The sequence below is a fragment of the Chanos chanos genome, chromosome 8 (genome assembly GCF_902362185.1).
Source record: "Chanos chanos chromosome 8, fChaCha1.1, whole genome shotgun sequence".
Lineage (NCBI taxonomy): Eukaryota > Metazoa > Chordata > Actinopteri > Gonorynchiformes > Chanidae > Chanos > Chanos chanos.
In genome coordinates, this window is record NC_044502.1 from 6,399,028 (window position 1) to 6,468,903 (window position 69,876).

General features: G+C 40.3%; 8 protein-coding genes across 11 annotated transcripts in view; 7 read left to right on the forward strand and 1 right to left on the reverse strand.

The window, feature by feature from the left end:
* Positions 1-1,314: 1,314 nt before the first annotated feature.
* coq7 (coenzyme Q7 homolog, ubiquinone (yeast)) lies at positions 1,315-4,807 on the forward strand. Its single transcript, XM_030782180.1, has 6 exons — positions 1,315-1,456; positions 2,229-2,404; positions 2,517-2,631; positions 2,924-3,063; positions 3,854-3,922; positions 4,501-4,807. The coding sequence occupies exons 1-6, from the start codon at positions 1,378-1,380 to the stop codon at positions 4,576-4,578; spliced, it is 657 nt and encodes a 218-aa protein (XP_030638040.1). The 5' UTR covers positions 1,315-1,377; the 3' UTR covers positions 4,579-4,807.
* Positions 4,808-13,316: 8,509 nt separating this feature from the next.
* On the forward strand, positions 13,317-18,956 carry notum2 (notum pectinacetylesterase 2). Its single transcript, XM_030782678.1, has 11 exons — positions 13,317-13,636; positions 14,459-14,511; positions 15,016-15,111; positions 15,266-15,326; positions 15,455-15,537; positions 15,658-15,760; positions 16,278-16,466; positions 16,655-16,755; positions 16,949-17,096; positions 17,647-17,694; positions 18,650-18,956. The coding sequence occupies exons 1-11, from the start codon at positions 13,329-13,331 to the stop codon at positions 18,954-18,956; spliced, it is 1,497 nt and encodes a 498-aa protein (XP_030638538.1). The 5' UTR covers positions 13,317-13,328.
* Positions 18,957-23,288: 4,332 nt separating this feature from the next.
* On the forward strand, positions 23,289-27,759 carry LOC115818457 (keratin-like protein KRT222). The gene is made up of 6 exons (XM_030781830.1): positions 23,289-23,492; positions 24,420-24,554; positions 25,509-25,729; positions 25,862-26,061; positions 26,287-26,389; positions 27,546-27,759. Exons 1-6 carry the CDS (start codon positions 23,289-23,291, stop codon positions 27,757-27,759), a joined length of 1,077 nt encoding a protein of 358 aa, XP_030637690.1.
* Positions 27,760-40,552: 12,793 nt separating this feature from the next.
* Positions 40,553-41,509, forward strand: ccr7 (chemokine (C-C motif) receptor 7). Its single transcript, XM_030781831.1, has one exon. It carries the CDS (start codon positions 40,553-40,555, stop codon positions 41,507-41,509), a length of 957 nt encoding a protein of 318 aa, XP_030637691.1.
* A 6,158-nt stretch (positions 41,510-47,667) lies between these two features.
* Positions 47,668-49,804, forward strand: cycsb (cytochrome c, somatic b). Of its 2 annotated transcripts, none has more exons than XM_030782134.1 (3): positions 47,668-47,750; positions 48,602-48,778; positions 49,174-49,804. In XM_030782134.1, exons 2-3 carry the CDS (start codon positions 48,610-48,612, stop codon positions 49,317-49,319), a joined length of 315 nt encoding a protein of 104 aa, XP_030637994.1. In that variant the 5' UTR covers positions 47,668-47,750; positions 48,602-48,609; the 3' UTR covers positions 49,320-49,804. The 2 variants fall into 2 exon arrangements, with proteins under 2 accessions (XP_030637994.1, XP_030637993.1); XM_030782133.1 differs by lacking the exon at positions 47,668-47,750 and adding an exon at positions 48,053-48,468.
* A 5,576-nt stretch (positions 49,805-55,380) lies between these two features.
* Positions 55,381-60,491, forward strand: nfe2l2b (nfe2 like bZIP transcription factor 2b). Of its 2 annotated transcripts, none has more exons than XM_030781870.1 (5): positions 55,381-55,548; positions 57,210-57,458; positions 57,566-57,634; positions 57,869-58,042; positions 58,774-60,491. In XM_030781870.1, exons 1-5 carry the CDS (start codon positions 55,507-55,509, stop codon positions 59,977-59,979), a joined length of 1,740 nt encoding a protein of 579 aa, XP_030637730.1. In that variant the 5' UTR covers positions 55,381-55,506; the 3' UTR covers positions 59,980-60,491. The 2 variants fall into 2 exon arrangements, with proteins under 2 accessions (XP_030637730.1, XP_030637729.1); XM_030781869.1 differs by having other exon boundaries at positions 58,771-60,490.
* Positions 60,492-60,920: 429 nt separating this feature from the next.
* mtx2 (metaxin 2) lies at positions 60,921-64,527 on the reverse strand. Of its 2 annotated transcripts, none has more exons than XM_030781472.1 (10): positions 64,347-64,527; positions 63,764-63,811; positions 63,538-63,584; positions 63,306-63,378; positions 63,053-63,129; positions 62,745-62,837; positions 62,371-62,409; positions 62,148-62,204; positions 61,642-61,718; positions 60,921-61,525 (listed from the first exon to the last, which is right to left on the reverse strand). In XM_030781472.1, exons 1-10 carry the CDS (start codon positions 64,384-64,386, stop codon positions 61,318-61,320), a joined length of 759 nt encoding a protein of 252 aa, XP_030637332.1. In that variant the 5' UTR covers positions 64,387-64,527; the 3' UTR covers positions 60,921-61,317. The 2 variants fall into 2 exon arrangements, with proteins under 2 accessions (XP_030637332.1, XP_030637331.1); XM_030781471.1 differs by having other exon boundaries at positions 62,148-62,273.
* A 5,265-nt stretch (positions 64,528-69,792) lies between these two features.
* rps27a (ribosomal protein S27a) overlaps positions 69,793-69,876 on the forward strand; it is a 1,853-nt gene continuing 1,769 nt past the window's right edge. Inside the window, exon 1 of the mRNA XM_030781247.1 lies at positions 69,793-69,830. The gene's annotated coding sequence lies outside the window, so the exon portion shown is untranslated. The remainder of the gene's footprint in view (positions 69,831-69,876) is intronic.

The window sequence follows — 69,876 nt, forward strand, 5'->3', positions numbered from 1 at the left end:
CTTTTCCAAACTGTTTTTTTTTTTTTACCTTTTTTTTTTATATGCCTCTAACTTTCAGTTTGCCAATATTCATTTGCAGAAGCCATATACTTAAATGATAAGGGAGAGAATTTTGGTAAGGTGCAAAATTCCAGTGAAATAAAATGCTGGGTTGAAACCTTAGGCAGAGTTTAAGAATTTTAAATTATGCATTTCCAGTCAGAATCCAGTTTAAATCAGGATTAGGCTTAATTCTAGTTAGTCATAAATAATTCTTGCTAGCTGTAGACTAAGCATAAACTGTGATGAGAGTTACTTTCAATAGCAGTAAAAAAGAACTTATTGACTTATATGATTTTTTGTTTTGTTTTATTTATTTATTTATTTATTTTTGTTTACTGTTGATTTTAAGCTTGGCAGGGGCTCAGCGCTTCTGTGAAAGTTCTCTGAACCCCTGCCATATGATTTTCCATCGTTCATCGCTTACCTCGTGCCACCATGGTCCGTGACACCCACGTCTTCGCTCGCTCCCTTTCAATATTTACTTAGTCCCGTCACAGGTCCATAGCACTCAGTCCCATCATCCTTCAGGTGGCTCGACTCAGGTTTATTTTCTATCACTCCCTCTTTTTTTTCCACGGGTATGAAAGATGTTTGCCTTCTTCCAGGTTGTACTGTCCAAAAGTATGATATAACTCTGGGATGTAAACCGTAACATGAAAGCTGACAAAAATATTATGTAATATTCTCTATAGTTTGTTTCAGCTGCGTGTTTATGCCTAAATATTATTGGATTGAACCCATGTACATTTTGCGAGAACAGAAAGATCAGCCAAACTGAATATCGGCTAGTATAACCCATGACTGTTTATAGGCATTTACAGATTACGACATATATCCCTCAGTCACACGCATTTGCAGAATCTCACAAAATCAAATCATAACGAACAGCGTCAAAAGAGATACAGCTCCTAATCGTACCTGGTAACCTGACAGTTATATAATAAAAATGGAAGTTAATGTAACAACAACAACAACAAAGATCACACCTTTAATCGATTAAAGAACAAACATCAAATAACTTTATCGTCCTGACTACATGCAGTTTATGAACTTCTTTTAATGACATGATATAGTTTTACTGGTTGGTTTATACTGTTCTCTGTGAGTCAAGAAAAGTAAAAAATAAAAAAAATAAATACCCATTTTTTAAAACTTTTTAATGGACACTATGGGTTCTGATCTGAACAACTTTACCCTGATTTAAAAGTGTAACAAAAAAAGACCCCTGTAAAGTATCGATGACGTCATCGCCACGCGCCAGCCTCCGAGACATTTTCAAGTGACAGGAGTCCTTTTTACCATCTGTGTAGGCAACAAATTCGTTCTTTCACAGTCATGCATATAGTTAAGTGTCGTGCTCTGATGACTGACTCTGCACGTCTTTGTTGTCGAAGAAGTGCAAGAATATTTTATGGTAGGTTTGTCCATATGCACTCTGTTAACACTGCATATAGTTAGCTATTGGTTCATGCTAGCCAGCCACTTAGCTGTTCGAAGGACATGAGAAAGTAAGAAAAGCAAATTTGTACAACTCCGTAAAAGAGACAGAGAGCCTTATAGAATGTCAGGAGAATCAGAACGAGGCGTAACAAGTCAAACACAGTAAGGGATAAAATCATGCCTGACTATAATGACCGGGACTTTCAGGACAATAATTTGCTTGTCTGAACTGACTTTTAATAGTGCATTCGATATGAAGCTGGATACTGTTGTTTGTCTGTAACGAACTACAATGTGAATTGAACCTCTAAGAATAAAGAATACCATGTAAAACGGAGGCCTGTGTGCATTCAGTGGCTGTGTTAGGAGATCTGTACACTAACACCAAATGCAGTAATGCAGCACAGAGGTTGAGAGGACCCTGAAAATATGAAAGCCAAACCACAACACATTTTGACAAGAAAAGTGGTCCCTGTTTTAAGTTCGACAAAATCATTTTGCACAGTGTAGCCTGTTGAATCTTCACCCTGAGATTACATTTAAGGACTCCCTACTATGAAAGATCTGTTGTATTCTTTAGTATCAGAATCGGATAAAACAAATTGAAAGCTGAGTGTTGTAGTTGGTTGGAGATAAATTCCAAGTCGACCGTTTTGAAAGAAAATCAGGATGCTGATGCACATACTCATGAGTCTCGCTCTCTCTCTCTTTCTCTCTCTCTCTCTCTCGCAACTCACTGACCAAAGGCACCCCTCAAAATTTTAGGAGATTCAGCATCCTTCCCCCTCCTCGCGACAAAGAGGAGAAAATACTGCTGGACAGTATGTTACGTGTAGACCACGCCGGTGAATACGGGGCTAATCGAATCTATGCAGGACAGATGGCTATTCTGGGAAGGACTCAGGCTGGCCCTCTGATCCAGGTATGGACCACTATACTTGATTTAGAAAAAAAAACAAAAAAAAAAATTAAATATATCAATCAGGCAGTTCTCAAGGAACACCATGCAACATCAGTGTTTATTGAACTTGCAGCAAATGTGGGATCAAGAAAAAGAACATTTGAGAAAATTTGACGAGATCTTGGGGGAAAACAGGGTGCGGCCTACGTTGCTCCTGCCAGTGTGGAATATTGCAGGGTTTTTACTGGGTAAGCTTGATTTTCTAATCTGACTCTTTCCAACACACTAACGTTAACCAGCCCATGGTCATTTTTTTTTTTATTAGGTACCATTTCAGGCCATGGGGAAAAGAAATCGCTCCAAAATGAAGCACTGTAATATCTGCAGTCACCCTAAGCTTTTAGTGGTGTGATGGATTTTGTCGAAATAGATGTAATCATACTAGATGAACAGCTTGGATCTCAGGAGCAATGAGTACTGAGTTAACTGACTTAAGGAAATTTTCTCCCGCGCGTACCAGCCCTGTCTTCATTTAAACAGGAGCTGCCACAGCACTTCTGGGTAAAGAAGGTGCCATGGCCTGTACTGTCGCGGTGGAGGAGAGCATCTCAGAGCACTACAACAGTCAAATAAGGACGCTGATGGAGGCTGATCCGGAGAGATACATGGAGCTATTACAGGTGAGGCCCATATTTTTAAATTCTGAACAGTCCCTTTTTGGGGAAGGAAGCGAAAAGGCAAATGATACATCGTTTTTGGAACGTTCCTGCCTATTTTGCGGTCGAGAAAAAAAAAAAAACGGTTCGGAGAGCAACATAAATACATCAGTTTTAAGTTTCCCCCCCGTTGGTTTCGTATATGTGTATTTAAAGCTGTGACATAACAGGAGCTACACACTCTGGTGAAAAGCCACGAGATAAAAACTTGTCGCAGGCTGCAGCTTTTTTTTTTTTTTTTTTTTTTGTGGAAGTCTCGGGAAACGTAATTGGCCCATGCTGGCCAAGATGCCCATCACTGTCATCGCCGTGTAACTCACTGTCGGTCTGTGGCTGATGGTTTTGTGGATAGAGTTGAATGAATGGTGATGGCTTCCAACCATAGAAGACAACAGCATGATGTTGTTGTGTAGCTTATGGTGTAAAAAAAAAGATGCCATGTGTTTTTTTGGGTTTTTTTTCATACGTATCAGTAGGACCTTTGACTTAGTTTTCGCCCTCCCAGGTTGAACTGGCTTACTTACAAACATTTATAATCATTTACACTGATTTTCTGCCATAAAGTGACAGAAAAGTAAAGACTTTTTATCTAAAAGAGAGTCTTGGAATCTTTTTTTTTTTTTCTGTTATTGTTAGCTTCCACTTTAGGGAAGTATGCTTCTTTCTTTATCTTTTTTAAATTTCAAACTAGTCACGTTTGAAAGAACCGGTGATTTTGCTGATATAATGAGGAATTCTCTTGAATTCGCTCTAGCTAATCAAGGAATTCCGAGACGACGAACTGGAACATCACGACACCGGACTGGAGCATGATGCAGAATCCGTAAGCATTTTTTTTTTTTTTTTATAGTTCTCAGACATACGTGAAATATAAATAACTTTAAGAAAATATACTTTTTAGTTCATATAGGGCAATGAGTTAATACCAAATGCCACATTAATTTGGCCTCACTGTGCATTCGCATTAAAAAGGCAGAAAAACTTCTGACTGTTGATCTGACATGTCATTGGCTGAATCCTATTTATATCTGTATTTCGACTGGACGTTCACACTTTAACTGAATAGTAGTGTTTGTTGTGGTGGAAGAAACCCTAGCCATTCTTTATTTACTCATAGCTAAGTAATTTTGTATTGTTATTAACGTATTCTAAAATCAACATATCATAATGTAGATCAAAGATATCTTTCTCAATCCAGATACATGATATGATGTGTTGTCTTATGTGGTCCTAGTATTTTCGTTGGAAGTAGAACTGCCGTTCAAATGTTATCCCATACATGTGTTTAGACCGGGCAGGATTCCTCCTATCTTTTGTGCCTGTGTTTCTGTCTTTAAACTTTAAACTTTAGCTGCTATCAGTTAATAACCTTTTATTCTTCTTCTTTTTCATGATTTTCAGGTTCCTGGCTATTTGCTCTTGAAAACTTTAATACAAACTGGCTGTAAAGCTGCTATATACGTTTCTCAACGCCTTTAGCGTCGGGTTTTGTTCCGTTGTGTTTTATTGCACTCTGTTTTGGCTGTAAATTAAAATATAAACATTGAAGACATGTTTGACAGATCATGAGTATCTCTGGCTTTTGGTTGATTGTGGATACACCCAGCTTGTTTTTTGATTTAGATTTATGCTGTTGTATTTATAATGTATTGGTACGCTGTTTTTTTAAAGTAGGGCCCACGTCCTCAGGAACAGACGGTGTTTTCAATAAAAGGAATCGTTGTGACGCAAACTCTCTCTTCTTTTTTAACCAAAAGGGCAAACTAACAATGGTTGGTTGCTCGTTCACGTGGAGCGAATAAAGCACAGCACCCTTGTTTTAACACTGTGTTAGACTCACACAGGAAACCGTCTGCAGACTTTTTCAAAGGCTTTGATTATTCATTCTCAAAGCGACGCCATTCTGAGCAGTCATTACTCGCGCGAGCCCCGAACAAGCAGAGCCACCTAGTGGCCAAAAAAGATGTAACTTGACGTTGGCACGCTGCCAAATGTCAACCTGTCTAGAGCGAGCGGTCTGATGGATTGAGTCGTTAGCCGTTCGCCTCGGCAAAAAAGAAGGCCGGGCCGCCAGTTAACGGACGCGAGCTATTTTCTTCAGGATGAAGTCAGAGGACTTTCTTCATGATGATCTGTAGTTGGTTTATATATCAGACCCAAGACCCTAAAGGTTAATGTGCTGTAAATCTGCTCTTTGTGTGTTCCTGCTTGTCTTGAAATAGCCTCGTCAATGTCAGTTCCTTACAAGGTCAAAACCCCTTAAAATGAATTTAGAACGCTTTCCAAGAAACGCGTCAATCATCTCTATTAGTCGTGAGGGCGGCAAAAGCGTTTGCTCAGATAACACTAAATGAATTTAAAAAAAAAAAAAAAATGTAAGTCATAGAGTCATCTGAAAATTAAGTCTGTTTGGAAAACCAAAATGTGAAATAGCCTATTTGTGCATATCTGTGTCACTCTATCCATCAGAGTGGGTCACGCATGTTTCTCTGGCCGAATGACATCATCTGGTAATGAAACAGTGTACTAAGCTGAACCAATGGGCCCCAGTCAATAAAAATAAACAGTGACACATACTACCCATAAATCTCTCGTAGCCCCCTTTAGCTCCTGTTGCAAAACAGTCTATACATTTTAAAATGATTTGAATATTGCACGAAGAAAAGCATTTCTGCTTGTTGCGTTCCAATTTTTTTTTTTTAGAGGAACTAATATGGAAGGCTTTCTTACTTGGCTCAAGAGTTGCATTCATTAATTAGATTTTTTTTTTCAACTCATGAACAGGTGTTGATGCTTGTGTATACAAACTAATCTTAGCTCTTTTTATTTCTTTTCATACAGACTTTAATGAGACTAAATTAGGGAAATGGCACAATGTTAATGCCAAGAATATTAACCTTTGTAGGTATAATATATAACTAATGTGTGCTTATTGTCTAATACTTATGCCATAGTCAGTTAATTTCCATGCAGTCCTATTGATGAATACTTCTACTCTCAATTTATAATGAACAAAAACAACACCATAAAACAGACAAGTCTCGTTTTGCCCTATTTCAGGTCGAAAACTTTTGGGGGAAATGTTCAGTTTTGAACTGTAGGAAAGTTTAAAAGAAATCAAACTTCTCAAACATGTTTCCCATATGGTTGGATACTGTGCGAACAGACTCTCCTATACTCTGTAACAGCAGAATGCTGTGCCCAACTTCAAGTTCACCCAAGACGTCAGATTATTTTCTGTTTCAGATTAATAGTGTTGACAGCTTCATGGCATGAGGCAAGCCCGTGAAAAAAAAAAAAAAAAAAAAGCAACAAGTATACAATTGCATGTTTGGCACCACGGCGGGTGACAAAATCACCATTAAATAAAGACATGAGTGATGATTCGAGTCACGCTGCAGGTGTTAATAACAGTAAAAACTGTTAAAAAAAAAAAAAAAAAAATTAACGTCTAAATTACTTCACGTCTTAGATGCCCGACCCCGCGATGTTTGCGCAAGCGGAACCAGAATGTTAAATGTTTTGTTCGTCCTGTTCTCTCTATTGATTTAAGCATTGCCACGTTGTTGTCGTCTTGGTATTTCTAGAGGCCCGTAACAATCGATAGTTTTTGCCCAGATTCCCCTCATTGAAGAATCTTTTGATATACTGACCAGGAAATCAGCAACAACGATATGAAAAGAAAAAGAAGAAAAGTCAAAGTGGCTGGATCCCGCGTCCGTGAAAAATTGTCGTTGTAAATTTTGAGGGCGCCAGTCATATAAATCTACACAAGCTTATAAAACCTTTCGGATGCAATAGCAAGGAGCAGCCCAGATGCCCACCGGTCATTTATTGGACAATTTCACCGACTTCTTGTGTTATTTATTTGTTTTGCATTTCTTCTGAAACTGACCAACATGTCTTCTATGAAAAAAAACAAAAACATATATATATATATATATACACTCACACACACACACACACACACACACACACACACACACGCATTCGCAGTTCTCTGCAAGTGACACTGCAGCCTCACATGTCCCCTTTTCATATTAAGGCCTATCAGTATCCCAGCCCATAAAGAAAACTGGATTGGACATCAGTGGATGTATTGCTTGTATTGCTAATCACAAACAATGCAATTACATTAGTTGGCAAATATAGAATTGAAAAATAGTGATATGTGAGACATAGCACATCTGGAAATGATTAAGTTAAAAATCCTGTGCTCCTGTTTTGTCTGAACATTGATGAAGTAGACATTAAAACGTAAACTAAAAGGGCATCCAGTTCTCAGTTCACTTCAACAAAGCCTTAAAAGTAACAATACGTCATTATATCTTTTTAAATTTGCAGCGCTTTCCAGATCATTCTTAAATTTGACACGTTTCTCTCTATCACATACCCCATGCATGAGCGAATGGGTTTGTGTAATTGTACAGCGGTTACCTTAAAGAGGGAAGAGCAGGAGTCAAGTCAGGACTTACAATTTGTAAGTTGTATGTGTGCCAAAAACAGATGCAAACTGTCATGTTGCTATAAATTTATACAGAATTAATGAGGGTGCTTGACGTTGCAGTCAAGTGGACCTGGGATTCTGTGAAGGTCAGGGCCCAGAACTGAATTGAATCAGTGCAGCATGAAGGATCTCTGGGCTTCTTGATATTCGGGTCATCAAAGGACAGGACAGACAGATGAATAGCAGAGCCACGGTCATAAATAGAATAACATCCCCCCCCCCCCCCTCCCCCCCCAACATCTATTAAGGTAATGTCACCGCTGAAATGTAAGTATTTTAAAATTGTGGTGAAAGTTTTGATGGCCCAGCCATATACTGGACATGCACATTTAAATGTTGCAATGAGAAAGGCTACTTTTTAAGAATGTAACTGAGATTCTTAGTGAACAACTGGAAAACACCTTTTGATCAGCAATTATCGGGAAATTTACCTTTTCTCATGTTAGAGAAGTACTTACGCTGGTATTCAGGACTCGATAAAAGTCCCAGGACACACGAGGTTTCCCCAGCAGACCCCTGACAGATTTCACAATACAGGCAAACCAGCCGGAAAATACCTTTTTTTCCACAAACATCGACAAAAACTTGACCAAAAAAAACCCCCAAAAACCCACACACTCTAGGATTCCTGCTAGATATCAGGAGTGTTAAGATCAGTCCTCTGGCTCAAAGAATGTTTCTTGATCTTCATTTTTTTCTTCTATAAAACTGATGCCGTTGTACCCACCGGAGTGGATCTTTAATTTATGATTGATCAAATTTGAAGTTCAAGTTCTAGGCACTGATCGAGCATACAATGTTGAATCTTACTTCAGGACACACACACCAATCTTAACTGCATACCCCAAGGAGTTACGGTTACATGTGTTACAATTTTAAATTAAAATTTGGAAATCTGAGAACCGTTAGTTGTTATGTTATGAAATGCTGACATAAAATGTTAAACTTGATGTCTAAATCCATCCTCATGCTAAACGCATAAAGTAGCTTTTCATCTAACACCTAGATGTTACGAGTTCAGCGGTGTACGCACATTACAGGCGTAAGCTGAGACAGGTGCATATGTGCAACGATTCACTGAATGTGTGTTCCCATATGCTAGAGCAAAGCCTCAACAGCCCAGTACTTCGTTGACACCCTGGAATGGTCGTGTTTTCGATCAGCTGGAGCAGCTTATGTGAGGACCTGAAGGTGGCGTGACCCCGCGGGACATCAATCAGCCGAACTTGACAGGCGGGGTGGCCGCACCAGCATGACTCCAAGGCCACGTTGCTGCTGAGCTCTGTCATGAGCCGTGGCTCTCAGAGCTATTCATCCAAGCATTTTGCAGAGGCCCCCCCCCCCCATAGCCTAAATTGGCATATAGTGATCATCGTAGACTGACTCTACCAGACCCCCCATAGTCACCCGTAAGCAGAGCTATAGACGGACGCAGGAGAGACTGCAAGGCTTGTTCGAAGTGTGCTCAACCCAAAGAGGATGAAGTCGTGAAGAAAGTGAAGTGTTTGTGATTCAGAGTTAAGAGTCCGCTAAACGCGAACAATCTCTCGTTTCTTTCTCGGCATCTCAGCTCCTCCAAGCTTATGGTCTTTGCCTCTGTAATGGAGGCCAGAACAAGAGCACGGCAAATATTTCAAAGGGCCATCATAGCGGAGGGGACGGCTTTTGGCACACGCCCCATTTTCATCGCCCCCATTGAGGTGATACGCACGGGATGCTGCCCTCACCGTTCGGTTTCTTTAGCCGTTACATCACTCCCAAAGTCTCACTATAAAATTCCAAGAGTCAATCCATCACCTCGACTGGTTAGTGACTCACAGCAGGTTACAGCGTTGACTACCTCGGCACTCCGCTTTGGAAGGCGCATTGGCCTGAAGCACCCATTCCAACTGTTAGTCCTCCTAAGTGAACATCTCACACGCTGTCCAACAACCCTCCAAAGCCAGAATGTCAGCTCCCCCTGATTGATGACAAAACAAGCACCACCGTTCCCTCCCCGTGATCACCATCGCACTCTCATGATTCTAGCCTTCAGGCAGATTGTAAACATGCCAATCACCTGCTCTGTTACTTATATATAATTCTCTTACGACAAAATGTGCTTGAGCACTGGTGACAACTGAGACTTTGGGGTGATGCAATGACAGATTTACAAATTATCCTGCCCTTCACAATGTTCATTTTGCTCACGGCTCCAAACGCGCTTGGCTTTGACGGCTTTTTCTGACAGTAAATCTGACCACCTGCTTACTGGGTAAATTGTGGATGCTTTAGCCGCCAGGCATTCGGTTTGGATGCTGATACCTTTTAAGGTCACGACCTTTTCGCATTATAAAGAGCTGAAATCCAAGCGTATTGCGATTGTCCGAGGTGTGGCATGCTTTGATGCCCGTAAGCCGCCAAACGTGTTTGCCTGCCTTCAACCCAGAGGGCAGTGATGACACACGCCTTTGCAGACAATGCATTAGGACCTCTGACCTTGGGGACGCATTCTAAAAACACACCGTAAAAGAAAAGAAAAACTGAGCATCTTGTCTCAGCTGCTGCGTGCTATCGCATGGTTTGTACCAACATTGTGTTAGAGGTGCTTTATTTTATTTCTCCTGTTCAGTAAGTATCTGGTATGTGTCCAGTATGGAACATCACAGTCACAACTCAACCTCTTGAGTAAATGCAACAGGGAGCAGGGAATGTACATTCATATCCCTTTACCGATGATCAGAAAAACCAACGTGTTTTGCCAGCCTTTTCAAAAATTCGTTGAGGCAGATATCAAAGAAATAAAAAAGAACAGCAAAGCCTTTAAAATGCTTTGTTCAAAAACAGCCTGGCTACTTTTGAATAAAATGTGAAGGATTTACACCATTTTTTTTTTCAGTGTTAAGCAGTGTTGAGGTCTGTTTAACAGATTGTTGCAATGATTTCTGGGAAGACGAGAGGTTTGCGTGCCTCTAAATAGAGAAGGAATGAAGAATTTGTTTCAGCTCAGTAGATCAAATTCAGAAAGTAATGTCATTGGATCTCTTATTTACATTTTTTTCACTTTCACATATCTTGAGTTCTTTTCTGGCACGACTTGAAAGTAACCAGATCAAAATAAGCTAAAATATCTCTGAAATTTGTGGACACGAGGATTAAAACCAGGCTTAAAAATGACCAATCGTTCAACCGGGACAAAACTGCCCGTTTGCCATAGGTTGTTAAATGTCATTATGACACAAATACCCGTTTTGTCTGGGTTTGCATATTAAGGAAAGAGTCAGTTCTTACTTCACTTTGAGGGTTGCACCAAAGCATTCTTAGTTGAGGAAGCTGCTGATAAAACTCGTTTGCCAAATAAGTACTTCTGGAGAGATCAGCTTTTAATTGAAACATAAATTGTGGTTGTTGTTTATGAGGATTCACTGAACTGGTGTGGGTTGACACTTTATCCCAGAAGAACAAGGGACATTCAGCTACCCAGGTCACAGAAAGAAGTGGTTTAGAGCCAGTTAAAATTACTGAAAACATTTACATTTAGGGGACATCTAAAATAAGTTCACACCACTTCATTTAAAAAGGTTGAGTTAAGGTAAGTCTGAAGTTCTGGAATTTTCCACGAGACTGTCCACTTTATTCAATCCAGACCTTAAATATGAAAGTATTCTATTTGTGAAAAAACTGATTTACGTCTCACGTAATAACTTTGGGATTCCATGGGATTGTGAGGACACTATCAAGGGTCACAATAAAAACCACATGGATCAGGTAAGAAAATCCTGTGTCGCTGTCTCAACCCATGTCTGCCACAGAGCTGTCCCAGCCCCACAGGATCATTAATGGTTTGATTGACACGGAAGGATGGTGTACGTTTCATTGATGAGAATTTTAAAGGCCGGACTCGTGATCTACTTCACTGATCACTATGTCATCCTAAAGCTATTCCAGATCAGTTTCAAATGACACTGCCTCTCAATCGCCGTCAAACTCACCACCCTGGATCCGACTCCAACTTGAGTGACACGACGTGAGGTAAGAAACCGAGTGTTTTGTTGCTGCGGTTAAAGAAAAAAAAAAACTACATTTTTACATACTGCATCTTTAGCATAGACTTTGACCTAATCAAGTGGTTCCAACATTCCGAATACATTGCATGGATTGTGTATGCAATCTTACTGTTTTGCCATATCGTTCTATAGCAATGTGTTGCAGTACTTTCTATAAACCTTATCATCTACAAAGCAAGCTGTCTGGATGTCCTTCCGTCCTTGCTCTCTGGGCTTGCGCCAGTATTGCGATTAGTTCATATACCTTGTGTGCTTTTGTGAGTATATGGGTATTTTAGACATACTGTTGACATATATATGTATATACACATATACACATGTATGTGTGTGTGTGTGTGTGTGTGTGTGTGTGTGTGTGTGTGTGTACATCTTCAAAATATTGAGATAAAAAAATTACGTCAGTTTATCATCTGACAGGATGGTCTTCATCTTAGCATGAGGGGCTGGAATAACATTTTTAGTATCATTTAACACCTTCCAATTAATGTAAAGACAGGGACAGTACTGTCCTGATTCTGCGGTGCAGTTATATTCTTTCCTCTTGATGGAGCTTAACTTGATAGAGTTAAGTTGTTTTTACAAAACAGATATCTAAGTAACTTTCATCCATCTCCTTGGTTTGGGAGGAAATTCAAAAGCTACTATGCCAATTACCTAGTCTCAGTTATTCAGACCATCGAAACTGGATTTTGCTGATGACAGGTCGAAAGCCTGTTACCATTTAAGGTCTTCCACAGCTTATGCTTAAAGAAATCAGAAAAATTACAAATTAATAGAAACACAACCAGACCATCATTTTATGCAGTTAATCATCATCCCGCTCACTTTTCCTCCAAGCACTACAGACGTTTAGTGGAAATGATTTCTAGTAGTTAGAGTCGGCTGAGAGGTTTGCTCCACTGACCTGAGGCTTCATACCATTTGGCTGAAGGGCAATGCAGGTATTCAAACCATGTAGGTGTTTAAATCAAAGCTCAACCCAGTCTAAGGGAGGAGGGCTTGTTGTAGGACTCATTTAGGTGGGGAGGGGGAGACTTTGAAATATGGTTTAGAAGAGCGTGTGTTATCTTTTCTCCTCGGCATCAACCGTCCAACCTCAGTGTGTCATCCGTTACAGCCCAGAGCTGGCACTAGCTCAAAGGGGATGCTGGGAAATGCAATCCATATGGTGGCACTATAAAGTCCAGCACACCCCACAACCATAGTCAAAGATCTGCCCCGGCTGCCTCCAAAAACAGCTATCATCAAAAGCGTTGCCTTATTGTGACCACAACGGTCCACTGCAAAGGAGGTTCCTGCCAAGCCTAAGACACCACGGTGACCAGGACCGGTTTCTCCAAGGGGTATGTGCTGTTAATTTCCTGATTCTGAGGATTAATTAATTTTTTGATATTCTAATGTTCCTTTTAGTCGGCGGAAATTTGAAGTCTATGTAGAACACTGAATAAGGTTTTATAACAGCAACTTTTTACATCACCTCTTCACAGAAAATAAAACCACCTGTTACAGACAAAGTTTCTGAGAGAAACTTTCATTTTGTTTTGAGATATTCTGTCACCCTCTTGATCTGCTCTGAAATTTTGGTTCAAAAGTAAAAGTCCAGAATTTTGACAATATTCTAAATCCACTCTTGTGTGTGTGTGTGTTTTTTTAAAGGAGGTCCTGTTGCATTTGCTATGAAGATTCTGCGTCATCTGATGTTCTTGCTTCTGCTGGGAGGGATATCTTGTCAGAGCAACCGAAATGCTAAACAAAGCGGAAAGCCAACAAAAAAAGTCGGGAGCCATAGCAACGAGGGCTCCCCTCAAGCTCCTGAGGATGATTCCAGCGCGGGACCAGGGACCGCCGCAGATCACAGCAAGGAAAGCTCCGGAAGCCGTGGAGCCTCCCACAACACCGCCTCTGTCAACAAGCCCTCCGACGACATGAAGCTACACTTCCTCAAGAATACACTGGTCACGTGCAATGATGGTACTGCAGCGGGGTAAGATATTTGTAGAACGGTTCTCATATCTTACTGTTCTATCTTTTTGAGGTGTCCTTGACCCCTACAGTAAAACATTTTAGTGTCTGACAAAGATATGTTACAGCTAACTAATCCAGTGTGAACAGAGTTAGAACATATTAATCTGGGGTGATTGCCAGTCTATTTCCTTTGACAAAACTTCACTTACCTGCCTTAGTGGTGCTGCACTCACCTGTTGTCTCAACCACCTGCGCATACTGTTAAACTAGTTACTTTAAGACACAGTTCAATTCCCAGTGACGTACATACGAAATCACTGATACTTCATGTACACCACTTATTACAAAGCTACACATATAGTTAGTCTTTACTATGTAAAAATGTATTTATTTTATATGTTTTGTTATGACTTACATGTAGTCTTCCAGAAACATCGAATAAATATTTATTTATACTATACTTTAATACGGCATTATTTAATCAAGTGAAACTGTTTGGTTCAATAACTGGCACTGGGACGGGGTCATTGTTTCGGCAAACAACAGATAAAACCAGAAAATGAAAAAGGCATTATGCAAATAAGAGCAAAATCCCCTTTAATACTTTCTATAAGATGATGTCAGGATAATAGTTTGTAAGTCTTTCCGTTGTGTTTTTTATAACAATGTATAGATCTCTTCCTGATTTATCTTACAAGTATTTGCTTAATGCTCGCATCAGTTAATGGCGCAATCTGTTTGTGACAAATGACTTTGACCAGTTTGAAAATGCCCAGATATGGATGTGCCCTGACTATGTCATCCATTCATAACCTCATCTATATATATTTGTGGTCCACAGGTTTTACCTAAAGGAGTTCAAAGGAAGCAAGAGATGGCTGATATTTTTGGAGGGTGTGTATTTAAAACTCAGTTAATTTTGTCAAGGGAAGACAGCGTGCTTAAATGCTGTACTCAGGGTTATTTTGACTGGTGGTCATCTTCTTGAACGCATGTTTTTCCTTGGCTTTTTTTGAACATGTCACCTCTAATTCGTCCACATGTATTTAGACCAGTGATTATATATGACTTCAACCTACTCACACTAAAACAAAAAGCAGAATTGTAATTCTGTCTGAACCCGAAAAACCGAAAAACTGCAATCACTTGACCTGAAAAGTCCTATGATATTACATCAGTGTGCACAAGCCCCCAACCCTCCACATCACCGTCCCCACCCCCTTAAACCCTTGTTAGCTCCCAAACCAGAGGCAATAAGCAAGGCTCGCAAGGTGAATGTAGCAGTTAGAGGTGCAGGTTTCAAATGAGCAGACCATTCTTAGAAAGCCTGAACAACGGCCTAACGGGGATATCCTTGTCAAACCGGATGTAAGTCTAATATTAGTGAATTATTTTTAGGTGGTTGGTGCTGTTACAACAAAGAGACCTGTGATTCCAGATATAAAAATATCCCTCGACTGATGAGTTCAGCTGCTTGGCCACAAACACGCAAAGGTAGGGTGACATTATCTACAGGGTAGTACCCACCGTTAAAACGGACTCCTCTGTCCGTTTGTAGCTAGTAACAAACGCAACAATAGTCTCCGTTAAATTGAGACATCAGCATAATATAAACCAGGTACGAATCCTGTGTTGTGTCATTTTGCAGGGAGTGGAATTCTATCATCTCAAGCTGAAGAAAACCCCCACTGGTATAATGCAAATATTGTGTAAGTTCAAATGAACATACGAGTAATGTTCCATTCTAACTAGCATACCTAGGTGAACTTCATCGTTCCTGCGATCTGTGCGTGTGGGTTTTGCACCTAACTGGTTTATGTCTGTTGCATCCGCACAGATTTGTTCCCTACTGCTCCAGCGACGTATGGAGCGGAAGTGCCAATAAGCCTCCAACAAAACCCAAACAGGCAAAAGACACAGGTGAGTTTCCTGAGGATCTCTTTATTACACACTTCCTGCAGAATTCTCTGCAGAATATTCCAAATCGAATACTGAATACGAAACCTGACGTCCCATGGCGCACTGCGTGTCTGTTTTCAGTGGAGTTTGCGTTCATGGGATCTCTAATCATCCGGGAGGTAATCAAAGACCTCACGTCAAAAGGAATCAAACAGGCGAAGGTTGTCATGCTTGCAGGAACGAGGTAAGGTCTCCACCGTAGCGGTGTTACATCTTCCAGCTATCTAGCAATTTCTGACTGGCGATGTGACTGCAGCATGTACGTCAAGACACAACTGTCCCATAAAACAATGCTGCACAAACAGCAGAAGCAGAAATGCTAAAACATAAAACCTTTGTAACACTATCCCCATGTATGAACCCCTCCCCCTTTCTGGCTCAGTTTGACGGCACCACCTCCATACATAACACTGACTGAGGGACTATTTTCAGCACATCCTGCTGTTTACCATAAAAATGTTTTCTGAGGCCCATATTGCCATGGACAATGACACAATACCTATATATGTCAAACCATGATGACAGACATAGCACTAGGATTCCTCCGAGGTTAGCAACGAGTTTTGTTGGACAAACCGGATGCCAAGAAAAGAACACTCTTTGGAATACAGAGGATACTTCATTAATTAACTAATTACGCCACCGTAGACAAAACAAATACTTTGGTTTGAAGTAGCAACCAATTTGCCTCCAATTTGCAGTGCTGGGGGAACGGGTGTGTTACTGAATATCGAGAAGGTGTCCAGTCTTTTAGAGCAACTTGGAGCAGACGCTCAAGTGCGAGGCCTAGTCGACTCTGGTTGGTTTTTGGAGAGCAAACAGCAGAAGGTTTCTGACTGTCCTGACAGTGTTTCCTGTTCCCCTGTTGACACCATCAAGAAGGGACTTCGGTAAGGTTTTTATTCCTCTGCTGGCCCTAGGTTTTTGTACCATTAATGCACAAACATACCAGCCGCAATCATAAAATCATTCATTTGATGAACACCTATTAAAATGTTTACTATTTCAGCATGGAGAACTGGAGAACAGTGGTGGTTTTTATGGGGAACAAAAAAATATTTTTTGGCATCCTTAACAGGTTATGGAATGGTGTTATCCCGGAGAAGTGCAGACAGCAATACAAGAGAGGCGAAGAGTGGCAATGTTTTTATGGACACAAGCTCTACTCTTCATTAAACTGTGAGTGTCTACTCTATCACAAGCAGGGAGAACAAAACAAATTCATGATTATTTGTTTAAATGATTACTCACTGTCATTCTCCAATCGGATATTAGATAAAAGGACACTCTATGGTTATGAAAGGCAGTATATATGGCAAACATCATATATATCTGAAACTGGGTGATTTCCAATTTCTCTTTTCAATTATAGCACCGGTGTTTGTGGTCCAGTGGCTCTTTGATGAAGAACAACTTAGACTGGAGAACATCTATGTTGGAGGCCAGTCACTGTCTGAGCAACAGTGGACTTACATGCAGAATCTTGGGAGAGAGCTGAAAAACTCTTTTAAGGATGTGACGTGAGTGCTTTGCTACTACAAACTTGGAAAAAAGTTCTTTAACACTCACTGACAGCTTCTGTTGCCTACATTTAACTGGCTGAACAGTTTTGTAAGTTCCACTATATCTGAACTGCAAAACTTAAAAAAAAAAATACGTTGGAGTTTTACAGGAGAAAAATACTGGTTAATAATTTTTTCCCAATGAAAAGTGACTAATGAAAAGTCTTACCACCAATCATTATTTTTTTATTGCCTTCAACCCCAAAAATATTAAAATCGCCCAGGATAAGATTCTAGGTTAAGTCTGTAGTCTTCAGCAGTCTCCACATCTTTTATTATTACAGTCCTAAGCATCTAGAACAAATTAAACTTCACTTTCCATCTGATCAGTTTTGTACTCAAGGCAATTGGGACGGTATAAGTCTACTCAGAAAGCCTTTAGCATGGTTTTCTAGCCCCGTCTGAGGTGTGTAGCTTTGCTGGTCATGGGTAAATGAGGACCTATAAGAAAATCTGTTTACACACCTACCTTACATGTGTGGTGAGAACATACTGTATGTCATTCCAGGGCCGTGTTTGCTCCCTCCTGTCTGTCCCACACATTGATCACCAAAAGGTAAGGACATCCAAACCTCTCTGAGAGCGTGGGGCAGATTAACAAGCTTGCGATGCCTCATCCCTCCTGGGTGAGCTCATGCTCCTGTTTTTGGGCCCTCGTCCATCATGCCGCATTCTGGGTGTCACCAAATACCACTTCGCACTTTCACAAACCTCAGCCTGCCCCAGCGCCCCCCCCCCCCCCCCACCCCCATATTGAGCCCAGCTGACAGCGCTGAGGCACAAGGCGTTTTTGAACCTTTCCCAGGGTCCAAGAGAGGGTATGGTGCATGCTGAGGTTGCACATTATGGCAGAGGCGTTCGTTTGAGTCGGGAAGATTTATTTTCTGTTTAGTAATCTAATCCGGGAGGTTGGGCTGGTGACTTAAGAGTGCGTTTCGCAGAGGTGAGCTGGAGGACAAGGTCAAGAAGCGCAGCTGCACCCTTAACTGACTCAAAGACTTCCTTAGCTGTGTGCGGCACTAAATTGATGTTAGGGTGCTTAGTGATGGGCCCCTCGTTAGGAGCACTGTCACGTCGTGCAGACACACATGCTACATTTTGGGTTCTCGGTTCTAGTCCTACCTGTGCCGTACATTCCTGCTGTGGTTGGGTGTCCAAAGGAAATGGAACCAGCTGCAAATCAGCCAGGGCATTCTCCCTCTCACTACTTATTTCTTGGTTACTGACGGTCATGAGCCCTCATCGTTAAGGATGTCATGATGTGAAAAGCACTCTCCTCCAGGCATGTTGTCGTTCTAAACTACAGTGGAATTTGTAGAGTAAAAAGACACAGACCTGCGCAAGAGGACATGTTAGGCAGCCCCACTCAACTTGATAGAGGCGGGAACTTCTATGTAAGGGGAGGATTAACAGTAGATCACAGTTCATACGACATTCCAACTTGGGGATTCTTACAGGTAATAATTAAAAAGATGCAACGCTGATATCAGTCTGTATCTGTCCTCTTTCAGTAACTGGATGGACTTCCAAGTAAAGGGAACATCCCTTTCCCGTGCTCTGCAGTGCTGGGACAGAAGCCTTCAGGAGGCCAATAAGAACAGCAAAGCTACGACGAAAGGTTGTCCCTTCCATCTGATTGACAGCTGCCAGTGGCCCCAGTGCAATCCAACATGCCCCGCACTGGTTGACCAGGCCACGCAGCAGGAGCTGACTTTGTTACAAGTGCTGGCAAGCATGGGTTTGGATCTCCAAAAGCTTGGCCTGGACATGAAGGGTGATAGCAGCTCTTCAATAAGCTTGATCAGCAACGGTGGTTAGGTGGCAAGCGTCCAATGCGGGTTCCCAGACATAAATTGCTTTATATCCAAGGTACACAGATTGTTAACTGGCACTCCTCTGTGTCACTCAGCTCTCTGTTGTCTTGACCAGTGGGGGTTTGCTACTGGGTTTTTCTACCTGCAAATCTTCAGTGTCATCAACAGGTATGGTTTTGGGGTTCTCCTAGAGGATCTCTTTGAGTGAAGCATGAGCTCTGAGTAACTGTAGTTATCTACAATACCTGCAAACATGATAATCCAACCGTAATGATACCGCTCATTATTATCATTTCCTCACATGAAAGAAAAAAAGGAATCCTCTAACAAACAGTTATCAGTATTTCCTTTTACAGACATACGGTATGCTACTGCAGTATCGCTGTGACTTGTCTTGTCATCTTCAAAAATAAGGGTCAAATGTCAGGTGAATTTAGGCTGCATTCGTAGACTGGATCAGAGAGACAACGGCATTAACACCACATATACGCGGTCATAAGACAACAATGTTTCATTTGTGTTCTGAGGTGTGTCGTTCTATATTTGTTAAATGTGACATGTAAGAGTGCATGTTACAATGGATGACATTCTGAACTATATATCATTGAACTAAAGTCTGAGGTGACCGCTGAACAACTACGTTAAGTCAAAAGACACTCAGAACTAACAAAATTTCCGAAAGTAATTTCAGTCTGATAAAGCCGTGGTTTTATAACAAACTGCTTTTTCATACGCACACACAGAGATTATCACTTAAGACTGTATGTGTTATGTGTTTAAACAAATGTGCATGCTATTCAAATGACTTGCAGCATTTAATGAAGCAAGGTAGTTAGTAAAGGCTGTTCTATGAAATGGTACTTTAATGAAGGTTGTCAAGACTAGAGTCAGTATTTATTTGTTTTTTTGACGTGGATCAGAAATGTGTGGTGTAACTGAGCTCCATCACAGAAAATTATGGTCCTTACAGTAGAAATAATATTCAGTTCTGAATTGTAAATGTTTATGTATCAGTGCTAGCCAACTTGTTTTATTCATGCATTTATCTATTTATATACTCCACGTGTAATTCAATAAGCTGTATTTTCATATCAATAAGGCACTTTATACAAGACGATAGTTCTGGTGTAGAATTAACACAACAGTTCTGGGATTTAATTTTCTTTAAAACTAATAAATTAATAAGAATGTCTTTCAAATTTTCATTTGTTATTTTTTCTTTCAAGTTATTTTGATATGCTGAAAGGTTTTTTGGGTTGATTTCAAATGTAATGAACCTTCTGTCTTCCTACAAAGGGCCCTGCTCTTAAACACAAGCTTATGAGGCAATGGACCAAAAAACAGGAATCAGATGGCCTAATTATTTTTTTTTTTCATTCCATTTCATAAGGAGCCCACAATTAGTACTGGTTAGAAAGTATAAAAAATTCAAGCATAGAATCAATCACAATTTTTAAAATTACAAGACAGTTACAATTATTGTTAGGAGATTTAATGTTTAAAATGGAGATTTATTGTAAAACATAATTACTGGTCGTCTCTCAGTGACATTTAACGAGGACTTAGCAATTTGCTAATTACCGTGAAATCTTGCATAGCATAATGTTTAAAAAAAGAAAAAAAGAAAAAAGAATACCTAACTTACTTAATAACATCCATAAATTCATGAATGATCAAAGGTCGTCCTGTAATTAAGTTTCTGCTGGGCACAGACAACTGCCAAGGTGTCAGCAAGAGAGTTATCCATCTTACCCTTGATAAATTGAAATTTAAAAAACATGAGGATACACTAATTTTTGGAGTGCTGGAGACAGTATAAGGGGGGTCTCTTGCAGACTGACAAGAGTTCTCACCAGCCACTGTGGCCTCAACACACATGCAGTAAATAAGAACACTACAGAAGTTACCTTGATAAGCCAGTGACCTCACTTCGTAGCACAGGCCCAGGGCAGCCAGCAAACACTAAATGCTGCACCACTGGCGTTGAAAAAGACAGCTGTTTTGTTATTATCATTGTTAATTGAAATTACAGCTTTAAAACGTGATGTTCGGTATTACGTAATATATTACTATTTAACATAAATTAAGAGAGAGGCTGGGACATCTGTTTAAATCTCTCAGCTGACCTTTTCATCATTTAACCACCCTGTGCTCTCATACTGTACTCCATAGAGGGCAGTTAAAGTGCAAAAATTGAAAAAAATTGTTAGTTTTTCTCTTCTTTTTTGTCTTACAAGTGAGTGAGGGAGCAGGTTTTAAAACTGAAATTACAACGAGATTTAAAACGGGGTTTTTTTTTTTTTTTTTTTTGTACATTATGTCTTTGTTGAACTTGGGCCGCCCAAGGTGGATATCCACGGACATCTCCCCAGCGCAACGCCCACACGCTCACGTTCAACGTCCTCAGGTACTTGTAACGATTTGTCCGTTCTTGCTATCTTAGCCACTCATTATCTAAGCTCACTCATTATCTAAGCCGCTTATCCTAATCAGGGTCGCGGGGGGTGCTGGAGCCTATCCCCAGCGCTTATCTAAGCTACAGTCAGTGAAATTCTTGGGGTCCAAGGTTGGATATTTCTTTGTTGTTACACAGCAGAGATGAGTAAATCGCATTTTGGTGCCATGTTAGCAACGATTATTTTAATGTCAAACTAATCAGTGACAGCTTTGTTGTTTTGTGAATTATGTTCAAGATAGTACTTGGTCTATTATGTTGGTCAGTAAACCATGACCTGAACTGGCTTTAATTAATTTATGACACAACCATCTTATCAGGTTCATTGAAAGTCACACCATGAATAGGGAATGACTGTGCGTGTTTTTTTCGGGTGATTACGTAGGAACATTCCATGTCATTTGAACTATAGGCATCCACCACACCATCTCAGAATTGGCTGATCATTTTTTGTGTCGAAGAATACACTCTGACATCACTCTCAAGGACTGCAAGAAACGGTTTGAAGCATTTATAGGAAAGCATGACTTAGTGTCATTTTCAAATGTTCAGGTATTCTATATCAATGTTGTAATCAGTCGTACAGGTAATGTGATTTTCTGATTGTCTGAGTTATAGTTCATAAGGTACCTCCAAAACAAGTCTTTTGTTTCTGCGCCTGAAAATGAGTCTGCTTGTGTAAATATGGTAAACAATGTCTTCTAGGCATTACAGGCTTGAATAAAAGTACATTGTTTACTTTCACTGTTTGTGGTTACAGAATTAAACACGGAAATGACTGCAAAAGTGACACAGAAGTGACCACAAAAAAATCTGCAGCTCACCAAATGTATTCTGGAAGGAACACGTACTTGAAATTTTGTGCATAATATCTCTGACATACATAAAATGTTTCCTGAAATTCTCAAGTAAACTGGACACCTGCTACCAGGTGAAATGACACCTGGCACAAAGTACATGAAAAGCATTTTTCTAAATTTAGGTAAGACACTGTACCAACATTAATGCGTTAATCACTCCATTGGCTGTTTATTCCTAAAGTGCCCATAAATGTGTGCAAAACTGTAAGTGATCAGCTCTGTACACTTTTATTTTCCTGACTTTTTATACCGCCAAATATTGCTCCAACAAATTTTGTAACCATGTTTGGGCCTCTATATCTATTCAGCCATTCCATCCAGCATAGAACAAATTACAGATTTGGAATCTACAAGAAATATTGAGTCAGCATACTAAATTTCCGAGCTCTGGTGGCATTTATGGCCAAGTTACTGAGCTCCAAAGATTAGAAAAATGCCCGTGACTGAAAAAATGATTAAATATAGTTTTCACGAGTACTAAATAAATTCCACACAGCAAAGTTTTGGGAATAGGAAGCTGAAATTCTGGGATATGTCATGTCGGAGTGTATTCTTCAGGACAAAAAATTATCAGTCAATTCTGAGATGGTGTGGCGGAAAGATTTTCCCAATGTGGTTGAAATGACGCGGAATGACCCAGTAGTGATTAATTAAAACTTTATATTTTAACAGTGCCCCCAACCCCCGCAACCCCCCCTCCCCCGCACAAGCAACATTACCATCTCTCTCTCTTCCTCTCTTTATCACACATTCTCTCTCTCTCTCTCTCTCTCTCTCTCTTTTTCTTTCGCCCCCTCTCTCTCCCCCTCTGTCTCTCTTTAACACCCCCCCACACACACACACAAACACTCCCCTCTCCTCTCTGTATTTCTCCTCTCTCGCACACTCTCTCCCTCCCTCCCCAGCAGATTTCTGACAACACAGGCTCTGCAGCAGCAGCAGCAGTAGCAGCAGTAGCAGCAGCAGTAGCAGGAAACTGGCCCGAGCATCAGAGTGCTAGTGCAAGTCACTGCGGGGGAGGATGGCAGAGGAATGGATCTCTCCCAGCTGCTCGACCGCATCGGCACCCAGCGAGACCATCCGGGCCCAGCCAGGAGCCACAGAGGTTCAGCAGCAGAGCGTAATCCAGCCCCAGGCTCTCACGCCGCCCAAGAACCGGGGCCTAGTAGCACAGTTACATCGAGTGGAGCAGCAGCAGCAGCAGCATCTTTACCACAGGTATGCAGTGAGATGCTTGCAGTTAACTCCCCCCACCCCCCACCCCCCCTCACTATTGGCTTCTTGCCCTCCAGACACACCCTATCTTATGTTGAGAGGCTGACCGCGGCACTGCGGAGAGTTGTGGGGAGGAGGGGATTAATTGGATATTATATTCCTCGTACAGAGCTCAGAGTGGTGTTGACAGAGATCATATTGTGTTGTGACTGCTGTCTCATATTAGTAATCTTAGACTGAGTATCTTGTGTCTCACCCTGTGCTTTGTTTTATAAGTGGGTATTTTACACATAAACACACAGGCACACACTCAGTCTGGGGGGGGGGGGGGGGGGGGGGGGGGTTCTTAGATACTGTGGCGTTTTTATTCAACCAGAAAATAGCGGCTGTAATTTTTTGTTGTTTTAATCATGTTTCAACCCGATGTGTTGAAGTAGCTGAAGTGGACAGATACAATCCAGTTCAGTTTAGGCACAGACACAGAATGTACTACTGAAATGCAGTCAGATGATAGTCTTTTGTTTTGTTTTTTGTTTTTTTTAATTTTTATTGATCATTACAAACAGCAATCTTGTCTTTTATGAACAGATACATAACTACCAACATCTGCTAGCCCTTGCTTTTTTATAAGAAGTCGTCCAACCATTCTGTAGGGGGCAATTTGTGCGCTCAAGGAATATGTGGAAGCAATTGTTACACATCACTGAATTGTGAAGGACTCAAATATGTCTAATAAAACTCAAGGCCCTCCTCGATGTTCAGAGGCATCGAGAGAGAGAGATTGCTTTTACCCTCTCTACCAACAACAAAGTAGAGCAGACCCTGCAAAAGCAAAAAGAACAATTCAGTCTCTGGTCCGGCAAGACGAATATCAGTTTCAGAGTTCAAAAATAAACCCACTGAGGCGACGTTTTTTTTTCCTGTCGTGTTTCCTCAGCAGCAGGAGACCAGCAGGGTGTGGGCTCAGGTGAAACACGGGGAGGCGGCTCTTCGAGAGGCCCGGGCTGAGCTCACGGAGGCCAGGAAACAGTGGCAGAGTCTGCAGGTGGAGATTGAGTCACTGCGTGCCCTAGTGAGTCCTGTAAACATCCTCTTTTTTTCTCCACCTCTCTCTCTCTCTCTCTCTCTCTCTCTCTCTCTCTTTCTTTCTGTCTCTTTCTCTCTCAAGGTGCAAAACCCACACTCTCTAAGCGCATTTGCCAAAGGATGTGGTTTTAAAAACATAGTGCTGGTGGTTAGTAAGCAAATGAGATAACTTTTGGCAAAGGTTAAATTCAGTTAAGGTCAAATTAATATTTATTTTAATCATGAGACAGGAAGAATCAAATATGAATTTGACCCAGTATTTATGATATAACTACAGTGAATTTTCCACAGTCTTCGAGGACAGAGGACAATTACTTTATTACATCGGTACCGCAAATATGGGGATTTTTATCATTTCGCTTTTGTTTTTTGAGTCAAGACACTCACATTAGCATTCTTATAACCGGAGACGGGGAGAATATGAGGCCAAGGTCACATTGTGGCTGCATCTAGGCCAGTTACAGTGCTCCTACTACTGATGCTCTATGTCATTGTTATTAAAACTCATTTGTCACATATAGTGCACTGCACCAACTCCAGCATTACTCATACCATATATGCCAGCATCTACACTATTTCATAAAACTGTACACTGACTGAATGACTGAATAGTGTCATGGATGACTGAGTAGTGGGCGCTTACCTCTGTGAGTGAAACTCAACACAATGGAAAGAACAGCTTGTATATTTTAGCTCTTCATTTTAAATCAACTTGCCCCTTCACAATGGACAACTGTATGTAAAAGACAAGCTTCTCGGCAAATGTACAGTAGGACCAGTATGAAGGTTGCTGAAAAGTGATAGCACTGCAGTTTCATCACAGTGTTTGGACTGAGTTGGAATTACTAGAACCAAGTTAATATTAGGGCCAAAAATGGTTCACGGTACCTCACAAAAAGATGTGGCACAGTCATTATAGGTATCCGCATTATCTTTCCAGGAAAAAGGCTTGGAAAGTTCCCTCTCCCAGAACAAACAACAGTATGCCTGCCAGTTGCAAGATCTTTCCCGGACGGTCGAGGGTCTCGAGGCCGAGTTGCAGGAGGTCCGTAACAGCTTAGCCAACCAGCGCCAGCGACACCAACAGGTCCTCAACACTAAGATGAGGTTGGAGTATGAGATCACCACCTACAGGAAGCTGCTGGAACGTGAAGAGGGCAGGTGAAAGAGAAGAAGAAGAAGTGGAATCTGATTAGAGTGCTCGCTAAGATTTAAGTTTTATGCAGCAACATACGTTCGTATCTCTAGTTTCTTTGTGCGTCTGTTCTTTCTTTGCCTTTTTCTTAACTTTAGGTTCTTTGGTTATGATGGTCAGACTCCAAAACTCAAACCCTGGAGCAGACCTGTTATGGCACTGGAGCAGAATGGAATAGCTAATGGCACGGATGACCTGGAAGAGGTGCTGCCCCTATCAGAGTCTCACAGTACTGTGAATAAAACCAGGAGAAGTCCAGCAGTACTGCGTAGACAGAGAAGTTTAGTTATTCTTACAGGTAAGCGAAACAGCACAGCTCACACACACACACACACACACGCACACACACACACACACACACACACACACACGTAGACACATATGCAAACACATGCATACTGTTTATATAAGTGTATTCTCATTCGCCCATAACTTGAGGCCCAGGATTTGTGAGAATGATAAACACACACGAAGACATGTTCAAATGTTTTTTTTGTTTTGTTTTGTTTTGTTCTTTTTACAGAGCCCGTGAAGAACAGTGAGGGGAAGATTGCTACCATAAAAACTCAAGAGATCTTCCAAGGCAACATCGTGCGAGAGAGTGCAGAGGGTCATGGGACCGTAGAGTGAGAATCATACATATCACCCCAACCACTATTCATTTGAATAGTTATATAAGCTTATATCTTATCACTCCGGCTTTAGTCTGGGCCTTTTGTTTAATCAAAGTACTTGTTACTTCTTGAAGTGTTACGAATAATAACAAGAATAGTGTATTCATATATAAAGAAATATAATCTTATTATGAAATATATATATATAAAAAAAAAAACTAGTTATTTGCTTCCACTTGACTGATGGTGACAGTTTGAAAAAGGTCTCCTCACCCTGAGACAAGACAAGACTTCCTTTGATTTTTTTTTAGACACTGTTTATACCCCAAAAGCGTCACAGTTACAGTTAAAACGGCCGACTTGGTGGTCATATGCCGCCCACCTCCTCCCCGGTCGACTCCCCTCCCCAGCCTACTCCCCTCCACAGTCAAAAGCTGAGCATAACCAGGCCGCTTGCAACTCTGGAGATACAGGCCACAAGACGTTTGATTTCCTGTATCTTCAGGTCCTTGCATGCCAGACACGTGTCTATATCAGAAACTGAGATGGTCTGTGAATGCAGGTGAAGTGAGACTTTGCCTGCGACGTAGAGCTGTTTGTGATGTAGACCACAACTGCAAAGTTCATGAAGGTGCTTTGTGCAGCTGCGGATACCAAAAGATCTAGAGTGGCTAGTTTGAATGACAAAAAGAGGGTCGCACGTACAAATTTTTACTTTTTAAACTTTGGAGCCTGTCCTCCGATCCCAGATGAAACGGAGCTGTGCCTCGTGTAACTTCCTCTCGCCAACCGTTTTTACACACATGCTCGGACCGAAATCGAAGCCTGTCAGTCAAAGCCCCAGTTGGTAGGCAAAGTGATGGTGTCTAGAAAGTTGAAACCAGAACATATAGGGGTGGTTTCTTGGGCAAGGGATTGAATTACACACTAGTTGTACACATTCCCTTTCGAGAGCGTCACTCAGTCAGGAACTTACTTTCATCTTTACTTGGAAAACAAATCCAGGATCCGTTCTCATAGGGCAAATTTTAGAACGTAAACTGCAAAATTGCGCCTCGAGCGATGTTAAATCTGTATGAACAGCGAGGATGAAAAGAACAGTGGAAATGATAGAAACATCTGACAGAGCGTTCTGTCGTCCTTTGTTCTTTTCGTCCCTTTCCTGCAGGACAGAGAAGGTTGACCAAGTCATAAAGCAGTGGGAAGGATCGTTCTTTCAAGGAAACCCAAAGCTGAGGAAGAAGTCGGTGTCCCTGCGTTTCGACTTGCACATGGCAGTTGCCGACGAGGGTTGCGGGCAGACCAAACAGGACAGCCTTCCAGACGTGGAGGTGCGCTTAGTGATGAAAAGGTCTCGCAGCATACCCACTATTGCGCAATGACATCACCATGACAACTGTTGTACTGTTATGTTGTGGTATAACTGTGAAAAACGGAGTCTTATGCAGCATAAAACTGTTTTTTTTTTTTTGGTTGCTGTTTTTTCTTTTTTTCTTCCTTTTTCTTTCTTTCTTTTGGGGGGGGGGGGGTGAAGAGTGGGTGTTTTGGGGGGTTTTACATTGCTCATGACAGCTGTGCTTCTCAGTGTTGAACCAAAATATGAGAGATATCTCTTAATTAGTTAATAAAAACATACATATATTTAGCTAAAAGCTAAAACAGCAAAGATGGGTGGGCAACTGGCATATAGCTCTTGAAAATCGTGCTAAACTTTCACCATCCTACTTCACCCTAACTCACTAACAAACATTTGAATAATAGTGTCCACAGCATATGTCTGAAATCAAATAGCACCTTACAAACTAACAACATGCAGGACATGAAAACTGATCATTTTTCTCTTAGGATCAAGTGAGGCCCCTGCCTTGTCACATTGATGTGATGAATCTTAGGCTAACATAATGTTAAGCATAAAAATGTTTACCTGCTTTTATATGTCTTCAGTAAGTGCTTACTCCTACTAAAGATGGAGAAAACAAGCTTGGACAGATGTATGAAAAGACAGTGGGAACCTTTGTTGTGTGGTTAACTTGCTAACTTTATCTCTTGAGCAATTAGCAACCACATTGAGCTAAAAGCACGTAGTAGGTGCTGCTACTTTTTCACACAAGCTGAAAGCATCTTGGAAGTATGCAAATTATTGTTCTGCCTCTATTTTTCCGTTTCTTTTTCTAGCATTGGGTGTGACTTTAGCAAGAAAAATCTTGAAAAAATCCCCATACAGAATTTTCACTCTATGCCTTCATCCATACAATACAAAAAAAAAAAAAAAAAAAAACAGGACAAAAAAAACAAGGAAAGTGATTCACTTTATGGAGAGGGGACTAACCATTATCAGTACTGTGCTCCTAATATGCAGTTGATCTAAGGCTTGATTAATTTATGAGAGTTCATTTAAATTTCATAAAGTCATAAGAGAAATAAAAGAAAAATCTTCAAAATTAGTTTAAAAGAATGGTGGTTTTTGTCTGATGTCCTTAAATCACTTACATGAATCACTTACTTATCTGTGATGTTCAAGTGCATGGAAGAACATATGCAGTAAGAAACAGCCAAAAAATAGTTGTATTGAGTTACTTTGATAACTGTTTTTGGTTTTGCCTCTAATGAATCTCTATGTGAATGAATTAGGATGAGTTGGTGATATTGCTGTGATGACATAATCCAGGCATTTTATAGAGACACTGAACACCAAATGACCACACCAAATTTTTAGCACTGTGAGAACTATAAAGTAGGCCCATCCTCATAAAACTTTGAAATGTATTCATCATGCCTTTCCCCACATTGCAGATCTGATGTAGACCTTAGCTGGATTCCTTTCACTTTCACTGTATCTCAGGAACATATTTTTTCAATCTCTGTTTAATATTATTTAGTGTATTAATACACTATGAGGTGTGTATATACAGTATATATATATATATATATATATATATATATATATATATATATATATATACACACACACACACGTATATATATGTGTGTGTGTGTGTGTGTGTGTGTATATGTATGTATGTATGTATGTGTATATACTGATCTCTTAGTCCATTAGGGCTTCTTTACCTGAAAATCCATTATAGTTTTATTCATATATTCATATTCACTCATTTACCACACGCTAAATGAAGCAAAATGCAATCCAAGCATGTAGCCATGAAGGAGCCTGCTCTGGTTTAAGTACCATAGCTAAACTGATACAAGTTACCGGAAACAAGACACAAGTGCAAGAATTACTGAAGGACATAAAAGAGTGAACCATGTACAAATACAGGTAGAAACAGTGCTAATGAACAAGAGGTCTTCAAAAGCACAAGAAAAGAAACTATTGCCCAATGAGGGGGATGTAACAGTGCTTGGTACTTGGGATCCTATGAGCAATAATTAACAAATCAGCTATACTATAACATGGGAGTAAGGCTGCAGCACCATGATCCAAAGCCATGGTGTACCATTCGAAATAGAGCATCTCAAAAGTAAGTGCTGTGTAACACTTGCCATAGAATGTCAGGAAATCTATGTCATTACAAGTAAATGGACACAGGTCAGCATAAGCAAACAGCAAAGAGTATTTATAAGGGAGTGTTCAGTATTGCCCATAATAATATAAGGTACCAGGCCCTTAAGCTAGGCACTCATTCTTAATGTACATTTATACAAAATCAATTTACAAGTTCTAGAATGGCAATTAGAACACATCTGCATGAACTCACATGTACCTGCCTCATCCATTTCACCGGTTCTACTTAAAACAGAGTGTCCACATATGTGGCATCATTGTTACATTTTCGAACTAAATGTTGAATTTGACATCATGACAAACTCTGTGTTATATAGATATTTTGCTTTCTAGTTTGATTAAAGCAAAAATACCTGAAATTCAGTGACTTTGACAGTGAATGCAAAAACTGATGCATTTGGATTCCATGTTACTCTGAATTTCATATGCTCATGTACAATATATTCAGTAACACTGATGATTTGGTCATGTTTCTGAAACCTGGAAAAGTTGTATGTTTGAAAAACACTGCTTTGTAGAAAACCTTTTCACAAGCGACTTCAGATGTGAAACTTAAAATTCTCTGTCGTCACTTTTTGACGATAGCCGGGTATAAAATAATGCCTTTCTCCACTTCCAAAAGTCCATTCATATTGTAGTAGTATGGGTGACATCATTTTCATTCAAGTTTGACTGAAATTCACAACACGGCATGTACTAGCAGCATGCTTTTAAAATCAAAACTGAAATTCTAATTTCTAAACACAAAGCCCACGGCCTACCACAAAAATATAAATATTATAACTTTTCTTAGTAGCATATGGGATACAAATGCCAACTTCTTACAAGAACCATCCATTGTACTACACAGATTTAAATAGAAACAATTTCTCAAAGTTACTAAACAAGGCCTATTATTTAAATAGTAAATTAATATTGTTCTCTTGATTACTTAATTTTTGAATTAAAACATTTAAAACCTGACATCCAACCAAAAATTACATATCTGAAAATGAAGTGGTTAAATCTCATCAAACTAAGTAGGACCTTCTCAATAACACAGAAAGTCTGAAACCGTCTCTGAAAACTAAAAAGAAAAAAAAAAAGGAAAAAAAAAACCCAGTTCTTATATCTTAACATTAGCCTATGAACAGTAGCAAATTAATTTGAAAAATGTGTTTTTACCACTGTTTTGTACTGTACATTGCATCTGTATATCTATACTGTGCTTTGTGCCCTATGGACATAGCTGTTGAGGATATAGTACCACCCTGTGGACACTCAGGACACTCCTGTTCATGATGTGGGGATGTGGGCTGAAAAAAACGAGGCTTAGAATTAAAGTTTCTGTGTCTGACCGATTTTAAGATTTCCAATATGTTATTCAACAAACTATGATTCATGAAATATGATTTACGTAAATATGATTTATGTAAATATCAAATCAAAATGAAATCAGTACTACACTTCTTTTCCTCATGAAATATAAATATATAGCTAAATCTAGCACTTCCGATGATGTAACGTAATGCTAGGCAATTCACTGTAAATTCTGCAGTTTCCTCTCGGGCTGCAACAAATGCTGTTTCCAAATTCCTCCATATGCAAATAAAGTTTCTTAAGAAACCACCTCTTATAAAGATAGATCAGTGTAGAAAAGTGGAAGAAAGAGGTTTAAATTCAAAAGTGATGTGCGGTAAGAGATTACGTGGGTCTCTCTGACTCTTTAATACCTACCTGAAAAGTACAATGTGAATTGTGTGACTTATCAGCACAGTTCACATGTTCATGAAATCTTATGACATGCTGCAGTACCGTTGTCTTATCTCTGTTGCTGTGTCTTCGTGGAATTTCTTCTCTGTGGTTAGCTTATGCAATAAATACAATGCTGTTCTTATGTCAACCGTATGAGCTGGTCCAGTTCTTTTTAATTCTGCAAAGACAAACATGTTGACCTTCAAAAAAAATGAACATATGAAACAACGTTGAAAACGTCATAAATGGATGTTAAACCCCTGATCCATGCTTCTTTTAGGGTTGTGTGGGAGAACTGCGCCGTCTTATAGCCAAGGGAAACCAAAACAACCAAACTGAAACTTTTCTTTTCACTCAACTAAAGTGGTTAGATGAAAGAAAGGTTGTTTTGGCCTCATGTTCTCTTTCTCGAGAATGATAAGTTGGGGTGAGTTTTGACACACTTGTTCCACACAGAAAAAATCCCAGAATCTGTCTCTTCACTCATGAAACATGTAGTGTGCAGTTTTATGGGGTCTGAAGAGTATTGTATGGCATACGGGCATACAGAGCCAAATCTATCTCGCTGGCCGGTGTGCATTAGGGTGGGTGTGTGAATGTGTTTGTGTGCATGTGTTTGGGGTCATATGCATAAGGGCATTCACGTCCGTAGGCATGTGCGTGTGTGGGTGCTTGTGTGTGTGGGTGCTTGTGTGTGTGTGTGTGTGTGTGTGTCCGTGTGCGTGTGCGTGGGTGCTTTGTGTGTGTGTGTGTGTGTGTGTGTGTGTGTGTGTGTGTGTGTGTGTATGTGTTTGTGTGTACATGAGTGCGTGTGTGTATGTGTGTGTGTACATGACGCCCACATTATTGTATATTTAATGTCATATGGTGCATGTCTGTACACTGTAAACATTTTTCAAACATCCCGGCAAGACACAAATCAACAGAGAAGTTCCATACGTAAAGCAGGGAGGCACTGTTTACTTCCCAGCTTACTTTTATGTAAGTGTTTTCCTTTAGTTTTGGGCTGCCGGAATGTATTCCTTCAGTAGATTATTTTATCGATGTAAAGGGAAACATTGAAGGCCCAGATTTTGCGCTTGAATTTGCACTAGCCATGAAAACATGTACACCTGAGCTGCGGTTACAATGTTTCTTTCCTGCTTGGGTTTATTTCCTGATAACTCAGAACACTCAAACCACAGCTGCACACATGTAGCTGGTGTTTACCTGCAGAAGTAGAGTAGGGGGAAAAACGGGGGGAGGGGAGGGGAGGGGGCAGTGTAGAAGTTCACCTTATTTCTCATTGAACATCTAAAGACCTTGTTGTTTTTTCTCCTTTCTTATTGAAAAAAAAAAAAAAGATCTGATGCTTGAACAATAGAAATGACTACACCTAGAAACTGCCACAGGTTACTGATGTTCTGGCAGGACCTTAGATTGCTGCATTTTGCACACACTGTGTGTGCAGACCCACGCTCGCCCACAAAGACACCACATACACACACACACACACACACACACACACACACAAACACACACAAACACAGACAGACAGACCCTCACACAGACACATAGTTGGTCCCACGGTACCGTGAAAGAAAAAAAAAAAAAAGCTGATGAATGGATGTCTCAGTGGTCTTACCGATGAAGGTAGATATAGATACTTAATCCTACACTCGAGTTTCATTCACATTCAAACAACCGTCGGTCTTGTCATCATCAGCTGGGATGCTTAAGCACAGTGCTGTTTTTTTTTTTCTCTCTTTTTTTAATTAAGTTCAGTTGCTGCTTCACAAACTTGTAGAGTGGAAAGTTGGATCAGTATGTAGGTCATGTAGCAGAGTGTGGTTTTATTTCCCCATAAAAGTCTCTTCTTAAAATGTTATGGACAAATTACATCAAAGACACGGTGAGGTGCACAGGTAACTATTCCTGTTTTAGAACCACACTGCAGCAGGCTCTGCGTGTGCAATATGCATGTGAATCACGATTAAAAGTCAAAGAACCCTTTCTCCATGGAGTAATCTGCCATTTTACCATTTGAACAGCCTCAGTTCTTTGTACTCAACCTTCTAAAAACACATCCCAAATGAGTGAGGGAACTAGAGAGGCAAAAGAGACTTGATTGGTCAGTTTTGTTTTGTTTTGGTTTTTTTTATCGACAAACAAACTGTTTTACTATAGCATCTAGTTCATAAGTAGAGAAAGTTCACAATCACCAACGGTTCGCACATTTGGCCTTGTGCGTCACGTGGAAAGAAACATAGCCCATCATGTCAGAAGCATTTCCATCAAAGAACACAGATATTTAAAAAAAAAAAACAACCCAAACTTGGGGCATGAGTCAGTCCTTGGTGAGTCAGTCCTTGGTGAGTTTGTAAATGTTATCAGACTCTTCACCTGGTAACTGGAGATGAAAAACGTGTGAGTGTGGGAATCATGACTTCTACTTGATCCCCTCAGACTGACTATTAGACCATACAAACAGCAGCATACAGGTCAAACTCTCATTTGGTCTCCATATGGTCTAACTCTTATAGCATTAGTAATAGTAGTAGTAATAGTAGTAGTAATAGTAGTGGTAGTAGTGGTAGCAGTAGTATGTAGTAGTAGTAGAGGTAGTAGTGGTAGTTGTGGTAGTAGTAGTGGTAGCAGTAGTAGGTACTGGTAGTAGTGGTAGTAGTAGTATGTAGTAGTAGTAGAGGTAGTAGTGGTAGTTGTGGTAGCAGTGGTAGTATTAGTAGTAGTAGTAGTGGTAGTAGTAGTGGTAGTAGTGGCAGTATTGGTAGTAATAGTAGTGGTAGTAGTAGTGGTAGCAGTAGTATGTAATGGTAGCAGTAGTATGTAGTGGTAGTAGTGGTAGCAGTAGTAGGTAGTAGTAGTGGTAGTAGTGGCAGTATTGGTAGTAATAGTAGTGGTAGTAGTAGTGGTAGCAGTAGTAGTAGTGGTAGTAGTGGTAGCAGTAGTAGTGGTAGTAGTAGTGGCAGTATTGGTAGTAATAGTAGTGGTAGTAGTAGTGGTAGCAGTAGTATGTAATGGTAGCAGTAGTATGTAGTGGTAGTAGTGGTAGTAGTAGTGGTAGTAGTAGTAGTAGTGGTAGTAATAGTAGTGGTAGTAGTAGTGGTAGTAGTAGTAGTAGTGGTAGTAATAGTAGTGGTAGTAGTAGTGGTAGTAGTAGTAGTAGTGGTAGTAGTAGTAGTGGTAGTAATAGTAGTAGTGGTAGTAGTGGTAGTAGTAGTAGTAGTGGTGGTATGTAATTTCTTTTGCGTGTGAGTTTTTTTTTTTTTTTTCAGATTTCAGATCTGTGTCATTAAGTACCCACTTTCTTTTTGCAGTCTGTCCCAGAGTGCCTCTTGAACTAGCTGATGGAAAAACAGCCATTTTTGTAGAAACAGTGGTTTTAAGACTGAAGTCACGGCACTCAGATCTTCCTCATCTGTACCAATTGAGTTTAAAGGTTAATCAAGCGAGCAGCATGTCCTTCTTCATGTCAGAATGTGTCAAAGAATTTGCATAGTTAAAACAGCAGTAATGCTGAGGGGAAACAATGAGCAATTGTGGTCGAAGCCAGTTATAAAAAGCAGAAGTAAAAATACTCGTCCATATACGAACAAAATAGATCATAAGATAGGTGTTTTTCTCGAAACATAAGGCAGTATGAGGTAAAAAAAAAAAAAAAAAACCCTTTCCTGATCATGTGGTTGATACCATGTCAGCTTCAAAGAGAAGTTGTTCACTGCTTTTTACAGAGATTTCAAAGGCTTCGCGTTCACTATGTCACCAACAGCTTTTACCGAGCGGTTCAGGGGCCCCTCTTTCAAGAACATGACTGGAGTACACGGCAAGTATTAAAACACCGTTCTGTAACATTTCTGTGTTGAAGTACAATGGGTGTACAATGAAGTACTAAATGGATTGTCAGGGTATGTAAGACTTACAAATGTGTCTTTATTTGAGTTGTTGCCTGGACATGGTGTGTAAAAAGTCTCTTTAAACATTCAAATGTCAGTTTAAAGAAATACTGAAAGTATTGTTACAAATACAAATTCTTGGTACATTCCCCATCAGTATGTAGGGGTCTTCCTGAAAGCAGTGCTTCTGACTCTGAGGCTGCAGTTCCACAAATGTTTTCTTTCATTATGTAGAATTTAGCCAACGAAGAGCATTTTAAATCTATAACCATTAACTTTATCAAGAAAAGATTTGGGATTGTCATTAACAAAAACATCCAGGTGGATATGTACTCTCTATAGTATGTGGAATATACAGGCAAGACACGCACACACAAAAAAAGGATGACATTTTCTTGGGGCAACTGAACTTCTTACCTTCAAAAAAAAAAAAAAAAAAAAGTTCAGTGAATGAGAGAATTGATGACCTTGGTAACTAAAAAAAATGTGACAAAATAGAAAATCAAAGCAAGGATCAGAGGGAAGTGTACAGATGGTGATAGTGCACTGATGCTGATACTGATTGATTCAGGTGTGTAGTCAGTTAATTAGTGTGGAGTTTTTCACGGTGCCACCCATAACTCGAACTGTATTTGCTCTCTGTTCTTTTTTTTTTTTGCCCCCCCGCATTAATTTTCCACAGGATTTCATATTTTTGGACAAGCCCTGCTCGTCTGGACCTGCCTCCTAAAGGTAATTTCTGATTTCAGAACGCAGACTGTTATGCGTTATCATTATAATGTAATCCTTTATGATAAACCCTAATCCACACACCCATATATAAATATAAATATATATAGATATAGATATAGATATGTGTGTGTGTGTGTGTGTGTGTGTGTATGTGTTTGTATGAACATGTGTGTATGGATATGTGTGTGTGTGTGTGTGTGTGTGCGCGTGTGTGCATGCGTCTGTGTGTGTCTGTATTGTTGTGGTGGTGGTAATCTAAGTGTCAACCCCAACCCCTCTACAGACTATAAACATGGACTACACACGCTGTGCTAACTTGGTCACCATGTGTTAGATGCAGCGCTCTTTGAAAAACCTCCTACCGACATTTTGATAGCAAACCAACTGTGCAAAAGGCTCACGGTTTTCTCTCTAAAAAAAAAAAAAAAAAACCTTTCCAGAGGTGCAATTAACAGATTCAAGGGTTGATGATTCATCTTACATTTTAGATAACTGATAGCTGATAACTGATAACTGATATTTCGACCCATAAGGGACTGTTTAACTGGGTGGTAATGGAATATGACAATCTTATGAATTTTCCACTCTGTCAGTAAAACATCTATGACATGCTCATTTCTGACACATCGCACGTACACTAGGAGTAACGGGCCCAGAACACCTGGGTTCATACAGGATATCACGCTATTGTCAGGAAACTTGACGGTCACATAGTCTTCACCTGTTATTGTGGTATTTGCTGAACTATAAACCAGAGCCCTTTAAGTTTGATAGGCGTCAAGGCTTCTCTAAGCTTGATTTAACTTAAATAAATTCCACCTTAGGCACTCCATGCTCCTGTTATTCATGTGATCAGGCAGATTACATGTTAAGAACTATCATACAATAACTATTTTTGGAGTAAAATTTAGACTGTGTTCCATTGCTTTAACGTACTACTGTCCCAGGAGTGTAAAGGCTGTATGGAAGCCTGGTTACAGTTCCGGGGAATGAACACAGAGTTAACTGTGTGGAAGAAATGGTGGTGTTTCTGAGTTTCCCAGATTTGGACAAAAGTCCCTTGAACATTTGCTGCTTTTGCTTCCCCCACTTGGCCAGGACAGGTACTGCAGGCACCCATACAAATTGCGGGTGAAATCACACTTGAACTGTGTTAAGTCAGTTAACTCAAAACTAATGTTAAATACTGGTGTGTTCATCAGTAAATCTTATACAGTAGGAACTGAGAGGAGGGCATTGTAGTGTTGAATCAGAATTCCAGTTTTCTGAGTGTAAAGAAAAAACATGGTGAAGGGATAATATTTCACTTCTACTAAATTAAATTAGTAAAATTAGTTAAATTACTAAGTTACTTTTATGTTTTCATGGGGGGGGGGGGGGGGGGGGCTAACTGACGGACAGCAGTCAAGTGAGACAAGAGGACCAGTTTAACAGTTTAATTACTGACAAATACAGCCCCTGCCCCCCTCCCATAAAAAGAATATAATTGTTCCTAAATTATCTGTAATAGCGAAAACAGCTTCACACATAAGTTTCCCAAATGAATATGCAAAAATCAGTGGGTTTACTAAAAGCTAGGTTGATCAGCACCCAAGACAGGATGAAATGCAATCCACAAAATTCTTGTCCAACCGGTGCTGAACAGAGATTTACATATAGAATTGCAAGGAGTGTGGTCCTTGCAATAAATCATTTAAAAAGACGTGTATTAGATTAGGCTTACCTAGAGTAATTTAGTACAGACAATTGAATTCAAACCTGTCACTGCTGGGTTTTCAGTACCCAGTTTGAAGGTTGATTATGACATTTGGAATCAGTTCTGAACTTTGAATGTGATATACGACATTTCACTTTCTCACAATTGTTGAACAGTGCCTCTGATCATTTGGAGTCCTGATTTGATGGCAGTAAACCTTATTGTTTAATGCAAAACATTTTGCAAATGCCAATGATAAATATTTTGATTTCACGACTGCAGTATTGGCAATGCCAACCGTGAGGTTGACCTTGTGCAAGTTTATTAATTTGGGGGTTTGTAAAGGTTTACTTGATTCTGGCTGATGCGAGTAATTATATTTCCGAAGGTAGTATGAAAGTAATAGCCAAGCTGACTGTAGCTGTCACTTGACAGTTCTGGGCATGTCCACCCTCAGTATATTGGAAAATCAATGCCAAGCTCCATTATTTTGGCGCTATTTTATTGAGAATCTGTAAATCCCTAAAATGTAATAAAGACCCAAAATGCAATAACTTATTAGGCTACATTATGGGCAGGTTATTACATTATCGGCTTGCTGTGGAGGCACAAAATGATAAGTAATAAAATCATGAACCAATAATGTAATAACTTATTACATCATTGGCAGGTTATTACATCACTGGAATAGATACCATTTTTTAAATGAATAATATAATGACACTCAGGTTAAACAGGGTGAGACAACTGAACTTTGACAAAGAGTAACACTTGGTGAAAAAGTGGTTTACACAACCTATAAAAGACTTTTAACCTTGAATTAAGTTTACTGTTGCATTAATTTCACTTCTAAAGTCATCTAAAATCATTACAATGTCTGTGCTTGTTTTAGCATGGTAGTGGTAGACAGGGATTCCCATGTTGTCCTGTTGTTGGGGTTTTCTTTGTGAGGAGAGATGTGTAAGCACTTGTTCTCAGGGCCACATGGAGGAAACACAACTGGTTTAAATGTGCCACATCGTCTGAATACGAACATCCAGGCTTCCTTACCCATTGTGCCCAACAATTTCGGTCTCTAGAAGTACGCCGTGTATCAATCGATTCTTTCTTTCACTCATTCAGTAAATTAACTACACAACCAGCCGATCAGCTGGCCAATCAAATCCCAAATGAGAGAGGAATAACGATACCTTCTCATGCCTACCTGTAAAATTCTGGGATCGTCCTCAGTATCGACATGACAGTGACTTGGACATGTAACGGACTTTGCAACTTTTTCTGTGACCCGAAAAATCCGTTTCTTCACTTAGCTTACATCTTAGATCCAACAGCTGATCGTTAAAATCTTGACAAGAAACAAAACTTCTCTACATCATATAAACCAGTTTTATAGGTCGCGTAAACCACTTTTTTCACCTAATGTTACTCTAACTTTATCAGACCTGCAGCCTTTGACCTGTTTTATCTGAGTGTTATTACAGTACACGTTTGTGTTATTATTTTATTCATTAAAAACTGTTTCTCAAGCCAGTAATGTAATTACCTGCCAGTTACCTTATTTTATTATCGGCCAAAATGTCATTACATTATTGGTTCACGATTTTATTACATTATTGGACAGTTATTCTATTATTATCTTTTTTATGTTACATTTTATTAAATTATGGGCAGTTATTACATCCTGGGTTATTTTTACAAGTTTGGGCCTCCAGACAAGCCAACAATGCAAAAACCTGGTCACCATGTAATAAGTTATTCAATTTGGGGTTTTTGTACAGTCTCCGCACCAAGCCCAAAATGTAGTAACGAGCCCATAAAGTAATAAATTATTTCATTTCTAGCCTTATTACATTTTAGGCCTTTACAAAATCATCTGCAATACTTGCTAGGACAACCAAAAAAAAAAAATCCATTTGTTCAGACACTTTTTTTTAAGATCAGGTAGTGACAGAATGTGACATGTGAAACATCCAAGACACACCCATCTGTGAATTATTGCACGTACGCCATGCATAGTAGGTCCAGAATCACTGGATGAAAACAGGAAGTTACGTTATTCGCAGGTTGAAACTTGAAGATTATGTACCATTCATGTTACTAAGCACTTTATATTCAGTGTATGTTTCTAGGATCGGGTCCCCTTGCCTAGGTTCCTGAAATTCACATCACCAGTTCAATGATGTGAAAGTAAAATGTAGACTACATCCCTTTTCACATACACAAATAAAGCCACAAAAATACAAACTGTCGGTGCTTTCACATCGAGTTGGGGGGGAAAAAAGAATTCTGATGTTGTCAAAATCTTCTACTTAGAATGGACATCAGAAATGTAATTTTATTTTCCTTAAACAACATTTTCAACATTTCAACATTTTCATCAGAGATCATTTCTCCTGAAAACAAGCAGCATATGTAAACTTCAGACACTCTTTGAACCATTGTCATGCTGTTTTTAAATATACATATATATATTTTTTTTATTTTAGATATGCTGGTCAGAGGAGAACACAACACTTGGCACAGACTACCAATCAGGGGACGATGACAATTTTTCCACCTCGTCATTTGATTATTCAAACGTCGTGTTTGAGTGTGGGATGGACAGATACAGAACGTTCCGGGCCTGGTTCTTGCCAGCCATCTACTCCTTGATCTGCCTGGTTGCTGTGGTGGGTAATTTTCTCGTCATTCTCACCTACATCTACTTTAAGAGGCTGAAGACTATGACAGACGTGTATCTGCTCAGTCTGGCCATAGCTGATCTCCTCCTGGCTCTGTCGCTGCCTTTCTGGGCAGCCAGTATAGTCTCCACCTGGAAGCTTGGGCTGTTTCCCTGCAGGGCCATGTACACCATCTACAAAGTCAGCTTTTTTAGCGGCATGTTCCTTCTGACTTGCATCAGCGTGGACCGCTACTATTCTATCGCCAAGGCCGTGACCGCGCACCGTTGCCGTGCCAACGCCGTTTACTACAGCAAAGTGTCCTCCTTGGTCGCTTGGATGATGGCCCTGCTTTTCTCCATACCTGAAATGGTGTACTCGAACATCAACTCAAACGGGACCTGCGTCTCATACGGCACAGTGTTTCAGAAGGAGAAGACCATCATGCAGGTGGTCCAGATGGTCCTGGGGTTCGGTCTCCCTGCGGTAGTCATGGGTTTCTGTTACTGCAGCATCATTCGAACCCTGGCCCAGGCGAGGAACTTTGAGAAGAACAAGGCTCTCAAGGTGATCTTTGCCGTGGTAGCGGTCTTCACACTCAGTCAACTGCCTTACAATTTGGTGCTGGGCTTGAGCACGAGAGAAAATACGAACTGTGACTATGAAAATAAGCTTTTCTATGCCGTGGACATCACACAGGGTTTAGCCTTCGTCCGTTGTTGCGTTAACCCTTTCCTCTACGCCTTCATTGGGGTGAAATTCCGTAACGACCTGCTGAAGCTCATGAAAGAGATGGGCTGCCTTGGTCAGCATCGTTTCCTGTATGCTTCCTATGGTAAGAGGAAGTCATCTGCTGGTTTGGATACAGAGACCACCACTTCATTTTCTCCGTGAGTTGACTGACAGCAACGGTTCCCAATGAAAATCAACATCAGACCTTTTGCCTCTAGATCTGACATCAACAGTTCCCAGTGAAAATCAGCATCAGACCTTCTGCCCTCTACATCTCAACAACAGAATTCAAACTGATCAAGACTGTTACTGATCCTTCCAATTTTGTTCAAATTTCTGAAAATATTGCTCAAATTATTAAGAATTCGTATTGCATGTCTTGATCAATTCTAATTAAATTATCGTTAATGCCAGAGAGCAGGTAACCTGTATCATAACCATCTTGTTGTAAGTGTTCTTATATTTCAAAGCTCATATTTTAATATGTTCTCAAGGTAGGTTTTTTTTGTTTCAATGTTGTCGTCTCAGTTAAAATGTATATAACGGATCAAATTTGATTCATCTTTGCCAGATGTTACACAGTGGAAGTTTTACCCTCAATGCAAAACGCACTCTTGCACTAGTTCACTCACTCACATGCACACCCACTGAATCACGTGTTCAATCATGTACTCTTTCGCCCATTCACCCATTCATTCATTCATTCATTCATTCATTCATTCATTCATTCACTCACTGCTTTTGCCTCCAGTCCCTGATGGTCATTGTTCTTCAGTCGCTGACATTTCAAAAGCTATCTGCAGTGAGTAAAATGTTCATTAGCTATGTAACCAGATGAAACAGTAGCCTTTTTTACATCTGTGTGTGTATATGCATATTTGCAGCTGCTCATTACGTTTAAGCGGGGGGATTTATCTCCCTCTCTCTCTCATTCTCTCTCTCATTCTCTCTCTCATTCTCTCTCTCATTCTCTCTCTCTCTCTCTCTCTCTCTCATTCTCTCTCTCTTTCTGTATTTTCTTTGATTTACTATAAGTTACATTTGTATGAATGTCAATGTGTTTTGTTTTATAAGATTTGTAATGGTGTCATTCCATTAAAACCAGACAGAATTTGAGACTGAGCCAGAATCCTACAGATTTTTACACTTCATATTTATACCTCAGGTACCAGTCTGGGTTCTTCATATTTATTGAGTGCTCGGATTCCAAGTAAGGTCTAAAATGTCAACTTTTTAGGCAATATGTAATTATCAGCAAGAGGTAATAAAATCCTCAGTGTATTTAATGCACGAATTCCAATATTTAAAGTACTAGCTGATGTCACTATTCCAGAAACACTGGAGGATATTTAAAGATGTAAGGTTGAATTAATCATAGCATGGTTTTTATGTGCTAAAAATAAATAAATAAATTATAGTTGTATGTGCAGTCTTCGCTACCACATGAAGAAAAACAGCAATGAATAAAAACCATTTTGGGGAACAGATGATTCTGAACTGACATTCACAAGTATATTTTAAAAAGTGGGTCTTTCTGATTGGGGATGGAATGATCACGTGAGATTCTAGAATCGCGCTAATTACAGGAAGCTCTCAGTCAGAAAATTATATGGATCGGTATTCAACTGATTTGGGACTGTCAACCATGGGTTCTCAAGATTCTACTGTACTCAGTGGAAAAGATTTAAGGTGCCAGAAAAGGGGGGTGGGGGGTCAAATTCGTAATGTTCCTGCAATTACATAAACACTAAATGATGTTTTGTTGAAAGATAGATAGATAGATAGATAGATAGATAGATAGATAGATAGATAGATAGATAGATAAATAGATACATACATACATACATACATACATACATACATACATACATACATATGTAAATAAATAAAGAGATGTATAAATAACATAGTTGCTTACTCTTTTTGTTTCAGAGTTGTTGTTTTTCTTTTAAATATTGTCTCGCTACTAGGTTGCACCAGGACTCAGTGTACAATGAACAGAACTGGTTTTTCAACTGAACAATTATCATTTGAAAATAGCTAATGCCATCAATGCACCAGTAAGTAAGGATTTATCTTCCAGGATATACTCCATATAACTGTTAAAGTTAATTAAAGATCCAAGAAGGTCATGTAAAATAAAAAATCAAATATAGTCAAATATATCCCATTTTATAACCATAGCTCATACAGATTTAATTGTCTAAGAGCCATTTATAATTTAATATATCAGATCTCACTATACATTTTACTGTCATTTCATAACATGTCATTACATCGTACATGTCCACATACAATGTAACGCTAACACAGAAACTTTAAGCTTTAACTGACAAAACGGTATCTATAGCGTCTTTGCCTTCAGAGAAGTAACTCTCAGGAGATTTAAATTCAAAAGTATCAGTTTTTGAATTCTTAACTTCCTAAAGTGACATCCTCTCAATGATCCTATGCTTTTCAGCTGCTGTTGCCATGGTAAAAATGAGAAGAATATCCATGTAGTATTAATTACTTTTGCCATTTTTAAAACATTAACATTGAAGGAACAAAATAACTAGTGGATCACAAGTGGACAGCCGAGACACACTGCCGTTTACACCTGTGTCTTTCATGCGTGTCCAAGGTAGCCAGCTGACCACTTGTATTCATATTCTGTTACTGCTACGTCTCTTCCGGTAGAAGGTTGTTACGTTAGTCTCTGTCGAGGACGCAACAGGACGCATTAGCGTTTACACTACAAAAGATATGTGGTCAAATTCGTCCCAGACCACCTCGGTAGGTGGTTCGAGTGATCGGATGAGAATGTGCCTTGGTGGTCGTTTACACTTGTATTTAGCGCTGTCCACTTGTGATCCGATCGCCCAAGACGCATTTTGAAATCAAGTGTAAACGGGGCCAAAAATTATTCTAGAAACTACTTGAACTAAACAATGAGTGAGATATAAAAAGGGTGATATCCCCAAAAATGGTGCCAACCGTGGTGCTGTTCTGCTGTTTGCCCACTTGATGGAGCCATCACACCGGTTAACTCTGCGTGTGGGCTCAATATCAGCGTCACAGTATGCATACCGCAGCTGGCAAAAAACGCCAGTGTACCAACATCGTCCTAGACATTGACATTGTGTGTTCTAATGTTAATTTATGCACGGCAGGACTACGGTGAAATCAGTCTTCACTAATCCACTAATCCTCAAAGGTCTTGAAAGTAGTCTCAACAGCCATATAAATAAGTTTACGAATGACCACAAGATGTCGCTGTCTTTCCACAGAACAAAGATGCCAGTTTACTGCGGCAAACGGGCTAGAAAAACAGCTTGTTTATCGTGATAGAGACAGGTAAGAATCACAGTTTTCAATCTGAAAATTAATGATGAAATGATCCACAGAAAAGAAAACAAATCCAACAGAAAGAGAGAGAGAGAGAGGGAGAAAAGACAAAGGTCAAAGTACCCAACCCTCCTTCTCTCTTTTGTCTCCTTTTCTCTTGTTATGTAACGGTTCGATTATTTGAGCACAGGATTTACAGCATGATTCAAATGATTTTCTAAATCAACATTAAATTATAATCATGTCTGCATAAGCAGACATATTCTAGTCCTCCAGCACCCTGACATTAAGACTACAGTCTGAGCTGATTTGCTGTTTATAGTGAAAGCACCAAATGCGTGTGCAGGTATCAATTGTCATTCACCCTCTTGATGCAGGCATAGCACACAGTTGAAATGAGAAAGAAAGGAAAAGGTAGTGAAGAGAAATGTGTGTGTGTGTGTGTGTGTTTGGGGGGGGTGGGGGTTGTCTATTTGTTTGTTTGTTTTTACATTTTGGTTTATGACATCATGCTATCTAAATCAAATATTACAGACAGATGGGGATTTGTGTCTTTATCAAAACTAATACTTATTTAAATTCAACAGAGGCACACCAAAAAATTCAAATCAATTTCAATTTTGAAAACGTGACAAACGCATGGAGCCATACAGGATCAAACCTCTGTGTATTTCTGCTCCTTAGAATCTCACACAGATTCATTTAAATTGCCATTATAGAACTAGGCAATGGGCAGACGAAAAGAACCTTTCACCAGCTGCATCTGCCAGTGTGTGAAACGCGGTTCACAAGGTTGACCCCCGTAGATACACACACGGTATATGTTTACTTTGCCCGACATCTTATATCATGTTTGAGTATGTACATGTGTCTGCTGGAGGAAGAACTTCAGTGACTTCCAAGACCCTCTTCCAAATAAGTTATGGCTTCTTACCTCAAGGAACACATACACACTCATGTGTTCAAGCTCACCGACACACACAAGTTCTCAAATATCAACAAGGGACAAAAATAACTTCACCATCCGTCAAATGAGATTTCCCTTCACATGAAGTAACAGTATGAGGCAGCGACGATCCTTCAGACAGTTCATACAAGTGTGCTTTTAAGCACATTATATCGGGCGTGTGTGTGTGTCTATGTGTGTTTGTGTGTGCCTGTGTGTGTGCGCGTGTCCATGTTATGCTCTGTTAATATTCTATGAGAAAAAATCACTATTCACATTTATAACAGTGTCTTACACTCTGAAGCCAAAAGCCGAATTTCCATCCCCCCCACCTGTCTCACAATACACATTTTGTGCGCATGTGTGGAGGTGTGTGAAGGTCACTAATCGTTTAATTCTGCCTATCAACAAGCAAAAGGCAATTTAAGTAGCAGCTGCACAGTAAACTCTTGCCAGATAAACTGAATGCACCATTCCTTCCTCCTGCTGGGTTAGCAGGCATAAGCTCCCCCCATAAAACCCTCTTTCCTTTTGTAGCCCAAATCTGCTGGCAACCTACTCCAATACCTCTCCCTATTCAGGGATTACTCAAGATATCTAGAGATATCTATCTCTTTCCTTCACACTGATCCCTGAAAGTAACTCCGTCAATTCATTTTGCTCTTGTAGTCTGATTTTCCATACATTACTACCATGCCACACTCAGGTAGGTGACATCTTGTACATACGTAGCAGTCCATGAAAGAGTTCTATTGTTTTCTAACCTTACTTAAAAGACAGGGATGATTTTAATGGGAACAGGTGTAGCAACTCCCTAGGACATAAGAGGTTGGTTGACCCACACAAAGCCTCTCAAGAGCCCTGGATACGAGTGTGTGTGTGTTATGCACCCGTGGGGCTTGTATTATGAAGCGAGGTAAAGGTAACTTCTGGTTAAGTTAACTCAAAGTAGTAAACTTCCCAATAGAAGAGACCCATGGCTTCATTCCCCTAGAAAAACAAAGCCATTATTATGAGGTTTACTACTTACTTACTTCATTTAACCAGAAGTTACCAGGATAAACCAGTTACCTCACTTCGTAGTACAGCTCTCTGGGCAGGAGTAGGACAATTCACCTCTTGTCCTGTTTTTTTGTTTCTACCAACCAATGTCACCGATGGGCTGACAAGGAGTGCAAACACCTGTTGTCTGAAATAAATTAGTCTTTAGTTAAAAAGCAAACTGCCTTAATACAGTTTTAAGAAACATCAAGACACACCTCTCCCATTTTTAAACCAAAAGTACCAACTCTTTAACAGCTCTATGGAAACGAACACCAGGACTTCAGTATAGCATAAATACATCCGTAATTCTACTGTGCGGTTTCTGTGAAATCCATACATTTTTGGCATTTTGGAACAGACTCTCAGCCCCCCCTGTCGGAGGAAAAACCGGAGCGCCGATTGTCCTTGAAAGACCTTTTTTAGTCTCCTCGTTTGAGCCCGAGGAATAGTCAATATATACTCGTTGCACAAGTGACTACTACGTCATCACAGCATTACGGAATGCTATGTCGATCGTATGTCGTCAGCCGATCATGTGGTACTACGTGCAAAATTGTTGTACCCTTATGGATGGATATTTTGACGTAGAAGTCATGCATGACGACTCAGCGAATGTATGCGAGACAGTACCGTTGTACTATGATGTTTCCTGAAAATCAAAATGAAAGAATAGAGTTATGACCAAGGTCAAATAATGTGAATTTCATTGTCGCTCTTTGTAGGATACTGTTTCCTCTTTTATTCACAGTAAACGTGTATTTAATTAACACGATCTCACGCTGTGAATTCCACTTAATCTTCCCCTAAACCCATTATCTGTTTAATACTATCATTCTTGTACGTCTCCCATAGATGGAACGAGAGCGTGGTAAATCGCGAACAGGATGTGAAATCAGACAGGATTCCCAATCAGATTCGTCGGAATCCAGCACGTGGTGAGGTAGCGCCTGATTGTGATGTCATTTACCAGAGCCTCTAAAGTGATCTGACCTTCTTATACGCCCGAGGAAGGAAAAGAGGCAAAGCCACTGTGAGGATCTGGTCCACAATAGAAGTCAAAGTTTCTTCTCCATCTATATTTTAAAGGTAATTGCGCTTTTTGTTGCTACATTTCTATTAATGTCTTGCATATAGCTCGTGTTTTTTAGAAGGTATTTTATTATGAGACGCATATAACAAAAGAAAATGATACTCAGAGATACTGGCGGCACATTCTTTTGAAGGATATCAGCTAACGTGGTTGCGTAAGACGAACCGGCTTTTTTGCTCTAGAATTTGCCGGCCTCCTGGCGCTCTTGACCTGGAGTGATGTGTCTTTGTAGATTAGTTACGTATTAGTTAATTTATTGATTTAAATTGGAATAGAGTTGCTCAACTAATGCTTATTTTTAACAGCAACCCGCTTTTGTGTGTCGCTAGGTGGTCAGTCATTTTAGCTTAGCTAATAGCCAGCGTAGCACCGGTCTCTAGCGAATGTTAAATGAATGTGAAATTTCTTCCACCGGGTATCTGATTGCTGAATGTTTGGCAATATCTCTAAATATTAACTAGCAGAGATCTATAGTGCTAAAATTATTCAAGTAGGTATCATGCCAACATTTTTGCAAGTTATTATAGATGGTAGAAGTAACAGGAAATCAGTTTTTGGTGGCATAGGGGTAGCTAGAGCTATGAGTTTTCTAGAATGTGTCTGCAGTGAATTTTAAGTACACGAGACGCTAAGGTGAAGCCAGAGGTGCTCGGCAAAGACGGCAGCTCTGATTCCCCTTGTATGACCTTCCTACCGGCATCATGTTCACTTTCGGTATAAACGCTGTTCACGTCGTCATCTGGTCTGCAGTTAAAAGGAAACCTACTATTGAGACGGCGCCGTTTATGTATTGGCGATGTAATCTCGAGTTTTGAAAAATTCTCTCTTTTTTTTTTTTTGTCTTTAGGAACTAATATGGGTGACGTAAATAAGGGCAAGAAGGTTTTTGTTCAGAAGTGCGCTCAGTGCCACACGGTCGAAAACGGCGGAAAGCATAAAGTGGGTCCAAATTTGTGGGGTCTGTTTGGTCGCAAGACAGGCCAGGCCGAGGGATACTCCTACACAGACGCCAACAAGAGCAAAGGTAATTTTGAAATCTCGGAAAATTACACTTTTGTTCCCTAATCATATCAAGATTCTGAATTATTACAGGCTTCATTGGTTAAACTGGTTTTAGTAAGATCCGGCGCAGGTTCAGATGCACCGGAGTGACCTGAGCCAGAAGGCTCCTCCCACTAAGGTCTAGATCTGATAACAGGCGGTTTAGTATGTTGGCAGGACAGATATGCTTTACAAAGACTTAGATAAAGACTTAACGTCTTACAGAGATTTTTTTTTTCTGAAAATAGACTAAATGGGGAAACTGGCCTGTCAGAAGAGCTAATACTTATGTAGACTGCTGTTGGTGCCAAGTGGCGTTTCAAGCCAACGTCATATGGCTCTGTTCGTGTGTTCAGATGACCTTTTCTGTTTTCGTAGGCATTATCTGGGGAGACGCGACTCTAATGGAGTACTTGGAGAACCCCAAGAAGTACATTCCAGGAACAAAGATGATCTTCGCTGGTATTAAGAAGAAGGGCGAACGCGCAGACCTCGTCGCATACTTGAAGTCAGCCACGTCATAAAAAAAAAAAAACACGCGCGCGCGCGTTTCAGGGGACAGGAGGAAGAGAAAAAACTATTTAAAATTAAATGTTTGTAGTTTGCATTTGCTATGTTAACGATGTCTACTTCAGCACGATGAATACAGTATATCACCAAGTGGCCAGGACTATTCATTCTGGGTGTTCCTCATAGCATACCATTTATGCCTATCCATGAGGGCAGAAGTTTCACATATTGTCTGACGCTGATATTGCAGCAAGGTCTGTATGCTTGTGTTGTGTCTGCAGGTCTATTATTTTTAACTCTATGGAGGGGGTTAGTTATTAAGAGTCCCCTGGTTTCACAGGAGCTGTTAATGGTTTAAATTATTTTAATGTACTGAGTTAAGAGGGTTCTGAATCGAGTTTTGAGAGTGATTGATTGACTGAGGAAGCCTGTTGGTAGCTATGGTGATGTATGTACCTGCAAGATCATTTTCTCAATAAACATGACTTAAAAAATAAAATTTTAACTTCATGTCTCTTGTCTCTCAACACCCACATATACGTTTCACAACAACACATTGTAATATTGAGAGGATTTTATTTTTCTAAACAATCTGACAAACACAAAGAACAACACGGACACTTTATCACTGTTCAAATGATACTGGAAATGAAAAGCTGCGTAATGATAAATACAGTAAATTAGAATTCTTCTAAGGCAGTGGTTTTCAGTTTGTTCCTAGCACTTTTTTTTTTGGTTTCAGCCCAGCACTAGTCCATGTGATTCCACAGCTCATCCACACTATCACAGTTGACTGAGCTAATTAAAGGATTGTTCGTTAGCTGATCTGCGGAAGCAGGGGTGCTAGTGCACACCTGAAACAAACATTTTCAGGCCAGGAGATTCCCAGAGAACAGATTGAAAGCCACAGTTTTAGACCTTAAGGTGTGAGTCCTTTTGCCATCTCGTGTTTCCTGATTGGCTGGCTGGCTGACATTTGCATGCGAGTCTTAACTTAAATCTCCTGACGCGAGACTGGTCAGTTAAGGGTATAGCCATCGCAAGAGGTCTCCCTGCCATCTGTCACCCTCCGCTACTATAGAATTTTAAAAGTGACCTTCGATCAGCTGCGAAAACCGGGTTTGCATCACGTTGAGCAGCATGGAGCAAAAGACGGCCGGAATTCAGTTCAGAAGTGTAGTGAAGGTCAGATTAAAGTCATTTCTGGACTGGTCTTTGTCAAAGCAAGAGTGAGATTTCTGTCTCAGTGGCTGTGCTATCTATACACTCAGCAGACTGTTGAGAGAACTGTTCTTATCAGTTCAATATCTCAGATTAAATGGGAACGCCAACTGAACAGCACTTACTACAGACCAAAGTTCACTTGGACCATGTCAGCACGCACAGTGGCACAAATGGCCCGGTCATTTTAGTTTAACCCCTACTGAGCCATTTTGTCTTTCTTGTATGATTGTGTGAGGTAGTGCCAAATTCAACAAATCCACATACTCAAAAAGTGTCAGAAGTTTGGATATTTCAAGCTTAATATGTTTAACTAACCTCTTTCGACAAAAATATGATCAGTGCTAAAAAAAAAACAACCTCTCAGTAATATGTACCTTCCAACACAACGAGTATATTTGTGTCTGAATCGGCCCTGATTCCACTGTCCTTTCGAAAGGATTCTACCGCCATCTAGAGGACAATGTAACGTTGCGCAACATATTTTATAACCATTTGATTCTAGAAAGTTACACCTTACACAACCGTGCCGTTGTCCTCGGAGCAAAACAATGGCTCACGTAATAGAAGTGGGGGTCCCTCTATTGCGGTCGTCGTTTCGGTCCTCCACGTGAGGGTCTACGCCTCGCTTGCTCGAATCTACATGTAGGGCTTCGTAGTGCTTGTATGGACATATAGAACAAACAATAGAAGGCATGCAGAAATATTGCATAAGCCAATTATATTCTGCAATTTATTATATAGATTAAATTATATATATGTACATTGTATATTGTACATATATATGTATAAAATCAAGATGTCATTGAACTAATGTCTTCCTCTTCCTCTTCTTCTATAAAAATACAGTAGTAGCAGAGTGGCGGGTTTTATCATTAAGCGTTGTACTGGTCTTATCACGAGCGTAGTTCCTATTCCTCTTTCGATGTTAAAAGGAAATTAGTGCCTTTAATCTACAGGGAAAAAAACACTAAACAATCCGGTCTACACTGTATGGCGTACTGGAGAGGCCTGACATTTCGATCGGATCTCAAGCAGGGGAGCCACTCTACCTCATTGACCTTTACGTAACCTGAGTTTACAGATGCTTTTGCAAGACAACATGGCGTGAATGCATAAAAAAAGGTTCAGCTATTGCGACGACTGTGAGGGAACTAGTACGTATCCTTAGGGTCATGGATATGTGAAATATAGCACAGGCGTGATAAATAAACTCATTTTAAAAATCCACTCATATAAACAAAGTATGCTTTAGAGAGTAAAGGAACTTGTTGGTAGGAGTGCGAAGTGTCCTAATATCTATTAGTTTGTAGTGTAACTATAAACGTTTCGTGTTTCGTAACGAGCCGGCTGTTCAACGTAGTAAGATTTTTTTTAAAGCTGGACAGTTTCAATGAAAAGTTAAAACAATCAAATACTAATGTTCCTTTGCTGTTTTCCTGTTAACTAGTTTCAGTTCAGTTTGTCGAGCAAACTGAGAAATCTTACCCTAGGTATTAAGGCCCTGCTTCCTGTGATGCTCTGACGATGCGACGAGTTATAAATGGATTCGAAGTTCAGAGGCAGTGGTGCTATTCAAATTTTGACCACTAGAGGTCATTCGCATCTCACCAGACCTAACAAACTATGATTACCTATGGTGTCAATAGTTAGCAATTAAGCCCACTGATCAAGAGGAGCGTCCGTCTGACAATCAAATGAATAAAAGTGTAAAATGTCAGTCAGTCCACAATTATAAACACTGAGTACAATCATAAATGTGCAATATAAACAACATGTTCTTTGCTCTCATGATCTCGTTGCAGGGTCGCGGAGCTCCTAAAGCAAAGTTCTGTAATGCACTGACCACACACACATACAGCCAGAGTGGACCACAGAACTTCACCTGAGTAGCCGTGTGTGTGCGCGCGCGCGCGCGCGCGCGTCACAGCATTTATGGCCTTTCAAGTTTGTTTGTTTTCGTAAGGCATTCAAATCAAACAAACAAACAAACAAACAAACAAACAATTATTCCACGGCATGAGTAATTGATATCATATGCATTTTGGGGGTTTCCCGCCTCTCCTACGTTACTTTCTACCTCCCGTAAGCAGTAGAAAGTACTTCCGTATGGAATAAGGACGCTGGTGAATCTGGTCCAATGGTCTGGGAAATGGACATGTGGGAGAGAGTTGGTGGCCGTGGCGTAAAAAGCTGACGTGTCTGTTTCTCTCTGTATGTTCAATTCTGTAATTAAAGAAACAATATAAAAATAAATAAGAAACTTTCTCAGCTCAGTGTGCATCTCAATTAAATGAATAAAAAAACTTCTTTTTTTCCCTATGTGCCGAAGCCTTTTTTTAATCAGACATTGTCACAAAACAGTTTGACAGACTCTCGACCCTGTGCAATACAATTGAGAATTATATCTTTACGTGTACTGAAGAAGTGTTGTTTTCAATACCAACAATGAATAATGCGAGAGATAAGATTAATAACCAGCCAATTAAGTTAGAATGGCCATTCACACACTACAACAGAGCGGCAGCCAAAGGCCTGTGTCAATATAATAAACGGGTAGAGACTACTTTAATCTAGCAGAGGTAATTTAGAAATCAAACTTTGTTCTACATGCAATTTGACGGGATTCTAGACGTAAGCTAGCTGAGTGTCGTTTCAAAAAAGTTAAAAAACGTCTTCAATTGCAGAGAACTTTAATCCTTGTTTGCAAGTTTACGGGACCTTGTTATGCATACCTGTCTCAAAGTGCCTCCTGCAACGATGGATTGGTTTTGTCCATCCAACTGCAGTTTTAGCCTACGCAAACGGAACGAGCAACGTCAAACACGATAGCGAAAAGCTAGTCAGCAAGTAACTTCAAAGATGGTTTATTAAATTCAGGCCTGTTTGCCACACTGCCTGTGCCCAGCTACCGACGTTCTTCAGTGGCATTGTACCCCTAGTTCTCTCTTTACCGGTGGAGGAATGTCGACGTGGAGCTGCCAAGCGTGAACGTGTAGGGTACTCATGAACGCGCTCAGGAAAACTCTCCGTTCTTGGGGAACTTCACTGAAGAGTGGTTTGAATCGTCAAGAGAAATTGATGAAGGGATGACGCTCTTGACAAGTAACCTCCAGAATGCCCTCAAAAGTTACTTTAAATACTAGCAAGTTCAGTGTCCCCTCTCATGTGCGTTACAGAGAGTAAACCTATAGGATGCCCTTCCAGAAACAAGAAACTATTTCTAGTACTATTTTATCTCAAAAATCTCAGACAAATCTCTCGATAAACGCCATAAACATCATATCGCCTTTGAATGTGTGCAAAACATGAGCTCGTGAACCCTTGAATACCCCTGAATATCTGTTTTTTATTGAAAGAGACCACTTAAATGAACAACCATAAACCAAACACCTCAAGGTTACGAGGGGATATTGGTGCATGACAGGTTACACTGGTTAGGAAAGTTCAATGTGTTGTAAGCGCGCACATAAATCACACACGTGCATCGTTAGTAGCCTTCCTAAAGGTTTCCTTCCCAGTAGATTGCTTTGCACACAATCCAATAATTATAATGGTATTTTTACCTCAGGTAGCCTAATATACTTCAAGCACCGTCAAGTTGTACAAGTCATTCCATTCATGTCTCACCAAGTAGCTTGAAAACTGTGAAAGTGTTTTTCGTAGTTTTGCATCTTGTTCATAAACGTTTAACATTTTTGAGAACATTTCAGTGCCTTATACAACTGTTTTAATACAGTCGTGTTTTAAGAGACAGAGGACAGAGAAATTAAATATATGTATATATATATATATATATATATATATATATATATATATAAACTGACCATTTACAGGGAAGAACCACCCGTAATTACCTGATTACACACGTATCTTTGCACCTTAAATGAAATTTTAATCTATAAACCGTATATAAACCGTCCGATGCAGAAAGTTTTTGAAACAAGGAATTCTCCAATAACTACAATCGAACTGTGTGTACGGGTGTAATTGTTCTTTTTGACAACACCCGAATAACTTTTTTTTTTTACTCACAAACTATTTTTAATTATGTTCAGTGGCTATGATATCCAGTATCGCTACTCACGGACATTTTAGTTGCAAGCAGTTTCATCAGAATCCGTCACTTGTTTTGTTAGCTCTAGCATTCAGGAAGCCAATTAACATGACCGCGGTTAGACGTCTGCCGACTTATCTCCATCATAAATACACGAAATTATCGCAGGTGTGTCTTTTTTTCGCTCGCGTCTGTATCACTTGACTGTTGTATCTGAATGAGTAATTTACAGGTAAATAATTAACAAGAGGATCAAGATGCTATCAAAAGAGGATAAAGATGCTACCAAAATAGGAATTAGATGGGTTGTACGAAAAATCAAGGGAAAAGTCGTTAGAGGCAGGGCTACACAAACAGCAAACAGGTTAATAAAATGTGTTGCTGTTGTTGATGAGCAGGAGGAGGAGACTGAGGATGACATTTATGATGATGAAGACGACGATGGTTGTGATGATAGTGAAGATAACAAAAAGTGAATTCACATTGCTTTCACTTTCCGACTCATTAGCACAATGAGCATCATATTATCATTACCATTTCTGTCAGAAATTTGTGGCTGTTATACTTGCGTGAGAATAACAAGTTTTATGACATGAGCGGAGAACTGTGGTATCAAGTGGACTGAAACAAGGACTGATAATCATTACCACAGACAGTGAAACAGACCAGATTTGGTGTCTGGTTTGGGTGTCCCTTTCCGTGACAATCTAACTGGCTGATAGTGTGGGGCGGAGCGATGACCTAACCAACCAAAGAGCTCTCCGGCTGAGAACTTCTTTAAACCTGTTAAACTCCCATCCACACTCTGACGACTCCTGCAACACAGTGGTAGACCGTCGACGGCACCGCATCCAAATACGAGAACCACCTGCTTGTCCACGAAGTAGCCTGGTTAAGGTACCTCGACGCTCCGTTTTGTGGCAATGACAGAAGATGAGCCGTTCTCAACACATCAGACTCTTGAGGTAAATATATGAATGCATGCATGTACATACATGCATATATATTCTTTTACAATACGAAGTATATCTATTTAATTGAACAAATACGTTTTTTGCCTTAAAACACTGGATGTTTAGCAAGACGAGAAAGTTTTGCGTATAGCCTTGTGTCACAACAGCCTATTGCTAATAGTATAGCTATATAAACCACGAAAAATGAACCACAGAGAGCATTCCAGTGACCGTATGACAGGTCGTAATATTGACCACTGTGACATAGTCTACATGACATTCGTTATCACGTTGCCAGGTTCTGTCTCGTGAATATTTATGTACAAACTATTTGGATTTTATTTTTTGTTGTAGGGTGAATTCAGGTATATTGGGACATCAGGTAAACTGGGACAGAATTACAAAAACTGTCTCAATATAGCTAAATTTACCCTATGTTTTCGCTTATCCACTTTAAAATATGTATTTGTATATTTGTGAGTTGTCAGCCCTTTAAATTTTTGTTTTATCTGATCGATGGGACCGAGGAAAAGTTTAGTGTGAAATTTCTCAAAAGAATTGAAGTGAAACCGCGTGCCTAGGTATGTGTAGGTTAAACAGGGTCGAGAAACATAATGTTGTATTTGTCCTAACACGGTGGCTTATCTCTTGCACTTTCCCCTGTAGTCGGTATCTCAGCTAAAAGCCACGGGTGTGTTCGATTCACCTTTACCTCGCTTTTTCCCCAAACCATCCCCCTCCCTCTCCCTTTCCCTCATCTTTTGCCTTTGTTTTCTCTGATAAATTACCTTGCGTAGGCCGCTCAAAGTAAACTGTAGAATGTAATGACTCACTCAAATCCATTTGTGAAGTGACATTGTGAATATAGTTCTGTACTCACTGGTATCAGTTGTGGCCGCGTTCGTGCCCGAGGTAAACACACACTCACACGCAAACCTAATGAAGCGTTGTGCTAGCATAGTCAGAACAAAGCGCAGCAGGGACACAAGATCAAAACGATTTTGATCAGAACATAGTGCACACGTTTCCATAAATGTATAGTGTCTTAGATCGTATCATTATTAAACATGGGTTGGGGAAAAAGTGACAACTCTCAACGTCCTTTGGGAAATACAAACGTTCAAATGGTCCTTTCTCTGTCAGCAGTCAGAGAAAGTGTTATATAAGCGAGTGAGAGTTCCTCTGTACATTGAAAGGAGCTCAGTTAAAGTAGATTTAAACTTGCTTAATCTTGTTAATTTAAGATTCTCTTAGTTGTTTGTCTTTTCACAACCATGCTAGATCCTACTGGGATAGTCCTTTCATCCCATAGAAGCATGTGTGATTGTCTGTGTGTGTGTGTAGGCATGTATTTACATGTGCCTTATTATATAAGTCTAGCCTGTTTGCAAAACCAGACAAAACACATAGTTCTGTCAGCTGTGGTGGCTGCACCCAATGTTGGTCAGGTTATTTCTTTAAGTGTTTAAAATCTTTTGTGGACTTTCCTACACCCTGGGTGAGGCCCCTTTTCTGCAGTTTTATTCCCTTCAAGATGTCAGTTATGTACATGTAACTCTGCTTACTTAAAGACTACACTCTCAGATTGCACTTAATCTGTTTAATATACTGTATAGGAATAATTAGTCTGTAGTAGTACATCTCTCTCTCCCTCTCTCTGTCTCTCTCTCTAGGAGATGAATTTGATTGACATCCTTTGGAGACAGGATGTTGATTTGGGGGCGGAACGTAAAGTGTTTGATGGTCGTCTGAGACAGAAAGAGGAGGATGAGAGAAAAGCAAAGGAACAAGAGGAAGTGAGGATGAAAGAGAGGAGGAGGAAGAAGGAGATGGTTCTGTTGGCACGACACAAACTGGATGAGGAAACTGGAGAGTTGATGCTCCGTCGCAATCCGTCAGACACGTCCGTACCTGTCGTCCAGGTAACACTGCTGCCAATCATAGAAAGGAATGACATCACAGACATACACATTTACATAATGGGATGAACACGTTCAGACGCATTCATTTTCAATTCTCTGTATTTCAGGATGATATGGAGTCCTTCATTTTGGATCAGTGCATGGAGCTCCTGTGTCAGACATTCCCCTCAGGAGAGGTAATGCACCTGCACACAGACATTTGTGTACACTCATATTATGGAGATTCTTGCAAACTCCAAAAGAACACTTCATACAAACTCATGCACATACAGCGACATTCACAGTATCTCCCTTCGAATGTCTCCACTTTTCAACCGTGTTCCTCGTGCTGGATTAAACTGACGGTTCCCTATCTCTTGAGCCAAAAAAAGCCCAAACTAACGTGAGACTTCTATCTCCTTGTGTCTCAGGATTTGTCTTCTTCGCTGGCCTCTTCTGACACAGTCTCTTCCCCGACCCCTCCGGAACATTCTCCCTTGAGCAGGAATCCTCTGCTGTCTGCTCTGCTTGTTTCCAAAAAACCCCAAACGGCCGAACAAGAAACCACAGTCGTGAACGAACTGCTGGCATTTCCAGAGCTGCAGGTACACACACACACACACACACACACACTCTTGAAAAAGCATGTATTTTGTTATGGTCCATTGTCTATCTCTGTTGTGGAGCTAAGTCGTTCAGGTCAAGCCTGTTTTACCATATTTCAAAATGTTCCTACACACAAGTAAACATTTCCCATTATACATCATTTCTTTCACGGTTCCTCTCTGATTGGCTTTTAGAATTATGCGGGCTTGTTCCAGCAAAGGTTGCGCTTCGCAGATTCGCTTAACGAGTGTATTTCTGCCCTCATGTCTCAGCACACTAGCTTGTCAGAGTTTGTCAGCGAATTCTTCGAATAAACAGAAACGCTAACAGTACATATTAAAACAGTGCGAATTCTCCCGGTTCTCTTATTTGCACTGTTACTGTGTGTGAAGTGAAAGATATGTTATGGACATAAGGGAAAGGGTAACTCTCGTGGGACCTTCTACTGCACAGTTGCTGAGCATGGTGTCGAAGAGTTTAAGTCTCTTATCTGCTATGGCCTTGACCACAGTAGTAATTAGGCTATAAAGCAATGCTAACCATAGTGGCACTAAACTTATCAATGATTGTCTTTCAATGATTATCTTACTCAGAGTAATATAGACAGTTCAGAATATTGTTTAGAGTGATGTCATTTTTCATTGAACTTTGTTTATTGTTGCTCTGTCAAATTAAGTTTAGTTTTTTAGTGTGGGGTTTTTTTTTTTTTCATTATTGTTGTTTGCAGCAGTATCTGGATCTCGTGGAATCAAAAGGTTCTCCAAACGCCAGCCTGCCATTGGTGGAGACGAGAGAAAACCAGCAAGGCCAGCAAACGCTCGAGTCGGAGTCACAAAATGATCTCATTCTTACGCATACCCTCTTTGACCAAGCCAAACCCGCACAAACATTTACAGACCCTCTTATCAGCTTGACACCCCCTGATAATCTGAACCAAATGAGTTTAACAGCACCTGATCTTTGCTCAAGCTTAAATACAAATACCTGCACCGCTGAAGCTTTCCTCACCGAGAACGAACAGTCACCCACAGACATTTTCAACGATTCGTTTCGGTACGAGAGCTCCCTCATAGACGCGCTCAGTAGCTCAGATCTGACACCTGAAGACTCCTACACACACGTTGGCAGCAGCCCATCTTTGTTAGACTTTGAGGACTCTGACTCCTTAGAGTCTTTCGATCCAGACAAGTCCATGTATGGAGATGAGCCAATGGGCAGCAGCCAGTTAGGTTCTCCAGACGTGGAGGGCAGTCCGATGGATTTCGCAGATCTCTTCCAGTTGTCATTCCTTTCTGATAGTCCCCGGTCATCTCCTGAGGGCTCACCCCTTTTCCAAACCCATACGCACACGCAAAATTCATCTGTGCCCCTCGCATACATGCCGCCCTCACCTGAAGAGCTTACACACATGGGACAACCGCTCAAACGGGTCAGGCGCACGGAACCCATCGACGTGCCCGAGTCCAAAGCGGCGCGAGTTCGAGACCGCCGAAGGTGTCAGGACGAGCAGCGCGCGCGCGCCTTGCGCCTGCCGATCACCGTGAAAGAAATCATCGACCTACCGGTGGACGCTTTTAACGAGGTAGTCAGTTCTCACCAGCTGAACGAGAGTCAGCTCGCTCTCGTCAGAGACATTCGCAGAAGGGGCAAAAACAAAATGGCCGCCCAGAACTGCCGCAAGCGAAAGTTGGACAGTTTAGCTTACCTCGAGGACGAGGTCGACGCGCTGAGGAGAGAGAGCGAGGAACAGACCAAGGAGAAAGAGAAGAACGAGAAAGTGCTACACAAAGCTAAAGAGCAGCTCCTTAAACTTTATAATCAAGTGTTCAGCCAGTTGCGAGATGAACAAGGAAACTCATATGATCCTAAGGAATACACACTACAGCACAGCACAGACGGCAGGATCTACCTGCTACCACGCACAAAACACAAATAAGCAAATTTACGATATGTTTTAATGATAGCAATTAGCCTTAGGTTCCAGGCATATATAGCCATATATATATATAGAACCCACCTGAATGTTGTCAATTGATTCAGTAAATAAGGAGATAATGGGGGTTTTGCCTTTCTTGTATATAGTGTATGTTGTAATACATTTTCTACATCAATAACATGTTAAAGGCTTCAATCTCAAAGGCCTGAGTGGAACTTCAGGGAGATGCTGTTCACACACATACACACACACACACACATTCAGAATTACTGAGCAGTTACCTGTTCTCACTGCAGTTTGTTGATTGGTCTACACTATCTACAGAAGCGTGTTCACAAAGAGCTGAGAGACAATTATGGGCAACATTATAATGACTCGTGATGTGATACTGGAGATAAAGATCTGTAAGTCTCGAAATCCACTTGTCTGTTTGATTGACTCTTTCGGTGTTCAAAGGTCTTGAACTTTGCGACAGATTAAAAAAAAAAAAAAAAAAGTTTGACTCTTGTTAGCATTGGCTCCCGGCCAGCTTCTTTGTTCCTCAAACATTAATGAACTAAGCTATTTCTCTGACTAGTGTATGGGTTAATGTCTATATAAAAAAAAACATACAGGTTGTAATGATTAATACCTGTATTTCTTTGAATATGCGGTGATCTAATCCGAGTCTGGCACTATTATCTGTCTCAGAGGTCTCTTTCAGCGCAGAACTCAAGGCTATACAGACCTCAAAGAGACAATGAAACGTTTTCTGAAATCCCTTTGGCCCTCTATCTAGAATACAGGTCAGAATAAAATTTTAAAAGCGCAATAACTGTTAAGCGTCATAAGAGTGGGTGCATTCTTTAGTGATGTTTTGTTTTGTAATCTGTTGTACTGTAATCAAGTGGTCCCATTGTGATCACACAGAGAGAGAGAGAGAGAAAAAAAAAAAACACAAGTAGTTTGAGGTCTGGGTTTAATTCATGGTAGGCACTTTTCCATTTACACATTAAACCAGAAATAACTAGCATGCAATGAAAAAAAAAATCTGTCAAATTACACATCTACTCACTAACACTCCCAACAAGGAGACATGTCACATATGGCATTCTGAGCGAGGGCAGGCAGTTGTGAAAGTGTTTTGGGAATATTCAGAAAAGCTGAGTCGCCCAAATAAATAGCCTTCCTTCCATTGTTCTGAATCTGACTGGGTATGAGTGATGCAATGACCCTTATTAGTCAACAAACTGCCTTAAGCCGTCAATCACAGTCGCTTTCACCAATCGCTACGTCCGAATCAGAACGGAGGCGGGAGATTGCTCAGGCGGAGGTGTACGAGTGAGGGGGGCGGAGCCCTCATATTAGGGATGGACCTTTGGAGAAACGCGAGGATCCCGACTGGCCGTCTTTGTCCTGCTCGTCGAAGTAGGACTGTTCGATGCGTCGGCAGAAAGCGAGCAGGTTACTGTAGGCTTTTATCCTGTCGGCGAGCTCGTCGTTTGTGAGCCGCGTGGTCAGTATGGTGAAGATGTGACCGAAAACCAGAGCATCCAGCTCAGTAGGTCTGTGGGAGTCACAAGATATTAATCACTAACTGGAACACGTTAAACCAATAAATGAAAAAAAATAAATAAATAAAAAACTTTAGAGGTGTGGACGTGTCAACAGATGATGTATTACTGTTTGTTGAAGAAGTAGGGCTGTGTTCCAAGCCGTTGAGATAGAGCCTGACAGCATTGGCTAACGTCCTCGTACACCTGAAGACAGAACGCACGCACGCACACACACACACACACACACAAAGTAAATGGACTTTTCGAGAATAGCGTTCAGTGTGTATATGACCTTGACGCCAATAGTTATTTGAGAATAAAAATGTTTATCTGAGCCAAACTGAAAAGTCAAGGAGACGGCAATAAAGAACTTCAATCAAAGCACACAGTAATAAATTGAATGTACACTGATATATAGATATATGTACTCAACATCTCACTTACTAACACTGTATTGTCTGTATATGTCTAGGAACAATTGTATTTTTTTTTTCCATTCCAAGGTCTATTTCACTGTTATTGCATCAGAATGTCATGATGCAACACCGCCCGTTACCAGACAATAACTCCCAACTCCCACTAAAGATGAGACACACTTTATTATTAACATCTCCAATTTGCATATAGACACACCTGCTCAAGACTCTTTCCTGCCCAGCCAACTGCGCTCATCTTCCGACGAATCTCCCACTGCTTCTGATAGGCTAGGATTTGATTCAGAGGCCAGGAATACGGACTACTGTAACGCGGCCTGGAAATCTACACATATAAAATATGCATTTGTTTAATCTGTGTGTCAATGCGTATTGGTACATACGTTGGTGTGTGAGTGTGTGTGTGTGTGTGTTAAACTCACTTCTGCTGCTGTGTTATCATCACACCACTGAATATACAACTAGAGAAAGAGAAGAAAAGAAGAGAAATGACATGCAGTAAAGAGGAAAACAGAGAGAGAGAGAAAAAAAGAACTTTCACCAGGCCTGTGATTTGCCATTTGTCAAAACACCCAAACACTCCTCCCAAACCTTATCATGTCTCTCAATTACTATCCACACCCAGTTCCCACATATATAAGTTAATTTGGAATGTCTAAACAACCGCCCTTCTATAATCATACCTCCATGTTTAAAACTGCATGTTTGTATTCATTAAAATTCAAATATTATGAAGTGTACAGTGTGGTACGCCGGGCTGTTAAGAGTCTGGAGGCTGTGTACTGGCTGGCCTTACCTCAGCTGTTAACAGCATGTTGTTGACCAGCTCCATGTAAGCTTTCATTTCTGCTCTCTGGACATCATCAAGGCCATCACTCAGTGAGTGACCCTAGAGAGAGAGAGAGAGAGAGAAGGTGGGAGGGACAGACAGAATTATTGAAAGCAACACGTTTACCTTCTTTTTGTAATTTGTTTTTTTTTCTGAATGACAGTCAGGAAGTGAAAAATCAATTCCAGAAACCCAAATGCTCAATGAATGTTTGACCCTGGTCTGATTTTGAATGTTAGGTCAGCATTTGTGTGTTTTGTGTTGAATGTTTATACCTTAGCTTTAGTGAACTGCACAATCGGTCCCAATTCTGATATAACTTGATTACCAACATGAATAAAGGGAACCTTCCCTAAAAGAATGTAAAAAGAAAGAGAGGCAACCTCTTACTTTAATGGAAAGACCAACGCTATCTATCCTTGCACATTTGGCCTCTAACACTGCATTACAACAGTGACCCATGACACAACAAAAAGAACACAGTAATTCCACTGACTTTGAGATAAGTACACAAATAGTTGTACTCACCAGACGGTGACATGTACTCAGCGTTGGCACGGCAACGCACCTGTACTGGCAAGCCGCACATCCTGAGGTACGCCTGAGATACGGAGAAAAAAAAATCGCCTGATTGTCACTGCCCATTTAATCCCTTTTACATAATGGCAGGCAAGAAGCAAAGCACTACTATTAATTAACAAGTATATAAACTATGTTATGGGTTGTGTGGGTATGTGTGGGCGGATCTGTCTTTTTCAACCTGAACTGCCAGAGATGAAGCACAATCCGAGAGCAGGATTTGGTCCTCTAGAAATAATAATAATAATTATATATATACATATATATATAAAATAGGATTATACAAAATGATTTAAAAATAAATGACTCTGATTTAAAAACACACTCAGAGTATGCAACTGAATATGCATAGACAATAATTGTGCATGTCTGGAGGTATGTTTCAATGTTTAATAATGTGTCCTTACCCTTCAGTGGCTGATACAGAGTAGCATTCTCTGGCCATGGTTCTGCAGCTAAGAGAAACACGGCGTACGGTCACAAAGATATGTATAGATCAAATAAATCTCAATTTTTCTACCCCCTCCCCTCAAGAATCACTCACTGACAAACAAGAGATGAACGCGATTCTTTCTTTTGGCTTTGACCTTGACTAGAACATCGAAACATTACATGGAAATTAAATACAACAAACGAAACAGCGCTCCTGAAGATGTTTTACTATCATTACATAAAACGGGCCTACGTACTGAACCGGAGTCAGCGAGCAACCAGCCCGCTAACGACAGCTGGATGGCTACTTATTCCTGGCCAGCTATCTAGATAACACAATACACATTACAAGGGCAGGGTCGCTTGACTACTTTAACGTCACGTGCACACGAAAAACCGCTGAACCAAGATCTGGTCTCATCGTATACTTTCTTCTTAAGTGTGACAGGCAAAATTTAACCTCGTGTTTAATTTAACGCTTATAGTTACACTGCACTTCAGCACCTGCTAGCCACCCCGCCTAAACCATCAGTCTACGCACAGTTCCAAGATCATTACCTGCGATCTGGGAGACAAACGCCTCTGCAGCAAGTGACATGATGCACCGCAAAGATTATCAACGCTAACGCAATCAAAAGGAACCTGCCTATTGCAAAGATGAATTGGCATCAATTTTTCGCACAAGGGCACAGCAAGTTCCTGGCTCCATTTGGTGACGTCATCTAAAAGTCCTTCCTGCGGTCTGTCCAATCGAATGTACTCACTTCCGTCACCGCTTTTGCCTTTATCGCGGCGTCCGACAGACATCTAAGTGAAAGAGCATGAAGTGGCGTGATCTTGTCCTTTCACCTGTATTGACAGACCGCTGTATTTGGCACGTAGGTGTACAACCACTGGCGTTTGTAAAAGTAGGGGAGGAAGGAAAGTGCGCTTGGTGAAGTTTGGTGGCGGTGGGGTGTTGGTGAGGGCATATGCAGGCGTGCTGAACCCAGCCATATTTAAAGCAGCAGTAATAGGGTTACCACTTCTGATTTGTGAAAAACCAGGACACTGTTTTGTCTGCTGCTGTCCCTTTCTACATTAAATACAGACTTTTTTTTTTTTTACTTTAACGTGTAAGCATGTAGTGTCTAATTATAATCTATTTATAAAATCTAATCATAAGTCCAATGGTATACCTACTCCGTTTAGCAATGAAAACATGATTAGATGTATCATAATAGATTATAAACAACTTTTTAATTTACTGAATTTGGGCAGCTTTACACTGACATCTCTCACCTCTTTTGCCATTTGTATTTCTCATCCCTTTTTGCTACCTGCAGAAGTTCCTACTGTCCCTCAGTGAATGCTTTAAACTCCAAGCATGACAAATAAAAGTTTAATCTGACTTGAAGTTCTACTTTTACCAACCCCAGTGACATCCTGTTCCTTTTGTCTGACCAACACGCTCAGCATAGGCGTTGCTGACGGGGACAAACAAAACAAAGGATACCACTTTGAACAATTCGGTCGGTGCTTTCTCCTTTTTGAAAAAAAAAAAGCTCACCTCTTGTCTGGTGCTAGTTCTCCTGGGATGCTTTCAAATACATCATTCAGTACAGTGTAGTCCTGATACCGTTCGTCTTCGTCAATGCCCAGAACCAATTCGTCGACCAATCGCTCGAGTTGATCCCATTCTAAAGGACCACTCAGTCGCAGACAGCTAGCGTTAGACATAACTGGATCATCAAAATCAAAGTCAGCCTCCAGTTACAGAACAGCCTTTCCAATGAAGCTGTCGGTCAGTGTTGCAAACTCCGTTTGTTCTCTTGTGCTTAGTTTTCGGAATGTTTGCCTCATTTACTACCATAAAATCTCTCTGTACGACGCGAGATTAATTGGCGGCGCAATCGGCCGATCACTCCGTGAACATCCAGTAGAGTAGCACTCTCATTTTCCAACTTCCGAATTGCGCTATCAAATTCCTGCATGACGTTGTGCATGAGAAACAGGACACATTCTGACACTGTCGCATCATCCTCATCACTGTTGTCGGCAGCATCAGCACCACTTCTGCATATAACCTTCCAAATAATGTCAGGACAATCCTTCTTTCCCACTGACAAAAAAAAATAACACTTCAGGGCAGGCCAACACTCCAAGATCCTTTGAACTGCAGGCAATAGAGATAACCAACGGGTTGGTACATGCCTCAGTATCTCTCTGTACTGCATTGATATAAACTCGCAAAACTCTTTCACAGATTCTACTTTTTTGGCCGAGCACGAGGATTCGCTGTAGATTTTTAGGACAATGTTTTCAACATCGTCACCTGCAGCGCTGAGAATTCCGTTCGCGTTTTTCAGGGTGTTGTGGATCAAGTGGCATTTGCAGTTGCCCTTTGCGATGTGTAGACTAACTTCTTTTAGTTTCTGAAAAACGGAATTATGCTTGCCAAAATTTACAGATGCATTGTCAGCACCATATGCACTAATCTGGTTGACACACAGGCCACTTGCTTCTGTGATATCCACAAGTTGTTCGTAGTTAGCTCTGCTGGTTTCATGGGGGTCCTCGTAAAATTCCTATAGCCCATATTCAACACCCTTGTCTCCATGGAACTATTGAATCGTGTATTGGACGCATCAAACTCGGGAAACGAGTTTGATGCGTCAAAACAGACACAAAAGTATGTTTCAGTTCTGTAGCTCAACGCTCCTGGCTGTAAGCCTAGGCGCGAGGACATTTTGAACTGAAGCTTCGCTTTTTGTTGTTCCACACGAAATTTTTGTGGCAATACTCGAATCATGAAAGATTTTTGTACTTACTTTATTGCCACAATCCGTAGATAAGTAGCTGTTGCCGTAGTACACACTGGTAAACGCCACTACAGCTATCCTGTCTTCCTCTGGTGAACCTTTTTTTTGTCATAAAAGTTGCAGCGGCAACTATGATACATATGGATGGACGGACTCACGAGAAGTATAATTTACTGTGGCAGTTAATTGTATCCTGAAATTGCTAACGTTGATTAGACGATGTTATACTTTGTATCTTTATTGATAAATGTTTTACCGTAAGAGTAGTATGAAAGAGTGAATGAGAGAGCGAGTGAGCATTAGGCTTTTTCTGTTTATTGTTGTTGTTAATGTTAAGTCTGTTTCTGTGTCTTATCTAGGCTATCTAATGTCATTTTAGTATTGAAAGGTATTTAAGTGTTTAAACAAAATATTTCATATTATTTATTTATTTTATTTATTTATTTTTAATCATTTTAATAAATATTGTTGAATTTTCACCGACAGGCCTTTTGGTTTTGGGTAAGTGTCCTATCCGGGAAGCAGAGTGGTATCTCTCCATAACACATACCCCTACAGAGACACAGTGTTAGTGGCGTTTTTTATCTGCATATGCACACACACACACATTCATACACTTTTGATAGCGGAACAACGCTCCCGCTACAACTGCAAATACTCTGCTAGTAAATCATCATGTCGTGCAATGACTCTGCTAGCTCTCTGTAGTTTCCCTTGTTGTCTCAATTGGCCCCCTCGATATGCCCCCATGAATGCCATCTCTTGCATGGCCAACTAAGCATTGGCATCAAGCAGGCGCTTCAATTTATCTCTATTACGACGCACTTTGCATTCTGCTGCGCAGTTTGCAACTGTACATCCTCATTCACAGATTGATCGATTGGCATCCTGCCCAGAAATTTCAGTGTAACTGCAGCACCAATGTGGTCTTTGCATTTATCGTGGCGTTTTGTTGCCCTATCCAAATTCTTGATATCACTAAGTCCCTGAACAGACCATGTTTGCGACTTCCCCATTACCAAGCAAAGCCAGCAATACAGACGGGTGTTATTTAGGCTGCTCGTGAGCCATGGGTATTTCTCATACCATGTGGTGTTGAACACACTAACCTTACAATTTGGTTTGGTAATCTCGATTTATGGAACTGCGTTGACCCTAACCTTCTCACTGTAGTCCAAAGAGTGAAATGCCTTCTGTGCATTGTGCCTTTATTAGCAATCAACAAAGCTAGCTTCCAACAGAAAAAAACGTCTCGACTAAACACGACAATTCTTGTCCTTACTGTACGATTAATGACACGAGACAAGATATCATTGAGATGTCAGCAGGATATCAGAGCTCTCAACGGCTCTGGTCTTCCCTTAATGCCACTCACCCCTAGGTTAAAAGCCGGGACTCACGAGCCTCTCAGGTAACAACTATTTACAATGGACATCACTGAGAGGCTATGGGAGGTCGGACCTCCGTACAGTGGTTTTCAGTTGCAGTTGGGGGTATTGTCAGTATTTTGACACGGGGAGACGATTTTTGCGACTTCGAACTGTTAAAACAGTAATATTATCAGTATTTTGACAGATTAGTCTGTCAAATTTACATGTATTTATTGTTCTTTTTGAAGTTTATTTTTCTCCGAAATTTTAGGGAGGATGGTTTTCCTCTTCAATAGACGAACGGCCTCCTCTGGTTTACAACAATGGTTTGATTAAAGGTATTGGAGATATGATTTTGTCGTTGAGTTCATACGTAAACAATCCAAAATATTTCTCTGGAATGAAAATTATTTAACCTCCTTTTTCACAACCTGGCAGTTACAACTGAAAGTGGAGTGTGACCTGTTCTTGTGATAGGGCCAACGTCAAAACTTGACACTTTTGACTCTGAATAAATCAGCTTGACATCTAAAAAAAAAAAGTCTAGGATAATAAATGTGTGATGAAGAGCAGTAGGTGAAGTACTTGTCTTTGGGCTTAAGCAAAGTTTTCACTTAACATCAAACAACAGATCAACTTCTGTTTCTGCAACTCATATAATTTTTGTAACATTTTGTAACGTCTTTTAAAGATTTTATGTTTAATATGACCTTGACCATCTAAATTCTAATTAATTTTACAGTGTATATCACCATCCGTTATCACTGGGCCTTACTGTTAGCATCTGTAACTAAGAACTTATTACCTTATTGTTACCCAGTCAGATCCATCCGAGGCTGAACACATTCAAAACTGTTATCCACACTGACCCATTTTCCCCACTGTTATAAATACGTATCACTTTTTTTTTATCATGTATATTCTTTTACAACTTAAAAAAAACGATCAAATTTCTACCCAACTTTAGAGGTGGTGAATTATGGAGTGAGGGGGGGGGTCCATAACTATGTGTCTCTGATTGGCTGAAGAGAGCACAAATCTGGTTAAAGTAGAATTTATCCACTTTCTGTATGTTCCACAAAGTTCCCCGCTCCTCTCAACTGACATCTTTCATCAGGGGTTCGGCACTGTCTGTGGTCCTGATTTTCCTGATTTGTGACTAGTCTTAGCATGCGAGAACAGGAAATAAAACTGAACCATGTACGTGTGGTGCCGCATGTGAATGTACATTTAAATGTTTGCGTGACTTCATGTAGATGTGTGTGTACGTGCATGAACATGTTTTGCTATATAAGTATGAACAACATCTGTCCTGAGGTGATTCTAATCATCATTAAATTTACAAGCAGGAAGGGGGCTCCTTTTCCTGCATTTGAAGAAGGTGTAATATGATCTATTTTCATGATTTCGTGCACTCTTTGTATTGATAGTGTATATGTCATTAGTACCTGAATGGGTTATGTTTACCTATTACTTAACCAGTGTTTAGGATAATGAGCTAATAGCATGTAAATAGCGTTTTCATCACTTGATGTCTTTATATATGTACACACTTTATTATTAGATGAGTTAGATAGAGGTACTGCCATCACATTCACACTCTGGTCACACTTTTGTCTGAGATTGTGTCTATGAAAAATATCTCTCTTGATGGATCATACCTTTAAAAAGCATGGGAACCCCTGCCGTAGGTAAACTTTGTCCCGTAATTCGGTTTATTGAAATACCCACCGATGTAGAAGTGCTGTGGCGCCCCCTCTCGGTTTGGGCTTATTTTGCACAGGCATGTCAGCAGACACCTACCTCATCTGAAAAGCACGTTTTCCTAACTGAAGGACCCTTTCTGTTTCTCCGCCATCAGAATACCGGTGGTGAGTTATGCGCAACTGGAAATAACAGTTTATATTTTGTATCTCA

Coding starts and splice junctions, on each gene's coding strand:
- coq7 (XM_030782180.1), top strand. CDS start 1,378: ATGCATATAGTTAAGTGTCGTGCTCTGATGACTGACTCTGCACGTCTT. Junction 2,632..2,923: donor TATTGCAGGGTTTTTACTGG/GTAAGCTTGATT, acceptor TCATTTAAACAG/GAGCTGCCACAGCACTTCTG. Junction 3,923..4,500: donor TGGAGCATGATGCAGAATCC/GTAAGCATTTTT, acceptor CATGATTTTCAG/GTTCCTGGCTATTTGCTCTT.
- notum2 (XM_030782678.1), top strand. CDS start 13,329: ATGAAGATTCTGCGTCATCTGATGTTCTTGCTTCTGCTGGGAGGGATA. Junction 13,637..14,458: donor AATGATGGTACTGCAGCGGG/GTAAGATATTTG, acceptor TGTGGTCCACAG/GTTTTACCTAAAGGAGTTCA. Junction 16,467..16,654: donor ACCATCAAGAAGGGACTTCG/GTAAGGTTTTTA, acceptor CATCCTTAACAG/GTTATGGAATGGTGTTATCC.
- mtx2 (XM_030781471.1), bottom strand. CDS start 64,386: ATGTCACTTGCTGCAGAGGCGTTTGTCTCCCAGATCGCAG. Junction 63,130..63,305: donor TGAGTACATGTCACCGTCTG/GTGAGTACAACT, acceptor ACATTCTTTTAG/GGAAGGTTCCCTTTATTCAT. Junction 62,838..63,052: donor TGCAGTTCACTAAAGCTAAG/GTATAAACATTC, acceptor CTCTCTCTCTAG/GGTCACTCACTGAGTGATGG.
- LOC115818457 (XM_030781830.1), top strand. CDS start 23,289: ATGGCAGAGGAATGGATCTCTCCCAGCTGCTCGACCGCATCGGCACCC. Junction 25,730..25,861: donor CTGGAACGTGAAGAGGGCAG/GTGAAAGAGAAG, acceptor TCTTAACTTTAG/GTTCTTTGGTTATGATGGTC. Junction 26,390..27,545: donor GAGGGTCATGGGACCGTAGA/GTGAGAATCATA, acceptor CCTTTCCTGCAG/GACAGAGAAGGTTGACCAAG.
- nfe2l2b (XM_030781869.1), top strand. CDS start 55,507: ATGACAGAAGATGAGCCGTTCTCAACACATCAGACTCTTGAG. Junction 57,459..57,565: donor CGTCCGTACCTGTCGTCCAG/GTAACACTGCTG, acceptor TCTGTATTTCAG/GATGATATGGAGTCCTTCAT. Junction 58,043..58,770: donor TGGCATTTCCAGAGCTGCAG/GTACACACACAC, acceptor TGTTGTTTGCAG/CAGTATCTGGATCTCGTGGA.
- cycsb (XM_030782133.1), top strand. Junction 48,779..49,173: donor AGACGCCAACAAGAGCAAAG/GTAATTTTGAAA, acceptor CTGTTTTCGTAG/GCATTATCTGGGGAGACGCG.
- ccr7 (XM_030781831.1), top strand. CDS start 40,553: ATGGACAGATACAGAACGTTCCGGGCCTGGTTCTTGCCAGCCATCTAC.